The sequence below is a fragment of the Antedon mediterranea genome, chromosome 3 (assembly GCF_964355755.1).
Source record: "Antedon mediterranea chromosome 3, ecAntMedi1.1, whole genome shotgun sequence".
Taxonomy (NCBI): Eukaryota; Metazoa; Echinodermata; class Crinoidea; order Comatulida; family Antedonidae; genus Antedon; species Antedon mediterranea.
This window is the reverse complement of record NC_092672.1, coordinates 20,975,886-21,047,974: the sequence shown is the minus strand read 5'-3', so window position 1 is coordinate 21,047,974 and position 72,089 is coordinate 20,975,886. Positions and strand designations below refer to the sequence as shown.

The following is a 72,089-nucleotide window of genomic DNA, read 5'->3' as shown; positions in this document are numbered from 1 at the left end:
TGCACTACACATCGAGCCATATGAGCACCTGCTGAAGAAAATCCGAAGAAAGAGTCCTCGTTCATTCGGTATGTCGTGAACCCCCCTCGATGCAAGTTGATTATTACATAATGAACTTAAATCATAATTTTTACTATGATGAAATCTTCACAAATTTTAAACAGTTCCATATTATGAAAGTGCATACTTTCTAGTTTTATATATTAACATGTAAAGAAAAAAGATAAGCGTTATGTTTATTGTTTTGCTCTTTGAATATGTTTATGTTTGTTTGATGATAATTATTTCAAAAATTACATTTAATATGCAAATAATGTAGCCTTCAAACACTTTTTAACATTCAAGACTATAATAAATCACACCTATGATTCATACACTGCAAGAAAATAAAATAAAAAATGGGGGTAACCTTACATTCTGATGAACTGTTTCATTTTTAAAAGTAGACATATTTTGGAACATTTTCACAATTTGTTGACGTTTTCGTGCGCAACCTGTCATGTTTAACGTGCTCGTAGAACGCCATTTCAAGTTGAAAAGTGAATAAAATAACGTAAAATTGTTAACCGAAGATTTAAAAACACAAATCGTGTAAAATAAATGCTCAAACGTGTTCCCTGCGCCGTGCGCGCGTAAAAATGTGCGCACCAGTGGCAATTTTTTAAACGCTTAAAATGACCTGAATCGTGCTCTAATTTAATCAGAAATTGATTTGAAGCATTTTAAAATTCCAAACGCCATTGACGCGCGCACTTTCTAATGTTACAAATTGCGGTACCGTTAAAAAAGTTAACTATTGATGAGAAGCAAACGTGGCTGAAAATGAAGTTAAAAAATATTCATTTGTTTCGAAGTTATAACCAATTTAAGATTTTCAGAAAATCACGCGTAACTTACGCTACGCGGCTCTGACATCGTCAAAAAGCTTGGCTGGACAACTTCAGTAAAATGTCTATATGTTGAACAAGTTACAAAATGTTATGTTAACGCGTTACAGAGAAACAGCGTGCACAAATTAGGAGCATTTTAAAATTTCAAACGCAGTTTACGCGCAGACTTTCTAGTGTTCAAAAATTTGCTGAAGAGCGAAAAAGTTAGCCATTGATTTGAAGAAAACGTAGCTGAAAATTTCGTTAAAAAATATTTATCGGTTTCGAAGTTATGACCGATTTAAGATTTTCAGAAAATCGCGCGTAACTTACGCTACGCGTATCTGACATTGTCAAAAAGCTTGGCAGTACATCTTCAGTTAAATGTCTATATGTTGACGAAGTTACAACATGTTATGTTAGCACGTTAAAGAGAAAACGCGTGCACAAAATCCGAGAAAGAAAGAAGAATAATAAAAAAAAAAAGTAACACTACAATAACAAAGGTTATCCGCTTGAGGCGGATAACCAATAAACTAGATTTAATTCGTCACTATGACGAATTATAGGTTATATGCATTGATAATTAAAATAAAGATAATTTATTTTTAAAAGATATTTTGATTCATTGATTTTTTCAGATTCTTTAAATAATATATAATATATGATAGGACCTTGCTAACGCGAATACAATAGCCGGTATCACAATCCGATCAAAGATCCCTCTGCGTATAATGTCATAAACCACATTTGCTGTTACATAATAATAAAGACATATGTACTGATTTCTAATCAGTAGGTTAATTTGTATAGCGCCATCGTGCGGGTCTTTTTGGACAGATATGAGAACGTGATAATTAATTGTTTGTTTAGAGGACATAATAATCAACAAAGTTGTTATGTTGAATTTGAGCTACGATACCGGAACCGGTAATGCTTTGTTATAGATGTTTTTAGCTTTAGTTATGATACATTTAATATTCGTGACTCCTTCTTGCTTAGGCAGATTGGCATTATTTAGATGGCGAGGTCGTTTAGACTCGCCGCCTAGAGCATGGAGGGTTGGAGTGGCATGGCCGGAGCAGGTTGTCATGGGTGTCGCTGTTCTGTGGAGCCCACTTTATGCCCTCAGTTGTTTGTTTACATTGTTTATTTAAATTGTTATTTACTGATTATTATCATTACGTTTACTGATAGCAGAATGATTGTAGAAGTTATGATGTGAACTTTAAGATTACTTTATAGTTATTTAGTCTATTTAAGACATGCAGATTTGCATCATGTATCACACAGTTAGCTGCACGTCATGGTGTGTTGTGCACATCTGAGCGGTCGTTCCGCTTGACGAAGCATAGATTACGTCAGTATGGTTGAGATACGTCATTGTTCTCTTCCTAAGATTTAATGTTGTATTTACCTCAGTTTGAGGTTGTATTTGCTGATTGCTATTACTTGTTTGTTTTCAGTAATTTACGGCTAGAGGCTAGAGGCTAGAGGCTAGAGATTAGAGGTTAGAGATATATGAAGAAATAAAGGCTGTAATACAGCATAAATGAGCCAGTAAATTCGTCGGTAGCGTTTCATTCTTAAGTACGTGTACTTACAGTAAATTACGGAGGTATTTCAACCAATCCTGAATGTGAAGCAAGATGCCCGCTAGCAAATCTGATCAAAAGGACAAGCTGAAACACTCCAGAAGAGTAAAAAGGGGAGCATTCACTAGAGCCTTAAATGTATTAAAAGCAGCGACAGCTGAAGAAAATGAGAAGGAAGTAGTAGAGAATGCTCTTGAAAGACTGCTAAATGCGTCTAATGGAGTAGAACAAGTTCATGATGCACTCGTTGCAATACTTGACACTGAACCTGAATTAGAAGAAGCAGAAACGTATATTGAAATTGTGTTATTAGAGTTCACACAAGGTCTGCAAATAGGGAAAAAATATTTAGCAGATATCAAGGCAAGGGAGACATCAGTGGTGGATACTACTACCAGCAACAGGGAGGATGATGACCGAAACGTAAGCAGCAATGCAATTGCGAAATTCCTAATGAAGAAAGATTTGATCAGCAATGGTTTGATTAAATTTGATGACAGTCCATTAAATTACAGATCATGGATGGGTACGTTTAAGGCAATTGTCAAAGAGCTATCCTTGAGTGCACGAGAAGAGTGTGATTTGATGATTAAATGGCTAGGTCCTGAATCGAGGAAAATAGTAATGAGGTTAAGGGCGGTTCATCTAGACAACCCTGAAAATGGCCTAAAGGACATGTGGAAACGCTTAAATGAAGAGTATGGTGCCCCAGAGTTGATTGAGAGTGTTCTATTAAAGAAATTAGAAACCTTCCCGAGGATCAAAGATGACCATCAGCTGAAGGAAATGTCAGACCTGTTAAGGGAAATTGAAGTAGCGAAATCAGATAAAAGACTACCAGGATTGGCCTGCTTTGATACCGCAAGGGGTGTTAATATGGTGACAGAAAAACTATCATACCAACTACAAGACCGGTGGCGTACAACCGGGGCAAGGTATAAAGCCGATAAAGATGTGTCGTTCCCGCCATTCAATGTTTTTGTAGAGTTTGTTGCAAAAGAGGCCAAGGTACGTAACGACCCGTCATTTCAGATTACATCTGCATCAAAAAGCCGTGATAGCCATAAGGGAAATAAATCTGGTGATTCCGCAAGAGCTTATAGTACTCAGTCCAAGCAGAAAAGGTGTTTTTGTTGTGACGGAAATCACACAGTGGAAGGATGTGATAAATTTAAGGGTTTAGAATTGAAACAGCGAGAAGAGCTAATAAGAAGGAAAGGATTATGTAGAGGTTGCTTGAAAAAAGGGCACATATGGAGAGAATGTAAGTGCCGAAGGATTTGTGATATATGTAAAGGCGAGCACCCTACTATCATGCATAGATTTTCAAACAGTACTGCTGAACCACCTGTAGTATCTTCAAACAGTGCAGCTGAACCACCTGTAGTATCTTCAAACAGCGCAGATAAACCACCTGTAGTATCTTCAAACAATTTGTGCAGCAATACATGTGACAATGAACAGTGTTGCTCTTCAATAGTGCCTGTGTGGATTGAATATGAGAAACAGGAAAGCATAACATACGCCCTTCTTGATGAGCAGTCAGACTCCTGTTTTATCTCAGCAAAACTTGCACAAGAATTAAAAACCAAGGGTGTCCGCATACAACTGGAAATATCAACAGTACTTACAAAGGGATGTGTTACTTCGGAGAAGATAAATGGTTTGAAGGTGAGAGGACTTAAAGAAGGGAAAACTATAAGTTTACCAGCAGCCTATACTCGGGATTCCATACCAGTATCAAGACACCAGATTCCTACTCCAAACTCAGTGAATGGTTGGCAGCATCTACAGAAAATAAAAAATGACTTAAGTCCACTTCTTGATATTGAAGTTGGTCTAATAATAGGCCACAATTGTTCTAGTGCACTGATGCCAAGGGAAGTGGTACAAGGTAATCATGACGAAGATCCGTACGCGATTAAGACCTTATTAGGATGGGGTGTGGTAGGTGTCATTAAGGCACGGAAGGGAGAATCCACCAACAATGTGAAGCAATTCTCCTTCAAAACAACTACTAAAGAAGTAATAAAGGTGCTGGAAAGAGATTTCTTGGATGATCGTATAAATGGAAAAATGATATCAGTCGAGGACACAAAATTCTTGAACGCTATGCAAAAAGGATGTAGAACAGAAAATGGACATATCCAACTGCCATTACCATTTAAATTGGAAATTCCCAAGTTGCCTAACAACAAAGTAGCTGTTGGTAAGAGGTTAATTCAGCTGAGACACAAAATGATAAAACAGCCATCATTCGCTGCAAAATATAAAGAGTTTATGACTAGTATCATAGACAAAGGTCAGGCAGAAAAGGTACCTACAGAAGAACTTGTGTGTGAGTGTGAAAACGTATGGTATATTCCACATCATGGAATATTTCACCCTAAAAAACCAGAAAAATTGAGGGTAGTTATGGACTGTGCATCACGCTACCAAGGTATATCCCTAAACGATATGTTACTCACTGGTCCAAATTTAACTAACAATCTAGTGGGTGTGATGCTAAGGTTCAGACAAGATCGCATAGCAGTCGTTGGCGATGTTGAAGGAATGTTCCATCAGGTTTTAGTGGCGCCGGAGCATCGAAACTTTTTGAGGTTCTTGTGGTGGCAACATGGTAATTTAAATGAAGAGCCCACTGATTACCGAATGCTCGTTCACGTTTTTGGAGCGGCTTCATCTCCTGGCTGTGCCAACTATGGATTTAAAAAAGTAGCAGATTTGTATGAAAACGAGTATGGGACTGATGCTGCTGAATTCGTCCGCAGAGGATTCTACGTGGATGATGGCTTAAAGGCTGTTCCAACGATCGATGCTGCTATCAGTTTGATAAAGAGAACTGTGGATATGCTTAGCAGAGGCGGCTTTAGGTTGCACAAATTTCTCTCTAATTCTCCAGAGGTATTGAAGTCCTTACCCGCCACGTCAATTGCTTCCAAAGTAAACCAGTTGGACTTGAGTGATCTTCCTACAGAGCGGACGTTGGGTATATTGTGGAATGCAGCGGAAGATACCTTTACATTTGAAGCCAATTTGAGAAATAAGCCATCAACTAGAAGAGGTATTCTGTCTACGGTGAGTGCTATATTTGACCCTCTTGGGTTTGTTGGTCCTTACGTTCTGTTGGGTAAACGCATATTGCAGGAGATTTGTGCTGGTGGTGCTGAATGGGATCATCCGGTTGGTGAAGAAACCCTTAGATCATGGGAAGAATGGAAAAAGCAATTGGTGTACTTGAAAGACGTCAGTATTGAAAGATGTTATAAGCCAATAAGCAATAGAAATTCAGAAATTGTATCCACCGAGCTACACCATTTTAGTGATGCGAGCGAGAAAGGATACGGTCAGTGTTCATACTTACGACTTGTTGATAAAGAAGGTAAAGTGAAGACATCACTCTTAATTAGCAAATGCCGTGTAGCTCCTAAGAGAATGATAACTATACCAAGGTTGGAACTGGCAGCTGCAGTGGTATCGGTTAAGGTTGCATCCATGCTGAAAGAAGAGATAGAGTATCCGAACGTCACTGAGTATTTCTGGACTGACAGCCAAGTAGTCATTGGATATATTAATAATGAAGCGAAAAGGTTTAACACCTTTGTAGCTAATAGGGTGCAACAAATTCACGATGCGAGCACTAGTGGTCAGTGGCACTACGTAAGCAGTGAGGATAATCCCGCTGATATTGCATCACGTGGAATGGATGCTGAGAAATTGAGAGATTGCGAGAGGTGGTGGCATGGACCAGCTTTCTTAAACCGTGAAAAATATACAATCAACCAGTTACATATTGAAATAAAAGATGACGATGTGGAAGTAAGGCAAGCTAAGGTGTTTGCAACACAAGTGAAAACTGAACTGATTCCAGACATGTTAAGAAGAACTTCCAGTTGGCACAAGGTACGACAAATACTTGCAAGGTGTTTAATCTTTATTTATAAATTAAGAGGATGGAAGCGATCCGGAGAAGTTACGGTAGAAGACCTAACTAGAAGTGAAAAATTGATAATTAAAGCTGTGCAATACAATGAATGGAAGGATTTGAATGCGCTGGTGAAGTTAGACCCAGTCGTAGACAACGATGGATTGCTGCGTGTAGGAGGTCGTTTAAAGAAAACTAATCTACCAGAAGAAATTAAACATCCAGTAATCATCCCTGCAAAAAGTGATTTAACCCGATTAATAGTCAGTCATTACCATAATCAAGTGTACCACCAAGGTAGAGGGATTACTCTTAATGCGGTGCGAGCTGCTGGGTTCTGGATGATAGGTGGCGTGGCATCTGTCTCGAGATATATTCACGACTGCACGGTATGTCGTCGACTTAGACGACCTACAGAACTCCAGCGTATGGCAGATCTACCAGTCGAAAGAGCCGAGGCAGGTCCTGCCTTTAGTTACTGTGGCGTAGACTTCTTTGGGCCGATCATTGTAAAAAATGGTAGAAAGGAACTTAAGCGCTATGGTGTGCTATTTACATGTTTGGTGTCTCGAAGTGTGCACCTGGAGATAGCCAGCTCGTTATCGACAGATTCCTTTATGAATGCCTTTCGGCGATTTTTATGTAGGAGAGGACCCGTCAGACAAATGAGGTCCGACCAAGGAACCAATTTTATTGGTGCCACAAGAGAGCTGAAGGAAGCAGTAAAAGAGATGGATCAAGAGGCAATTCGCATAAATATGCTAAGGTTAAATTGTGATTGGAAATTTAACACACCCACTGCAAGCCATCACGGAGGAGCTTGGGAGCGTATGATCAGAACAACCAGAAACATTTTTGATAGCTTAATGCTTCAGCATAAGGCGTTATTGAATGATGACATGCTGAGCACATTTATGACAGAAGCAGAAGCAATAATTAACAGCAGACCTTTATGTGCTACTAACGATGCATCTTTAGAACCGTTGACACCATTTCACTTGTTAACGATGAAAAGCAGTGCGGTGTATGCTCCGCCAGGAAACTTCAAAAGGGACGGGAAGTTTAGCCGGAAGCTCTGGAGAAGAGTCCAGCACCTGGCGGATACGTTTTGGAGTAGATGGCAAAAAGAATATATTATCAATTTACAGCAAAGACAGAAGTGGACTAAGAAGAAAAGAAACATAAGCATTGGAGATATTGTACTTTTGTATGAAGAAGGTGTCCCGAGAAATCATTGGGAGCTTGCTCGAGTTACCAATACCAAGCCGAGTGATGATGGTTTAGTGAGAAGCGTCACTGTCTTCGTTGGACGAAGAAGAACAACATTGGATAGGCCAGTAACCAAGATTGTGTTGTTGGTTCCTAAAGATCAGTAATCTAACACTGCATTTGTAGAAATTATATAATTTAGTAATTGTTTGAATGTTACTTTGTTTATCATTGATAATTATACCATTGTTTAATTTGTTTGTTAGAAATTGTAGTCAATTTATGGGAGGCCTGTACTGATTTCTAATCAGTAGGTTAATTTGTATAGCGCCATCGTGCGGGTCTTTTTGGACAGATATGAGAACGTGATAATTAATTGTTTGTTTAGAGGACATAATAATCAACAAAGTTGTTATGTTGAATTTGAGCTACGATACCGGAACCGGTAATGCTTTGTTATAGATGTTTTTAGCTTTAGTTATGATACATTTAATATTCGTGACTCCTTCTTGCTTAGGCAGATTGGCATTATTTAGATGGCGAGGTCGTTTAGACTCGCCGCCTAGAGCATGGAGGGTTGGAGTGGCATGGCCGGAGCAGGTTGTCATGGGTGTCGCTGTTCTGTGGAGCCCACTTTATGCCCTCAGTTGTTTGTTTACATTGTTTATTTAAATTGTTATTTACTGATTATTATCATTACGTTTACTGATAGCAGAATGATTGTAGAAGTTATGATGTGAACTTTAAGATTACTTTATAGTTATTTAGTCTATTTAAGACATGCAGATTTGCATCATGTATCACACAGTTAGCTGCACGTCATGGTGTGTTGTGCACATCTGAGCGGTCGTTCCGCTTGACGAAGCATAGATTACGTCAGTATGGTTGAGATACGTCATTGTTCTCTTCCTAAGATTTAATGTTGTATTTACCTCAGTTTGAGGTTGTATTTGCTGATTGCTATTACTTGTTTGTTTTCAGTAATTTACGGCTAGAGGCTAGAGGCTAGAGGCTAGAGATTAGAGGTTAGAGATATATGAAGAAATAAAGGCTGTAATACAGCATAAATGAGCCAGTAAATTCGTCGGTAGCGTTTCATTCTTAAGTACGTGTACTTACAACATAAGTTATTTTTTATCTAGATTTCATTATAAATCATGTGTATAATATATACACTAAGAAATAAATTTGAACAAACAATACGGATAATAAAAAAAAAAATTTATTTCGTTTCCCAAGGTGAGACTCGATCTCGGTACCTTGAGTGCCATAGACACGAGCACACACCACCGAGCCATACACAACTGACTAAAAATTGTAGAAAAATTCCTCCGTGTATTTACTATGCAGTAACCACTTTGGTGCAGATAGATTATTACATACCGCAATGAATTATAATTTTTTACTATGATGACATCTCTAAAAATGTACAAAAATGATGCACTGTCAAACTATATACTTTTAACTTTAATATATGAACTTTTGAAGGAAGAAAGTTAATGTTAAGTTTGTTATTTTGGCCTAAGAAAATGTCATAATTTGTTTGATTGTCGAAATGAATTTTTTTTAATTTAATATGCAATTAATTATGGCTTAATCAACTTTTGTTCCCTTAGTTTAATAATAAATCATACATAAGATACATACACTTCAAGAAAATTAAATAAAAAATATGTGTTCCCGAGCATTCTGACGATCTATATTAATTTTAAAATTTAGCATATTTTCACCATTTTGTTAACTTACACGTGCGTAGCCTGTCACTTTTGACGTGCTCGTATAAGGCAATTACGCGTTGAAAAGTGAATAAAATATGATGATATTATTAAAGAAAGGTTGTACAACCGAAATCGGACAAAAAGAGTGCGCATTACCGTATAACGCGCAGTGCGCGTGCAAAAATCTGCGCACTCATGGCAATTTTTTAAACGCTTAAAATTGCCTGAAACGTACTCTAATTTCATCGAAAATAAATTTTGACAATTTTGAACATTTTAAGCGCGCGTACGCAAGCGTTATATGCGCTACGCACGTAATTGTATTGCCATATGATGAAATATGACCTGAAATTTATGAGTACCAAATTTTGTTTAATTGTGATTCATGCTTGTGAAGATATGATTACAAACGTGATTTCGTAAAATCGCGCGTAGACCGCGTAATTTTTGATTACGCATCGTGAAAATATAACCACATCGATTCCTGGCAATGAGGAATATACTCTGAAAACTTGACTTAGCTAGATTAAACTGATGCCAAGATAATGCACGGACAAAATAGTGCTAAGGAAAGAATAAATAAACTAGATTTAATTCGTCACTATGACGAATTATAGGTTATATGCATGGATTTAAATAAAGATAATTGATTTTTAAAAGATATATTGATTGATTGATTTTCTCAGAATCTTTAATTATTTATAATATATGATAGGACCTTGCTAACGCGAACACCATAGCCGGTATCACAATCCGATCAAAGATCCATATGCGTATAATGTCATAAACCACATTTGTTGTTACATAATAATAAAGACATAAGTTAATTTTTATCTAGATTTCATTATAAATCATGTGTATAATCTATACACTAAGAAATAAATTTGAACAAACAATACGGATAATAAAAAAAAATCTTATTTCGTTTCCCAAGGTGAGACTCGATCTCGGTACCTTGAATGCCATAGACACGAGCACAGACCACCGAGCCGTACACAACTGACTAAAAGTTGTAGAAAAATTCCTTCGTGTATTTACTATGCAGTAACCACTTTTATGCAAATAGATTATTACATACCGAAATGAATTATAATTTTTTACTATGATGACATCTTTAAAATGTATACAAATGATGCACTGTCAAACTACATACTTTTAACTTTAATATATGAATTTTTGAAGGAAGAAAGTTAATGTTAAGTTTGTTATTTTGGCCTAAGAAAATGTCATAATTTGTTTGATTGTCGAAATTATTTTTTTTTAATTTAATATGCAATTAATGATGACTTAATCAACTTTTGTTCTCTTTATTTGATAATAAATCATACATATGATACATACACTTCAAGAAAATGAAATAAAAAATAGGTGTTCCCCTGCATTCTGACGATATATATTAATTTTAAAATTTAGCATATTTTCACCATTTTGTTAACTTATACGTGCGTAGCCAGTCACTTTTGACGTGCTCGTATAACGCAATTTCGAGTTGAAACCTGAATCAAATATGATGATATTATTAAAGAAAGATTGTAAAACAGAAATCGGGCAAAAAGAGTGCGCATTAACGTTTAACGCGCAGTGCGCGTGCAAAAATCTGCGCACTCATGGCATTTTTTTAAACGCTTAAAATTGCCTGAAACGTACTCTAATTTCATCGAAAATAAATTTTGACAATTTTGAACATTTTAAGCGCGCGTACGCAAGCGTTATATGCGCTACGCACGTAATTTTATTGCCATATGATGAAATATGACCTGAAATTTATGAGTACCAAATTTTGTTTAATTGTGATTCATGCTTGTGAAGATATGATTACAAACGTGATTTCGTAAAATCGCGCGTAGACCGCGTAATTTTTGATTACGCATCGTGAAAATATAACCACATCGATTCCTGGCCATGAGGAATATACTCTGAAAACTTGACTTAGCTAGATTAAACTGATGCCAAGATAATGCACGGACAAAATAGTGCTAAGGAAAGAATAAATAAATAAACTAGATTTAATTCGTCACTATGACGAATTATAGGTTATATGCATTGATTTTAATAAAGATAATTGATTTTTAAAAGATATTTTGATTCATTGATTTTCTCAGATTCTTTAATTATTTATAATATATGATAGGACCTTGCTAACGCGAATACAATAGCCGGTATCACAATCCGATCAAAGATCCCTCTGCGTATAATGTCATAAACCACATTTGCTGTTACATAATAATAAAGACATAAGTTATTTTTTATCTAGATTTCATTATAAATCATGTGTATAATATATACACTAAGAAATAAATTTGAACAAACAATACGAATAATAAAAAAAAAATCTTATTTCGTTTCCAAAGGTGAGACTCGATCTCGGTACCTTGAGTGCCATAGACACGAGCACACACCACCGAGCCATACACAACTGTCTAAAAATTGTAGAAAAATTCCTCCGTGTATTTACTATGCAGTAACCACTTTGGTGCAGATAGATTATTACATACCGCAATGAATTATAATTTTTTACTATGATGACATCTCTAAAAATGTACAAAAATGATGCACTGTCAAACTATATACTTTTAACTTTAATATATGAACTTTTGGAGGAAGAAAGTTAATGTTAAGTTTGTTATTTTGGCCTAAGAAAATGTCATAATTTGTTTGATTGTCGAAATGAATTTTTTTTAATTTAATATGCAATTAATTATGGCTTAATCAACTTTTGTTCTCTTAGTTTAATAATAAATCATACATAAGATACATACACTTCAAGAAAATGAAATAAAAAATATGTGTTCCCGAGCATTCTGACGATCTATATTAATTTTAAAATTTAGCATATTTTCACCATTTTGTTAACTTACACGTGCGTAGCCTGTCACTTTTGACGTGCTCGTATAAGGCAATTACGCGTTGAAAAGTGAATAAAATATGATGATATTATTAAAGAAAGGTTGTACAACCGAAATCGGACAAAAAGAGTGCGCATTAACGTATAACGCGCAGTGCGCGTGCAAAAATCTGCGCACTCATGGCAATTTTTTAAACGCTTAAAATTGCCTGAAACGTACTCTAATTTCATCGAAAATAAATTTTGACAATTTTGAACATTTTAAGCGCGCGTACGCAAGCGTTATATGCGCTACGCACGTAATTGTATTGCCATATGATGAAATATGACCTGAAATTTATGAGTACCAAATTTTGTTTAATTGTGATTCATGCTTGTGAAGATATGATTACAAACGTGATTTCGTAAAATCGCGCGTAGACCGCGTAATTTTTGATTACGCATCGTGAAAATATAACCACATCGATTCCTGGCCATAAGGAATATACTCTGAAAAATTGACTTAAATAGATGAAACTGATATCAAGATAATTCACGGACAAAATAGTGCTAAGGAAAGAATAAATAAATAAATAAATAAAGATTTTGACAGAATCAAGAGGTTATATGCATGATAATGCATATAACCTAATAAATAAATAAATAAAGATTTTGACAGAATCAAGAGGTTATATGCATATCATGCATATAACCTAACTAGAACTTAAACTCGTCACTTGAGGACGAGTTTGGTTATCCGCCAGCAACAAAGCGTATCTTGCGTATTCAAGTACTTCCAAGTTATGACTTTTCCAAAAAAAGTAGGCTATTCAAAATTTAAACTGCCCTCTCAGTGTAATAACCAACTAAACCCTTTTAATTAATTGTTTTCCCGTGACGGGACTCGAACCCGGTACCTCTGATACCAAAGTCGGTTGCATTACACATCGAGCCATATGACCACCTGCTGACGAAAATCCGAAGAAAGAGTCCTCGTTCATTCGGTATGTCGTGAACCCCCTCGATGCAAGTTGATTATTACATATCAAACTTAAATCATAAATTTTAATATGATGAAATCTTCAAAAATTTTAAACGCTGATATTTTATGAAAGTACATACTTTCAAGTTTTATATATTAACATGTAAAGAAAAAAGATAAATGTTATGTTTATTGTTTTGCTCTTTGAATAAGTTTATGTTTGTTTGATGATAAATATTTCTAAAATTATATTTAATATGCAAATAATGTAGCCATCAAACACGTTTTAGCATTCAACACTATAATAAATCAGACCTATGATTCATACACTGCAAGAAATTAAAATAAAAAATGGGGGTAACCTTGCATTCTGATGAACTGTGTCATTTTTAAAAGTAGACATATTTTGGAACATTTTCACAATTTGTTGACGTTTTCGTGCGCAACCTGTCATGTTTAACGTGCTCGTAGAACGCCATTTCAAGTTGAAAAGTGAATAAAATAACGTAAAATTGTTAACAGAAGATTTAAAAACACAAATCGTGTAAAAGAAATGCTCATACCTGTTCCCTGCGCCGTGCGCGCGTAAAAATGTGCGCACCAGTGGCAATTTTTTAAACGCTTAAAATGACCTGAATCGTGCTCTAATTTAATCAGAAATTGATTTGAAGCATTTTAAAATTTCAAACGCCATTTACGCGCGCACTTTCTAATGTTACAAATTGCGATAGCGTTAAAAAAGTTAACTATTGATGTGAAGCAAACGTGGCTGAAAATGACGTTAAAAAATATTCATTTGTTTCGAAGTTATAACCAATTTAAGATTTTCAGAAAATCACGCGTAACTTACGCTACGCGGCTCTGACATCGTCAAAAAGCTTGGCTGGACAACTTCAGTAAAATGTCTATATGTTGAACAAGTTACAAAATGTTATGTTAACGCGTTACAGAGAAACAGCGTGCACAAATTAGGAGCATTTTAAAATTTCAAACGCAGTTTACGCGCAGACTTTCTAGTGTTCAAAAATTTGCTGAAGAGCGAAAAAGTTAGCCATTGATGTGAATAAAACGTGGCTGAAAATTTCGTTAAAAAATATTTATCGGTTTCGAAGTTATGACCGATTTAAGATTTTCAGAAAATCGCGCGTAACTTACGCTACGCGGATCTGACATTGTCAAAAAGCTTCGCAGTACATCTTCAGTTAATTGTCTATATGTTGACCAAGTTACAAAATGTTATGTTAACACGTTCAAGAGAAAACGCGTACACAAAATCTGAGAAAGAAAGAAGAATAATAAAAAAAAAAAGTAACACTACAATAACAAAGGTTATCCGCTTGAGGCGGATAACCAATAAACTAGATTTAATTCGTCACTATGACGAATTATAGGTTATATGCATTGATTTAAATAAAGATGATTGATTGATTTAAGATATTTTGATTGATTGATTTTCTCAGAATCTTTAGTTATTTATAATATATGATAGGATCTTGCTAACGCAAATACAATAGCCGGTATCATAATCCGATCAAAGATCCCTCTGCGTATAATGTCATAAACCGCATTTGTTGTTACATAATAATAAAGACATAAAGTAACTTTTTATCTAGATTTCATTATAAATCATGTGTATAATCTATACACTAAGAAATAAATTTGAACAATACGGATAATAAAAAAAAAATCTTATTTCGTTTCCCAACAAGGTGAGACTCGAACTCGGTACCTTGAATGCCATTGACACGAGCACAGACCATCGAGCCATACACAACTGACTAAAAGTTGGAGAAAAATTCCTCCGTGTATTTACTATGCAGTAACCACTTTGGTGCAGATAGATTATTACATACCGCAATGAATTATAATGTTTTACTATGATGACATCTTTAAAAATTTAAAAAAATGATGCACTGTCAAACTATATACTTTTAACTTTAATATATGAACTTCTTAAGGAAGAAAGTTAACGTTAAGTTTGTTATTTTGGCCTAAGAAAATGTTATAATTTGTTTGATTGTCGAAATTAATTTTGTTAAATTTAATATGCCATTAATGATGACTTAATCAACTTTTGTTCTTCTAATTTCATAATAAATCATACATATGATACATACACTTCAAGAAAATTAAATAAAAAATAGGTGTTCCCGAGCATTCTAACGATATATATTAATTTTAAAATTTAGCATATTTTCACCATTTTGTTAACTTACACGTGCGTAGCCCGTCACTTTTGACGTGCTCGTATAACGCTGTTTCGCGTTGAAAAGTGAATAAAATATGATGATATTATTAAAGAAAGGTTATACAACAGTAATCGGACACAAACAGTGCGCATTAACGTTTGACGCGCAGTGCGCGTGCAAAAATCTGCGCACTCATGGCAATTTTTTAAACGCTTAAAATTGCCTGAAACGTACTCTAATTTCATCGAAAATAAATTCTGACAATTTTCAACATTTTAAGCGCGCGTACGCATGCGTTATATGCGCTACGCACGTAATTGTATTGCCATATGATGAAATATGACCTGAAATTTATGATTACCAAATTTTGTTTAAAAGTGATTCATGTTGGTGAAGATATGATTACAAACGTGATTTCGTTAAATCGCGCGTAGACCGCGTAATTTTTGATTGCGCATCGTGAAAACATAACCACATCGATTCCTGGCCATAAGGAATATACTGTGAAAAATTGACTTAGATAGATGAAACTGATGCCAAGATAATTCACGGACAAATAGTGCTAAGGAAAGAATAAATAAATAAATAAATAAATAAATAAAGATTTTGACAGAATCAAGAGGTTATATGCATATCATGCATATAACCTAATAAAGATTTTGACAGAATCAAGAGGTTATATGCATGATAATGCATATAACCTAACTAGATCTGTAACTCGTCACTTGAGGACGAGTTTGGTTATCCGCCCGTAACAAAACGTATCTTGCGCATTCAAGTACCTTTCAATCATGACTTTTCCAAAAAGTAGCCTATTCGAAATTAAAACTGCCCTTTCATTGTAATAACCAAATAAATCCTTTTATTTAATTGTTTTCCCGTGACGGGATTCGATCCCGATACCTCTGATACCAAAGTCGATGGCACTACACATCGAGCCATATGAGCACCTGCTGAAGAAAATCCGACGAAAGTTTACTCGTTCATTCGGTATGTCGTGAACCACTCGATGCAAATAGATTATTACTTACCAAACTAAATCATAATTTTCACTATGATGAAATCTTCACAAATTTTAAACAGTGACATATTATGAAAGTGCACACTTGAAAGTTTTATATATTAACATGTGAAGAAAAAAGATAAACGTTATGTTTATTGTTTTGCTCTTTGAAAATGTTATTGTTTGTTTAATGATAAAAATTTCAAAAATTATATTTAATATGCAAATAATGTAGCCATCAAACACGTTTTATCATTCAACACTATAATAAGTCAGACCTATGATTCATACACTGCAAGAAAATAAAATAAAAAATAGGGGTAACCTTGCATTCTGATGACCTGTATCGTTTTTAAAAGTATACATATTTTGCAACATTTTCACAATTTTTTAACATTTCACGTGCGCAACCAGTCATGTTTAACGTGCTCGTAGAACGCCATTTGAAGTTGAAAAGTGAATAAAATAACGTAAAATTGTTAACCGAAGATTGAAAAACACAAATCGTGCAAAAGAAATGCTCATACGTGTTTCCTGCGCCGTGCGCGCGTAAAAATGTGCGCACCTGGTGGCAATTTTTCAAACGCTTAAAATGACCTGAATCGTGCTCTAATTTAATCAGAAATTGATTTAGAGCATTTTAAAATTTCAAACGCCGTTTACTCGCCCACTTTCCAATGTTACAAATTTCGGTGGCGATAAAAAAGTTAGCAATTGATGTGAAGCAAACATGGCTGAAATTTACGTTAAAAAATATTCATCTGTTTCGAAGTTATGATCAACTTAGGATTTTCTGAAAATCGCGCGTGACTTACGCTACGCGGTTCTGCCAGCGTCCAAAAGCTTGGCTGCACATCTTCAGCTAAATGTCTAAATGTTTACCAAGTTACAACATGTTATGTTAACAGGTTGCAGAGAAAAGCTGAACACAAAAATCGGCGGAAATAGAGAAGAATAACTAGAACTTAAACTCGTCACTTGAGGACGAGTTTGGTTATCCGCCCGCAACAAAACGTATCTTGCGTATTAAAGTATTTCTCAGTTGTGACTTTTCCAAAAAAAGTAGCCTATTCAAAATTAAAACTGCCCTTTCAGTGTAATAACCAAAAAAATCCTTTTAATTAATTGTTTTCCCATTATGGGATTCGAACCCGGTACCTCTGATACCAAAGTCGGTTGCACTACACATCGAGCCATATGAGCACCTGATGAAGAAAATTCGAAGAAAGAGTCCTCGTTCATTTGGTATGTCGTGAACCCCCTCGATGCAAGTTGATTATTACATAATCAACTTAAATCATAATTTTTACTATGATGAAATCTTCACAAATTTTAAACAGTGACATATTATGAAAGTGCATACTTTCAAGTTTTATATATTAACATGTAAAGAAAAAAGATAAACGTTATGTTTATTGTTTTACTCTTTGAATATGTTTATGTTTGTTTGATGATAATTATTTCAAAAATTACATTTAATATGTAAATAATGTAGCCATCAAACACTTTTTAACATTCAAGACTATAATAAATCAGAGCTATGATTCATACACTGCAAGAAATTAAAATAAAAAATGAGGGTAACCTTACATTCTGATGAACTGTTTCATTTTTAAAAGTAGACATATTTTGCAACATTTTCACAATTTGTTGACGTTTTTGTGCGCAACCTGTCATGTTTAACGTGCTCGTAGAACGCCATTTCAAGTTGAAAAGTGAATAAAATAACGTAAAATTGTTAACCGAAGATTTAAAAACACAACTCGTGTAAAAGAAATGCTCATACGTGTTCCCTGCGCCGTGCGCGCGTAAAAATGTGCGCACCAGTGGCAATTTTTTAAACGCTTAAAATTACCTGAATCGTGCTCTAATTTAATCAGAAATTGATTTGAAGCATTTTAAAATTTCAAACGCCATTTACGCGCGCACTTTCTAATGTTACAAATTGCGGTAGCGTTAAAAAAGTTAACTATTGATGTGAAGCAAACGTGGCTGAAAATGACGTTAAAAAATATTCATTTGTTTCAAAGTTATAACCGATTTAAGATTTTCAGAAAATCACGCGTAACTTACGCTACGCGGCTCTGACATCGTCAAAAAGCTTGGCTGGACAACTTCAGTAAAATGTCTAAATGCTGAACAAGTTACAACATATTATGTTTACACGTTGAAGAGAAACAGCGTGCACAAAATAAGAAGAGTAAAATATTTCAAACGCAATTTACGCGAAAACTTTCTAATCTCCAAAAATTTGTTAAACATTCTAAAAGTTAGCCATTGATGTGAAGAAAACGTGGCTGAAAATTTCGTTAAAAAATATTTATCGGTTTCGAAGTTATGACCGATTTAAGATTTTCAGAAAATCGCGCGTAACTTACGCTATGTGGATCTGACATTGTCAAAAAGCTTGGCAGAACATCTTCAGTTAAATGTCTATATGTTGACGAAGTTACAACATGTTATGTTAACACGTTAAAGAGAAAACGCGTGCACAAAATCCGAGAAAGAAAGAATAATAATAAAAAAAAAAAGTAACACTACAATAACAAAGGTTATCCGCTTGAGGCGGATAACCAATAAATAAATAAATAAATAAAGATTTTGACAGAATCAAGAGGTTATATGCATGATAATGCATATAACCTAACTAGATTTAATTCGTCACTATGACGAATTATAGGTTATATGCATTGATAATTAAAATAAAGATAATTGATTTTTAAAAGATATTTTGATTCATTGATTTTCTCAGATTCTTTAATTATTTATAATATATGATAGGACCTTGCTAACGCGAATACAATAGCCGGTATCATAATCCGATCAAAGATCCCTCTGCGTATAATGTCATAAACCGCATTTGTTGTTACATAATAATAAAGACATAAAGTAACTTTTTATCTAGATTTCATTATAAATCATGTGTATAATCTATACACTAAGAAATAAATTTGAACAATACGGATAATAAAAAAAAAATCTTATTTCGCTTCCCAAGGTGAGACTCGAACTCGGTACCTTGAATGCCATTGACACGAGCACAGACCATCGAGCCATACACAACTGACTAAAAGTTGGAGAAAAATTCCTCCGTGTATTTACTATGCAGTAACCACTTTGGTGCAGATAGATTATTACATACCGCAATGAATTATAATGTTTTACTATGATGACATCTTTAAAAATTTAAAAAAATGATGCACTGTCAAACTATATACTTTTAACTTTAATATATGAACTTCTTAAGGAAGAAAGTTAACGTTAAGTTTGTTATTTTGGCCTAAGAAAATGTTATAATTTGTTTGATTGTCGAAATTAATTTTGTTAAATTTAATATGCCATTAATGATGACTTAATCAACTTTTGTTCTTCTAATTTCATAATAAATCATACATATGATACATACACTTCAAGAAAATTAAATAAAAAATAGGTGTTCCCGAGCATTCTAACGATATATATTAATTTTAAAATTTAGCATATTTTCACCATTTTGTTAACTTACACGTGCGTAGCCCGTCACTTTTGACGTGCTCGTATAACGCTGTTTCGCGTTGAAAAGTGAATAAAATATGATGATATTATTAAAGAAAGGTTATACAACAGTAATCGGACACAAACAGTGCGCATTAACGTTTGACGCGCAGTGCGCGTGCAAAAATCTGCGCACTCATGGCAATTTTTTAAACGCTTAAAATTGCCTGAAACGTACTCTAATTTCATCGAAAATAAATTCTGACAATTTTCAACATTTTAAGCGCGCGTACGCATGCGTTATATGCGCTACGCACGTAATTGTATTGCCATATGATGAAATATGACCTGAAATTTATGAGTACCAAATTTTGTTTAAAAGTGATTCATGTTTGTGAAGATATGATTAGAAACGTGATTTCGTTAAATCGCGCGTAGACCGCGTAATTTTTGATTGCGCATCGTGAAAACATAACCACATCGATTCCTGGCCATAAGGAATATACTCTGAAAAATTGACTTAGATAGATGAAACTGATGCCAAGATAATTCACGGACAAATAGTGCTAAGGAAAGAATAAATAAATAAACTAGATTTAATTCGTCACTATGACGAATTATAGGTTATATGCATTGATTTAAATAAAGATAATTGATTTTTAAAAGATATATTGATTGATTGATTTTCTCAGAATCTTTAATTATTTATAATATATGATAGGACCTTGCTAACGCGAACACCATAGCCGGTATCACAATCCGATCAAAGATCCCTCTGCGTATAATGTCATAAACCGCATTTGTTGTTACATAATAATAAAGACATAAAGTAACTTTTTATCTAGATTTCATTATAAATCATGTGTATAATCTATACACTAAGAAATAAATTTGAACAATACGGATAATAAAAAAAAAATCTTCTTTCGTTTCCCAAGGTGAGACTCGATCTCGGTACCTTGAGTGCCATAGACACGAGCACACACCACCGAGCCATACACAACTGTCTAAAAATTGTAGAAAAATTCCTCCGTGTATTTACTATGCAGTAACCACTTTGGTGCAGATAGATTATTACATACCGCAATGAATTATAATGTTTTACTATGATGACATCTTTAAAAATTTAAAAAAATGATGCACTGTCAAACTATATACTTTTAACTTTAATATATGAACTTTTGAAGGAAGAAAGTTAATGTTAAGTTTGTTATTTTGGCCTAAGAAAATGTCATAATTTGTTTGATTGTCGAAATGAATTTTTTTTAATTTAATATGCAATTAATTATGGCTTAATCAACTTTTGTTCCCTTAGTTTAATAATAAATCATACATAAGATACATACACTTCAAGAAAATTAAATAAAAAATATGTGTTCCCGAGCATTCTGACGATCTATATTAATTTTAAAATTTAGCATATTTTCACCATTTTGTTAACTTACACGTGCGTAGCCCGTCACTTTTGACGTGCTCGTATAACACTGTTTCGCGTTGAAAAGTGAATAAAATATGATGATATTATTAAAGAAAGGTTATACAACAGTAATCGGACACAAACAGTGCGCTTTAACGTTTGATGCGCAGTGCGCGTGCAAAAATCTGCGCACTCATGGCAATTTTTTAAACGCCTAAAATTGCCTGAAACGTACTCTAATTTCATCGAAAATAAATTCTGACAATTTTCAACATTTTAAGCGCGCGTACGCATGCGTTATATGCGCTACGCACGTAATTGTATTGCCATATTATGAAATATGACCTGAAATTTATGAGTACCAAATTTTGTTTAATTGTGATTCATGCTTGTGAAGATATGATTACAAACGTGATTTCGTAAAATCGCGCGTAGACCGCGTAATTTTTGATTACGCATCGTGAAAATATAACCACATCGATTCCTGGCCATAAGGAATATACTCTGAAAACTTGACTTAGCTAGATAAAACTGATGCCAAGACTAGATTTAATTCGTCACTATGACGAATTATAGGTTATATGCATGGATTTAAATAAAGATAATTGATTTTTAAAAGATATATTGATTGATTGATTTTCTCAGAATCTTTAATTATTTATAATATATGATAGGACCTTGCTAACGCGAACACCATAGCCGGTATCACAATCCGATCAAAGATCCATATGCGTATAATGTCATAAACCACATTTGTTGTTACATAATAATAAAGACATAAGTTAATTTTTATCTAGATTTCATTATAAATCATGTGTATAATCTATACACTAAGAAATAAATTTGAACAAACAATACGGATAATAAAAAAAAATCTTATTTCGTTTCCCAAGGTGAGACTCGATCTCGGTACCTTGAATGCCATAGACACGAGCACAGACCACCGAGCCGTACACAACTGACTAAAAGTTGTAGAAAAATTCCTTCGTGTATTTACTATGCAGTAACCACTTTTATGCAAATAGATTATTACATACCGAAATGAATTATAATTTTTTACTATGATGACATCTTTAAAATGTATACAAATGATGCACTGTCAAACTACATACTTTTAACTTTAATATATGAATTTTTGAAGGAAGAAAGTTAATGTTAAGTTTGTTATTTTGGCCTAAGAAAATGTCATAATTTGTTTGATTGTCGAAATTATTTTTTTTTAATTTAATATGCAATTAATGATGACTTAATCAACTTTTGTTCTCTTTATTTGATAATAAATCATACATATGATACATACACTTCAAGAAAATGAAATAAAAAATAGGTGTTCCCCTGCATTCTGACGATATATATTAATTTTAAAATTTAGCATATTTTCACCATTTTGTTAACTTATACGTGCGTAGCCAGTCACTTTTGACGTGCTCGTATAACGCAATTTCGAGTTGAAACCTGAATCAAATATGATGATATTATTAAAGAAAGATTGTAAAACAGAAATCGGGCAAAAAGAGTGCGCATTAACGTTTAACGCGCAGTGCGCGTGCAAAAATCTGCGCACTCATGGCATTTTTTTAAACGCTTAAAATTGCCTGAAACGTACTCTAATTTCATCGAAAATAAATTTTGACAATTTTGAACATTTTAAGCGCGCGTACGCAAGCGTTATATGCGCTACGCACGTAATTTTATTGCCATATGATGAAATATGACCTGAAATTTATGAGTACCAAATTTTGTTTAATTGTGATTCATGCTTGTGAAGATATGATTACAAACGTGATTTCGTAAAATCGCGCGTAGACCGCGTAATTTTTGATTACGCATCGTGAAAATATAACCACATCGATTCCTGGCCATGAGGAATATACTCTGAAAACTTGACTTAGCTAGATTAAACTGATGCCAAGATAATGCACGGACAAAATAGTGCTAAGGAAAGAATAAATAAATAAACTAGATTTAATTCGTCACTATGACGAATTATAGGTTATATGCATTGATAATTAAAATAAAGATAATTTATTTTTAAAAGATATTTTGATTCATTGATTTTCTCAGATTCTTTAAATAATATATAATATATGATAGGACCTTGCTAACGCGAATACAATAGCCGGTATCACAATCCGATCAAAGATCCCTCTGCGTATAATGTCATAAACCACATTTGCTGTTACATAATAATAAAGACATAAGTTATTTTTTATCTAGATTTCATTATAAATCATGTGTATAATATATACACTAAGAAATAAATTTGAACAAACAATACGGATAATAAAAAAAAAATTTATTTCGTTTCCCAAGGTGAGACTCGATCTCGGTACCTTGAGTGCCATAGACACGAGCACACACCACCGAGCCATACACAACTGACTAAAAATTGTAGAAAAATTCCTCCGTGTATTTACTATGCAGTAACCACTTTGGTGCAGATAGATTATTACATACCGCAATGAATTATAATTTTTTACTATGATGACATCTCTAAAAATGTACAAAAATGATGCACTGTCAAACTATATACTTTTAACTTTAATATATGAACTTTTGAAGGAAGAAAGTTAATGTTAAGTTTGTTATTTTGGCCTAAGAAAATGTCATAATTTGTTTGATTGTCGAAATGAATTTTTTTTAATTTAATATGCAATTAATTATGGCTTAATCAACTTTTGTTCCCTTAGTTTAATAATAAATCATACATAAGGTACATACACTTCAAGAAAATTAAATAAAAAATATGTGTTCCCGAGCATTCTGACGATCTATATTAATTTTAAAATTTAGCATATTTTCACCCTTTTGTTAACTTACACGTGCGTAGCCTGTCACTTTTGACGTGCTCGTATAAGGCAATTACGCGTTGAAAAGTGAATAAAATATGATGACATTATTAAAGAAAGGTTGTACAACCGAAATCGGACAAAAAGAGTGCGCATTAACGTATAACGCGCAGTGCGCGTGCAAAAATCTGCGCACTCATGGCAATTTTTTAAACGCTTAAAATTGCCTGAAACGTACTCTAATTTCATCGAAAATAAATTTTGACAATTTTGAACATTTTAAGCGCGAGTACGCAAGCGTTATATGCGCTACGCACGTAATTGTATTGCCATATGATGAAATATGACCTGAAATTTATGAGTACCAAATTTTGTTTAATTGTGATTCATGCTTGTGAAGATATGATTACAAACGTGATTTCGTAAAATCGCGCGTAGACCGCGTAATTTTTGATTACGCATCGTGAAAATATAACCACATCGATTCCTGGCCATAAGGAATATACTCTGAAAAATTGACTTAGATAGATGAAACTGATATCAAGATAATTCACGGACAAAATAGTGCTAAGGAAAGAATAAATAAACTAGATTTAATTCGTCACTATGACGAATTATAGGTTATATGCATTGATTTAAATAAAGATAATTGATTTTTAAAAGATATATTGATTGATTGATTTTCTCAGAATCTTTAATTATTTATAATATATGATAGGACCTTGCTAACGCGAACACCATAGCCGGTATCACAATCCGATCAAAGATCCATATGCGTATAATGTCATAAACCACATTTGTTGTTACATAATAATAAAGACATAAGTAAATTTTTATCTAGATTTCATTATAAATCATGTGTATAATCTATACATTAAGAAATAAATTTGAACAAACAATACGGATAATAAAAAAAAAATCTTATTTCGTTTCCCAAGGTGAGACTCGATCTCGGTACCTTGAATGCCATAGACACGAGCACAGACCACCGAGCCGTACACAACTGACTAAAAGTTGTAGAAAAATTCCTCCGTGTATTTACTATGCAGTAACCACTTTGATGCAAATAGATTATTACATACTGAAATGAATTATAATTTTTTACTATGATGACATCTTTAAAATGTATACAAATGATGCACTGTCAAACTACATACTTTTAACTTTAATATATGAATTTTTGAAGGAAGAAAGTTAATGTTAAGTTTGTTATTTTGGCCTAAGAAAATGTCATAATTTGTTTGATTGTCGAAATTATGTTTTTTTAATTTAATATGCAATTAATGATGACTTAATCAACTTTTGTTCTCTTAATTTGATAATAAATCATACATATGATACATACACTTCAAGAAAATGAAATAAAAAATAGGTGTTCCCCTGCATTCTGACGATATATATTAATTTTAAAATTTAGCATATTTTCACCATTTTGTTAACTTATACGTGCGTAGCCAGTCACTTTTGACGTGCTCGTATAACGCAATTTTGAGTTGAAACCTGAATCAAATATGATGATATTATTAAAGAAAGATTGTAAAACAGAAATCGGGCAAAAAGAGTGCGCATTAACGTTTAACGCGCAGTGCGCGTGCAAAAATCTGCGCACTCATGGCAATTTTTTAAACGCTTAAAATTGCCTGAAACGTACTCTAATTTCATCGAAAATAAATTTTGACAATTTTGAACATTTTAAGCGCGCGTACGCAAGCGTTATATGCGCTACGCACGTAATTTAATTGCCATATGATGAAATATGACCTGAAATTTATGAGTACCAAATTTTGTTTAATTGTGATTCATGCTTGTGAAGATATGATTACAAACGTGATTTCGTAAAATCGCGCGTAGACCGCGTAATTTTTGATTACGCATCGTGAAAATATAACCACATCGATTCCTGGCCATAAGGAATATACTCTGAAAACTTGACTTAGCTAGATGAAACTGATGCCAAGATAATGCACGGACAAAATAGTGCTAAGGAAAGAATAAATAAATAAATAAATAAATAAATAAAGATTTTGACAGAATCAAGAGGTTATATGCATATCATGCATATAACCTAATAAATAAAGATTTTGACAGAATCAAGAGGTTATATGCATGATAATGCATATAACCTAATAAATAAATAAATAAAGATTTTGACAGAATCAAGAGGTTATATGCATATCATGCATATAACCTAATAAATAAATAAAGATTTTGACAGAATCAAGAGGTTATATGCATATCATGCATATAACCTAATAAATAAAGAAATAAATAAAGATTCTGACAGAATCAAGAGGTTATATGCATGAATGCATGCATATAACCTAATAAATAAAGAAATAAATAAAGATTCTGACAGAATCAAGAGGTTATATGCATGAATGCATGCATATAACCTAATTATTACTTCTAATCAAAGTAAAAGTTTAGTTGTCTGCGTCTCTTTATGTGCGTACGTTAAATTATATCAAATAATATGTCAATATATATTTTTTTTAATTTTGTCCAATATAGGCCTACAAATAATCATCAATTGGTCATTACAAAATATAAAAAAAAAATGGTTGGTAAAAATTGTATTATATAAAAATGTTTAGAAATATACTATATAAAAACAGTGTTCCGGTGTGCTCACAGCATTAGCACGACACAGCGTTAGGCTCGTTATCTAACGCCACGAACGTGGCGTAGTAAGTGCCTTCACACGCAAGGCGTAGGCTACGCAATGCGTACGCCATGGCTTACGCGTTACGCCCATACGTGTAAACAGGCTCTAACCTACGGTAATCCGTAGCGAGTCAAGGACCGACATTCCAATGTTGTATGGCCTACATTTATGACAAATGTGCTTACGGTATTATGAATGATTACTATAGCCTAAAATCTCGTTTTGTCTGTGATTATAATTAACAAAAATTAGAATTATTATATATCAAATCCAATATTTAATTCTTCTAATCAAAGAAAAAGTTTACCCATCAGTAATTGTCTGCGTCTTTGTATGTGCGTGTGTCAAATTATATACAGTACAAATAATTTAAATAATATTGTAAATCATATTTCTTTTTATATATTTTTTCCAATATACGTAACAAATACATTATTTTCATTAATACCAAATATATAGAAAAAATATAAAACCTGGTTAAACATTGTAATATTTAAAATTGTTTCAAAATATACTATAAGAAATAATGAAGTGATCCGGGAGTGCTCTCCGTGAATAATAATATAGCAACAATGAACTGTGTATAACAAACGACTTATTAAAGATGTATGTAACGTGTACGGATTATGGATGGAATAACGCTATCTTCTTTGTGAAGCATAATGATACATTTTGCAGATTGCGTTTTACCAAGAGAACACATGCATTCTGTTTAAATTCAAGTACAGACATCAATTCTCTATGAATAATAATATAGCAACAATGAACTGTGTAAATAATGAAGTGATCCGGGAGAACACATGCATCCTGACAGCCTTCAACGTCTCGGTTTGGCAGCATTCTCCAAGCAAATATTTGCTTGCCGTTTACGTGAGCAATTATCTTTTGCCGTTTCATGGTCAATTTTATAGATGAACGTTCGGCTACATACTGTCCAAACAACATCGGTTGACAGATTTCGCTGCCGTAAATCACTCCCTGGCACGATAACAGGTGTTTAGCAAAAGCGTTGACTTAATTCAAATTTCTTGGTGTATCCATCATTTCACCTGTTTGTAAAGTGCTCTTCAAAGTCGTCTGTAAAGTTACAACGTACATGGTGACGTCCTTGAAGGCAAATACCAGTCTACCATCACTCTCGGCAAACATGAAAATCCTTTAGGCTTCATGAATCGAAACTGGTACTTGGATACTCATTACACGATCTTAATCGTCGGGACGAAACTCTTGAAATCTGTTCCAACTCTTTACCATCCCACATTGCTTAGTACATTGAAAAAGACTCTGTTCTGTCGAATACTATCGACATTCATCTTCTGTCATTATGATGATTTTGAAAGCCATTAATGAAACAAAAATTATAAAAAACTATTATTAGGTATATGTTTATTATATATGTGAGGAAAGCACGCAAGCTATGTTTCAACAATGCTGAAGTACAAATTATAACAAAAAACGGAAAACGAACGCTGGCTCCTCCTCAAGTCGGTTATGTTCCTCATCCCAGCATATAAAGGGATTTTCACGTTCTATCGAATGTCAAAGTCGGCCGAATAACAAGAAAAGAATGGCTGTCTTTAGACAGAACCTTTCAGAAATGCGTATGTCGTTCAGAATGTCCGATGGGAGTGAATGTAGCATATTCTTGTATGAGCTCCGGTGTCACGTGGGGATGTAATTTCTTCATGGTAGATTTATATTCCTTTTGCATAGCCATCTGTGCATGGAGGTATACCTCCATGATCTGTGTGGCTGCTATAAAAGACCTTGGAAGACACAAGAGTCCCTGTGGCACATTAATGTTCTCTATGACATCGAACAGAGTGTTTGGTAGGAAACTGTCTTTTCTATTCATTTCACGTTTAATACCACCCAGTACGTTATGATACATGGTTAAGACGTCGATGTTTGCGTTTTCTATAAATTCGCCAAAATCAACCTTAAAGTCTACGCTCTTGATGCACTGCCAAGTGGTCCTTTTCAGTTTCAATATCGGTTTTCTCAACAAATCTTCTGGCTGTGCTATAGTTTGATGCATGAAACTCAATACTTTTCGAAATCCGTAAATCTGCTCTGGGAACAACGTGCCATTGATTTGATTATCGTATACAGATGTATACGATAAATATTCGTAAAACGATGAGTGCCTGGATCTATGCAATTCATAGCCTCTGGTCAACACAACTCTTTTGCAAATCTCTTCAAAGTATTCTATGCTTTGAGTTTTCTGCTTTTCCTTTTCGGATCTTAGCAACATTATTCCTGTTTGGGATCAATGTTCTAAAGCCGATTTTCCACTAGGCGAATTTGTTCGCGCGAATCGAACGCGCCAGCTTGTACGCATGTGTATTCATGTTTACGTCTTCCAAATCCTTCTCTACGCATGCGTATTAGCTGACGCCTTCGATTCGCGCGAACAAATTCGCCTAGTGGAAAATCGGCTTAACACTGTTTTACTACCGTTTCCATATCGCTTCCCCAGGCATAACGAGAAAGACCATCGATGTGTTAATAGTTTAGCTATTTTAATGTAATGTTTGTTTCATTATCAAGAACAGTATTGCACGCACCATTGTCAATAATATTATTACAACCGATTTCTAATACATTTGTATGCTTGCATCAATCAAGGCGCTTTCATGAATTTCAATTTAACATCATCTCCATCTTTGTAAGAAATCAAAAAAAGAAAACAAATAATTAAAAAAAATTAAAATACGATTTATAGTTTGTTATTACAGAAATATTAAAACATTGTAAACATACGATAAGAGACACACATCTGCATACGACATTTTTTTTTCTTTTTTGGCTAGAAAGTTTTATTTAGAAAACAAAATAAGAACACGATGTATCACAAACATACGATAACAGGCACACATCTGTATACGATAATCAAATCATGTCGCATACGACAAGATTTCTACCGACATAGGCTCACATACTGCCGGGTCTACATTACATCGTTGAAAGCACTCATCCGATAATACGGGAATTGTTTCTGAATAACCAAACAGAGTGGGAACGCACCTTCCTATGTTTTCACCCTCTGAGAAAAAGCAATGAGAACCAAACAGGCTGCATCCATCATTGTCAGGTACAAGAGGCCACTGATCATTGATATCAGATCTATTTAAGCTACACGTTTCTAAAGAATTTTTATTTATATTCTATTCTATAAGTTCGTATAGGCGCTCTACAATGAACAGAGCGCCTAACAACACTAGTAGGCCTATTATTAATTAAAGAAAAGTTTTTGATGTTTAAATAGAGTTGCCGAATTCGACAGGAAGCGCGTTATGTTCCAGATCCGCGGAGAGGTGATAGAAAAAGTATTGTCCCCAGCTTTCCGATTAGATCGTGCAACGAAAAGTCGGGTGGGATCAATTAGAGGAGAGAAGTCGAAATTAAATGAAAGCGGATCACGGTTAAATAAAAAAAGGTATAAAGGAAACAGAGTAAATACATTTATGAACAAAAACAATAATTTTGTACACGATTCTTTTTTTTATATGAAGCCAATCGAGATATTTCAATATAAACCATCCGAAGGCTGATACCGTCCACACGCAAACACAGCCTTGTTTCTGCAATCGCTGTAATCGTTTAAGATCAACTTCGCGGGCACGGGCGTGAGCACCAAGCAAGAGCGAGTTAGCATAGTCAAGGCGGGACAGGATTTTGGCATGCATCTTTAAGCGTGGTTCCCACTAGAACGCAACGCATGTATCGACGCAATGTGCTGTATTGCGTAATCATAAGTGGGAACCGACGACGCAATAGTGCTGCAAACATCGTATGTTTGATTTCACGCAGGCGGGGGCAAACACAGTGATTGGAAGGGCATTTTTAATATATTTACGACAAATTACGGAGTTGGTAATTCAATGACTTGCATAAAGCATTTACTTGAGAGGACATATTCAAAGAGCTATCAAACATCACACCTAGAGTTTTTAATACATTTTGAAGGACGAATAATAATATTGTTATCTAATTTTAATTCAAGATCTGGTAGCGCGACACGATTACTTCCAAAACAAAAGAACTCAGTTTTCTCCTGATTTAACTGTAACATATTAGCCTACTAATCATCCATTTATTAATTTTGGATATGCAGGAAGTCAAATGTTTAAGTGCATTTTGATAATCATTAACAATTTTGGGTCTGTATATCATCGGCATATTCATGAATTGAGTGGAGCTGTGGCTTGGTGGTTGTGATGCTTGGCTACCAATCTAAGGGTCCTGGGTTCAAGTCCTGTCATATGTCAGGGTTTTTTTCTCATGACAATTTACAACTCCACTCCCAAAGACTTAATAATAAGTCTTTGTTTATGTAGAGCATCTTGTGTATATGTTTGTCTTGTGAAATTATTAAATAGTTTATCCATCCTGTGATTGGCGGGTTACTCGCTGTTGGATGAGTATGAAATTAAAAAAAAGAAAAAGAATAAGGACGTTATGATTACGAATGATATCACAGATAGGAGATGTATATAAGATAAAACCCAAGTATTAAGTACTACGATCTGTAAAGCATGAACTGTACCACGATTTAACCGAACCACATTATACCAACAAGTTGATCTAACCTTTGCAAAAATAAATCATACCGTCCCATCGATCGCATTCATCACAACACGTCACAATATGAGTACCGTCTTTAATGATTTAATGCACGCCTATTTTTCGTTTTCTCTGATGCATGCGTCGTGATATGATAGAAAACGGCCATACACCGTCAACGTACACTGATCCAATTCCGATTCACATTTCGCAAAGGTACAGTAGTGAAAGAGTTGTTTCAACAGTTTTGTTGTTTCCATGCGTCACAATCGGTTCTAATAACCAGGAAAACCAATATCTTGTCGCATCATAAACTACACGAGACATGCAGACGTGATGAAAATGTTTTTGAAAATCCACTTTGTATAGACGCTTCTATGATATATGGCGAAGGACGGGATCTGCGTTTTCAAATTGTACGAACCTGTTCAATTTGGTTGGAGCAATAGATTGCCAAGCACTGGTTGCATGGCTGTAACCGCCAATGATGCGTCGTGCTACTCCGTCTAGTACGTCGTAAAGAAAAGGATCCTTTACTCGTCACGTGAATCGTTCATTTGCTCTATCCACAAGCTTTGTTGTTTAAATCTGTAAAAATACTGACTGTTGACCAGTTGACTGTTTTGTGTAATCGAGGTAGCTTTGTCCAATAGTTTATTGTCTGTTCTGTCAAAATATCAACGAAACGAGTCGGAGGTATTCTGTTCGGAATGTCAACGTCGGCGACCATCAGTTGATTTGAGATTATTGAGATTTTAGTAAGAACAAAGAATATATATCACAAGAATGAGTATTCCGCGATTTTTGCATGATAAATTTGTAACAGAAAGTGATGCCCGCCCTCAGATGGGATGCGAATGTATACAGACTAAATAAGACTTGATTTAATAGAATATTATAGGCCTACATGTCACATTATGATTAAATAGAATTAGGATAATATATTTTGCAATTGTAAAACATTTTATAATGCATATATAATACCAAACTAGTGTACATTCACTTCTACAGACAATTATTTACTACCATGTTAAATTAGTTCACAAAAAGCCTAACAGCAACACCAAAAATCAACGAAGCGTTACTCAGCACGGCCTATTCTTTACCATTGCCGCGTACTAACCTACGCCCGGTAAATTAAGTATTGTTTTTAAGATATAAATTAGTATAAAATACATGTTATTAATAGGATACAATGTTAAATTTCATTAACATTTATTTGTTTTACCAGAAACAAGTTAAATATAGAAATATTATTAAACTATCCTTCGTGAAAACGCGTAAACACCAATTCACGCCCGGTTGATGAAGCGAACTGTTTATTCGGCAGTTTTTAATACATACATTGCATGAAACGAACAATTAAATATCCAAACAGCATTTAACATGATGTTGGCATGTAGTTGATAACATTTTTTATCATGAAAATACTACCGGTGGTGCAGGCTTAGATTAGTGTAACCGTCACAAAAAGTTGTATCCGTCCTTACTTATGGCGGCGCCCTACCACATGGACAATATTACTGTTACAGGGAAAATTGCGGATTACTCATTCTTGTGACATATATTCTTTGGTAATAACCATTTTCGGCTCAGCTTTTGCTGTTGCCCCCAATGGACTGTCAATAATGGGCCGAATAATTACAATAACAACAACCCTTGTACCACAGACTGGTAATACATTAAATCCCCTAGTTTGCATCATTTGCTGAGCCATAAACTGCATTTCTCATAAAGCACAAAATAAATCAATATAGTAATTTTCTGATAATTTCTTTGAAACATAGCAATCTATTATAACAAACATAGCTGATGCACTACACATGATGAATAATTCATAATGTTTGCATAACCTACCTACAGAAAAAAACATTTACAAAAACTATTATATTAGATTGGTATTCTTCTTTCAATTTATTGGATTTTTAAACTTCATAAAAATTGCCTCAAAATTGCAGATAATTTCCATCTTAAAATACCAAATGTAGTTAACCTAATATTGTGGCAGCAGGTAAAAGTTGTGTAAACAATTTAATGACTATCAGCCTGTACACAGCCAGCACTCACCCTCTTTAGGTGAACATGTCCTCATTATATAAGTAAATTATATATCAATATTTATATATTTTATTTGTTTATATGAGTGACTAAATTGTTATCAGTATTGTAACTGTGCATTATTATTGCTACTATCACTATTGTTATCTGTTAACACACATCCACCTAAAAATCCCATATCATATAAACACACAATATTAAATGTGTTCATTTTTACAATTGTCTATATACAAAAATAAATCATCTTATTCACATTTTATTTCCTAACGTATATAATATAATGTACAAAGCTTTAACAATAAATCATCTTATTCACATTTTATTTCATAACGTATATAATATAATGTACAAAGCTTTAACACTTACAATATTATGAAAGTAATTAAAATTAACTCTCAATGATTGATTGTAAAAAAAAGCATACACAAATATAAATTTGAAAAAAAGACAAAGCAACTAAAAACTAAAACTAAAAAGCACTTGAAATAAACTACTTTGAAATAATTAAATAATAAAACAGTAAAAAAAAAACATACACAAACATAAATTTGAAAAAAAGACAAAGCAACAACTAAAAAGCACCTGAAATAAACTACAGTGAAACATTAAATTCAAGGTAAAATCCTAGATAAAAACAGTTTAAAAATCATTATTGGCTAATAATTACTGAGTATTTCAATACAACTAATACAGTTTATGGGGTGTTGTGTTCACAGTGTGACACTGCTTTATGTTATAACTCACAAATAATACAGTTGTTCCCATTGTGGCAGTGTGACACTGCTTTGTGTTATAACTCACAAATAATACAGTAGTTCCTATTGTGGCAGTGTTACACTGCTTTTCCTCACAATAATACATTTGTTCCTAATGTGGCAGTGTGACACTGCTTCATTTTATAACTTACAAATAATACAGTAGTTCCCATTGTGGCAGTGTGACACTGCTTTGTGTTATAACTCACAAATAATACAGTAGTTCCCATTGTGGCAGTGTGACACTGCTTTATGTTATAACTCACAAATAATACATTTGTTCCCATTGTGGCAGTGTGACACTGCTTTATGTTATAACTCACAAATAATACAGTAGTTCCCATTGTGGCAGTGTGACACTGCTTTGTGTTATAACTCACAAATAATACAGTTGTTCCCATTGTGGCAGTGTGACACTGATTTATGTTATAACTCACAAATAATACAGTTGTTCCCATTGTGGCAGTGTGACACTGCTTTATGTTATAACTCACAAATAATACAGTTGTTCCCATTGTGGCAGTGTGACACTGCTTTATGTTATAACTCACAAATAATACAGTAGTTCCTATTGTGGCAGTGTTACACTGCTTTTTCTCACAATAATACATTTGTTCCTAATGTGGCAGTGTGACACTGCTTCATTTTATAAGTTACAAATAATACAGTAGTTCCCATTGTGGCAGTGTGACACTGCTTTGTGTTATAACTCACAAATAATACAGTAGTTCCCATTGTGGCAGTGTGACACTGCTTTATGTTATAACTCACAAATAATACATTTGTTCCCATTGTGGCAGTGTGACACTGCTTTATGTTATAACTCACAAATAATACAGTAGTTCCCATTGTGGCAGTGTGACACTGCTTTATGTTATAACTCACAAATAATACAGTTGTTCCCATTGTGGCAGTGTGACACTGCTTTATGTTATAACTCACAAATAATACAGTAGTTCCCATTGTGGCAGTGTGACACTGCTTTATGTTATAACTCACAAATAATACAGTTGTTCCCATTGTGGCAGTGTGACACTGCTTTATGTTATAACTCACAAATAATACATTTGTTCCCATTGTGGCAGTGTGACACTGCTTTATGTTATAACTCACAAATAATACATTTGTTCCCATTGTAGCAGTGTGACACTGCTTTATGTTATAACTCACAAATAATACAGTTGTTCCGATTGTGGCAGTGTGACACTGCTTTATGTTATAACTCACAAATAATACAGTTGTTCCCATTGTGGCAGTGTGACACTGCTTTGTGTTATAACTCACAAATAATACAGTTGTTCCCATTGTGGCAGTGTGACATTGCTTTATGTTATAACTCACATATAATACAGTTGTTCCCATTGTGGCAGTGTGACACTGCTTTGTGTTATAACTCACAAATAATACATTTGTTCCCATTGTGGCAGTGTGACACTGCTTTATGTTATAACTCACAAATAATACATTTGTTCCTATTGTGGCAGTGTGACACTGCTTTATGTTATAACTCACAAATAATACAGTTGTTCCCATTGTGGCAGTGTGACACTGCTTTATGTTATAACTCACAAATAATACATTTGTTCCCATTGTGGCAGTATGACACTGCTTTATGTTATTACTCACAAATAATACATTTGTTCCTATTGTGGCAGTGTGACACTGCTTTATGTTATAACTCACAAATAATACAGTTGTTCCCATTGTGGCAGTGTGACACTGCTTTATGTTATAACTCACAAATAATACAGTAGTTCCCATTGTGGCAGTGTGACACTGCTTTATGTTATTACTCACAAATAATACATTTGTTCCTATTGTGGCAGTGTGACACTGCTTTATGTTATAACTCACAAATAATACAGTTGTTCCCATTGTGGCAGTGTGACACTGCTTTATGTTATAACTCACAAATAATACATTTGTTCCCATTGTGGCAGTATGACACTGCTTTATGTTATTACTCACAAATAATACATTTGTTCCTATTGTGGCAGTGTGACACTGCTTTATGTTATAACTCACAAATAATACAGTTGTTCCCATTGTGGCAGTGTGACACTGCTTTATGTTATAACTCACAAATAATACAGTAGTTCCCATTGTGGCAGTGTGACACTGCTTTATGTTATTACTCACAAATAATACATTTGTTCCTATTGTGGCAGTGTGACACTGCTTTATGTTATAACTCACAAATAATACAGTTGTTCCCATTGTGGCAGTGTGACACTGCTTGATGTTATAACTCACAAATAATACATTTGTTCCCATTGTGGCAGTGTGACACTGCTTTATGTTATACCTCACAAATAATACAGTTGTTCCCATTGTGGCAGTGTTACTTTTAAATATTTCTATACGGGGAGGTGCCGCAATTACGGGTATTTTTTCGAGGGCCTGGTAGCACAAGTGTGGGAAAATATGGAGAGTTGGTAGCACAAGTGTGGGAAATGACAGAGTGAAATTAGTAGTTTAAGTCCCTGGCCCGCCCACCCGTGTTACAAATTTTCATTCTGGAATATTAAGAGAACTAGGGCCTAACATTAATATATGACATGTCAAAATTCATTGCCAACAATTGAGTGGCTTTAAAGCTCATAAGCTGTATTAGGACAGGTATGTAAAGTATTCCCTAATAGTTTCATCAAAGCTCATAAGCTGTATTAGGACAGGTATGTAAAGTATTCCCTAATAGTTTCATCAAAGCTCATAAGCTGTATTAGGACAGGTATGTAAAATATTCCCTAATAGTTTCATCAAAGCTCATAAGCTGTATTATGACAGGTATGTAAAGTATTCCCTAATAGTTTCATTATTGTTTGTATTATATTACAGTTCATTGTTATATCAATTGCACCAATGGTGAAATATAAATGCAAGCTACATTTCATCTTTAAACTTCAGCTGTCTGTATACTCCTTAAGGACAGAGAAGTTGTAAATCGGAATCACTACTGCATGAATTTTTGCAAGGTTAAATATTTGTCTTGAAACATTATTACAATAACCGATAAATAATTTAATAATACAGTCAACTCTCCAAAACAGGACAGCCTTCTTGGTATTCTGAACAATTTGGGACATTAAAAAGGTATGGTTTTGGATGAACTGATGTTTAATAAAACTTTACAGGTTCTTTACAATCAAATTCAGATTTTGATTGGTTGTTATTAAACTGTTATTAAATTGTAGTCACTTTTTAGTAATTCTGATTCTCATATATTGTCACATTTAAATTTGATCTATTCCAATAATGTAGCAAGGCTATCCATGTCATTGTCTTTAAGTAGTAGAATGTTAATTCAGTGTTATGTTGTCACATGTTATAATTATATTGTTATCTTGTATTCTATCTATTTCAATAATGTAGCAAGGCTATCCATGTCATTGTCCTTAAGTAGTAGAATGTTAATTCAGTGTTATGTTGTCACATGTTATGTATTGTTATCTTGTATTCAATCTATTCCAATAATGTAGCAAGGCTATCCATGTCATTGTCCTTAAGTAGTAGAATGTTAATTCAGTGTTATGTTGTCACATGTTATGTATTGTTATCTTGTATTCAATCTATTCCAATAATGTAGCAAGGCTATCCATGTCATTGTTCTTAAGTAGTAGAATGTTAATTCAGTGTTATGTTGTCACATTTTATGTATTGTTATCTTGTATTATATCTATTCCAATAATATAGCAAGGCTATCCATGTCATTGTCCAGTTTCAGTTTCAGTTTATTTTCCATTTCAATTTATGAACATAAGATAAACAACTTATATGGATGGATAACCGTAAGAGCGAAGCTCGTTAGCCGGTCACCCGTTAGTGCAGTGACATTACAGACAACATAAAGACAAGACAAAGGTGCAATACATAACAAGACATGTGAACACTTGTGTTTGCAACCCCTTGGATAAAATAATATATTTATATAAAGGAGAAAATTAGATAGTATATTTCTTTTTGATCATAAAATGATAATTTTTAACTTACTTCTGAAGAAGGTTAACATGAAGATTACATATAGTTATTTTTATTTTTACTAGTACATGGTAATAAAATCTGAATATCATCTTTTAGATAAAAAATGTAATAGATTTACATACACACACATATATATGTATGTTGTTTAAGTAAACTTAAATAATGTTACTCTACTAATTAAATAATATAACATAATATTACTGATACGTTGATAATAAACTGTGAATAAATTTCTTCTTAAATAAACTTAAGGTACATTGGTTCTTAATAAAATTGCTTATATCATTCCACAATATAGGTCCTTGCCGTTTAATGGTATTCATTCCCAGGTCTGTTCTGAAATTATGCGGACGCAAATCATTTAATGTTCTTGTATTATGAAAATGTGTTTCTTTTACCCTAGCCCAAAAAGTATTGAAATTACTTGGTAGATTATTATTAACAAAATTAAACATAAAATTTGCTTTTTGTAATTTATGAATATCATAGATTGTTAAAGTTTTTAATTTTAAAAATAAGGGTGCAGTATGGGCCAGCCAGGATGAGTTTGTACAGAGTCTAATTATTTTCTTTTGTTTTAAATGAATGGTTTTCAAATTGCAGTTGTTTGCATCTGCCCAAATAAGATTACAATAATATAAGTATGGGAGAACTAATGTGCGATATAAAGAAAATAAAATATTCGGTGCGAGAGCATGTTTTAGTCTAAATAAAATGCCAGTATATTTAGAAATAATGTTGGATATATATTCTGTGTGATTAAACCATGTTAGTGCTTCATCTATAATTACGCCTAAAAATTTAGTATTAGAGACCTGTGAAATAGTAGTATTGTCAATCATAATTTGAATATTGTGATATTGTCGTCTACTATGCTTATTTTTAAAAATAATGTAATTTGTTTTAAGTATATTAAGTGATAATTTATTAGATTTAAGCCAGGAGGAAACTTTATTTAGTTCTTGATTTACTGTCGTAATGAGTTGTTTAATATTTTTATCAGAAACTACTATATTGGTGTCATCTGCGTATAAATAAAATGAGAAATTATCGGAAATAGAAACAATATCGTTTAAATAAATTATAAATAATAATGGGCCCAAAATGGACCCTTGTGGAACCCCGCATCGAATTATATTAGTTGTTGATTTATGATTGTTATACACGGTGAATTGGGATCTGTTGGTTAAATAACTCTTGAACCACTCATAGGCGATCCCTCTAACACCGTAATGATAAAGTTTTTTGAGAAGGATTTGATGGTCTATGGTATCAAATGCCTTTGCGAGGTCCAAAAATATACCCATAACATGATGATTGTTATCAAGTCTTGTAACTATATCATTATACGCTTCTAGCACTGCCATGTAAGATGAATATTTACTACGAAACCCGTATTGCTGGTCATAAAGTAAAGTATTATTATTTATAAATTTATATAGGCGATTATGGATAATTCGTTCGAAAAATTTTGAAAACGCTGGCAATACAGATATTGGACGGTAATTTTGAATTTTATTATAAGAACCTGCTTTGTGAATTGGTACTACCTTTGATATTTTAAGTTTAGTTGGAAAAATACCAGAAAGGATAGACATATTGAAGATATGTGTTAGAGGAATCGCCAAGGAGTGGATAACATACTTTATGATACTCATTTTTAAATCGTCATATCCCGGACTTGAGTTTGAATTAAGTAAGTTACATGTGCTAATTATTTCATTAACATCGGTTGGTAGAAAAAACAAGGAATTAATTGGTGATGATAAGTTCTTCAGATGATTCCTAAATTCATCGTTTTGGGTTGATTGAATTTTTGAGGCAAGTTCAGGACCAACATTACAAAAATAATTATTAAAGCTGTTAGCGATTACGTTAGGGTCATTAACTTCCGTCTCATTTATTTTCATATTATCCTGTAAGTGGTAATTTTGTTTTCGACCTAGAAGTCCATTAAGAATATTCCAAGTTTTCTTTAGGTTATTTTGGGTTTTATTTAGTTCTTCTGTGTAGTATTTTTTCTTTGCGTTTCTGAGTATTGAGGTAAGTATATTACGATAGCGAGTAAATTTATTTTTATTTGTGAAGGTTGGCGATGAAATATACTTTTTATAGAGCTTATTTTTACGATTTATAGATTTTATAATGGTTTTAGTAATCCATGGATTTCGAGGAATGCGATTATATTTAGATTTTTTGTGCTTAGATTGTATAGGAAAACATGTATTGTATGTGTTTGTAATCTTGTCTGAAAATATATTATATGCTATTTCAGGCGATTGTTCTTGAAGTACATTGTTCCATTCAGTTGTTTGTATCGTGTTTATGAAGCGATATATATTTTGTTGTTTAAATGACCGTGATCGTGTGTATCCAATATTACTTTTGTGTTTAACTTTCAGGGAATTTGTGATTTGAAAAACAGGGTAATGGTCTGTAACATCCCATATAAACACACCAGATTGGATAGGATGTGTGATTACATTAGTAAAGATATTGTCAAGAAGAGTGGCTGATCTATGCGTTATTCGTGTTGGTCTATCAATAAGGGGAAACATATTGTTCATGTAGAACATATTTAAAAAGTCATTAATTGTTTTATTCATATTAACACAAAGTAAATCAAAATTAAAGTCCCCGGATACATAGCATTTCTTGTTCTCTTCTGTTACTTTTAATAAGGTATCATTAAGATCTGAAATAAATAAGTCTGTGTCTGTCCTGTGTGCGCGGTACACATTTCCAACAATTATATTTTTAGAGTCAGGATTAATGATTTCCACAAATATCGATTCAGAATGATCGTTATTAGTTAGGTTATTTTTAATTAAATTTAGATCTGCTCGGGTTTTAAAAGAAATAGAATTATGAATATATAAAGCCACTCCTCCACTTCTTCTGTCACGACGTGGGGTGTTAACCAGCGTATAATCCTCAATATGTATTAAATTACTTTGTTCAACATTAAACCACGTTTCAGAGAGGGCAATGATAGTAAAATTATGTTTAAGATTTGAAAGAAAATGCATTATACCTTCCTGATTCTGGTTAAAACTACGTGTGTTCAAGTGCAAAATAGAAAAATTGTCACTGGGATACTCTATTTTACAGGTTAAATCACATAGGTATTTACAGCTAGTGTTATAATCGGTATTTGACATATTTAAGTTGTCGTGGTGGATAGCAGAGTGGATAGCGTCTTCATACAAGAACGGGTTAAGTTTCAAGCTTAACATTTTATTGTAGTCAATTGTGTTATCAAAACAATACAAAGCAAATTTAAATTCATTGTCATCTACAAAATGGTTAAAAGGTAATATCTCTCCAGTACAATTAAAGCAAAACCAGTTTTCTTTTATATCAAGGTTCGGATAAATACATCTATTATGATAGTACATTTTACACAGTGAACAGAGAGTTTTGGGCTGCTGGCTATGAATTTGTTTAAAACATGTATTACAATTAATCATAGGCCAATGCAATGTGCAACAAACACAAAAACAAATAACACTTATTACAACTTATGTGGATTAAGTAATGAATAGGTAGGTACACAGTGTTCAGAGATAAGCATTTCAAGGATCACCATCAAAAGTATAATTGTAATTCAGTCAATTATAAGTAGTAGAATGTTAATTCAGTGTAATGTTGTCACATTTTATGTATTGTTATCTTGTATTCAATCTATTCCAATAATGTAGCAAGGCTATCCATGTCATTGTCCTTAAGTAGTAGAATGTTAATTCAGTGTTATGTTGTCACATTTTATGTATTGTTATCTTGTATTCAATCTATTCCAATAATGTAGCAAGGCTATCCATGTCATTGTCCTTAAGTAGTAGAATGTTAATTCAGTGTTATGTTGTCACATTTTATGTATTGTTATCTTGTATTATATCTATTCCAATAATATAGCAAGGCTATCCATGTCATTGTCCTTAAATAGTAGAATGTTAATTCAGTGTTATGTTGTCACATGTTATGTATTGTTGTCTTGTATTATATCTATTCCAATAATGTAGCAAGGCTATCCATGTCATTGTTCTTAAGTAGTAGAATGTTAATTCAGTGTTATGTTGTCACATTTTATGTATTGTTATCTTGTATTCAATCTATTCCAATAATGTAGCAAGGCTATCCATGTCATTGTCCTTAAGTAGTAGAATGTTAATTCAGTGTTATGTTGTCACATTTTATGTATTGTTATCTTGTATTATATCTATTCCAATAATATAGCAAGGCTATCCATGTCATTGTCCTTAAGTAGTAGAATGTTAATTCAGTGTTATGTTGTCACATGTTATGTATTGTTATCTTGTATTATATCTATTCCAATAATGTAGCAAGGCTATCCATGTCATTGTCCTTAAGTAGTAGAATGTTAATTCAGTGTTATGTTGTCACATGTTATGTATTGTTATCTTGTATTCTATCTATTCCAATAATGTAGCAAGGCTATCCATGTCATTGTCCTTAAGTAGTAGAATGTTAATTCAGTGTTATGTTGTCACATTTTATGTATTGTTATCTTGTATTCAATCTATTCCAATAATGTAGCAAGGCTATCCATGTCATTGTCCTTAAGTAGTAGAATGTTAATTCAGTGTTATGTTGTCACATTTTATGTATTGTTATCTTGTATTATATCTATTCCAATAATATAGCAAGGCTATCCATGTCATTGTCCTTAAGTAGTAGAATGTTAATTCAGTGTTATGTTGTCACATGTTATGTATTGTTATCTTGTATTATATCTATTCCAATAATGTAGCAAGGCTATCCATGTCATTGTCCTTAAGTAGTAGAATGTTAATTCAGTGTTATGTTGTCACATGTTATGTATTGTTATCTTGTATTATATCTATTCCAATAATGTAGCAAGGCTATCCATGTCATTGTCCTTAAGTAGTCGAACGAATTCTGTGCTCTTTTTAGTGAATGTATCTTTCATTACTAGCTTAAATATTAAAATCCAAACATCATCTGATTCCTTAACCTTTAGGCCACGTAACTGTCCAATTTTTACTTTATCTTCGTTACTTATCTTAAGACCGAATTTGATCACCCTTCGTACATCATTCCAGCGTTCAGAGATGATCAATTTCTCAAATCCAGCAAAGGTTGGTATCAAGTGCTTGATGCTTTCATACACACCCTTCATTCCTCCTATTGCAATGATTTCAATGAGAACATCGATATTTGATTGGCTAATGATTCCAGGACCTTCAAGTAACTTAAACAGCTCAAATGGATCATTGCTTCTTTCTATTTCGACAACAGAAATATGTTCACACTTGCAAAGTATAACTTTCAATAGATTGACTTTCTCTGATTCCTTGAACCACGATGACACTTTGCTGAGCAGTTCCCGATAGTTATCGTCAGATAGTTCACCTAAAAAACCAACAGTGTAATATACTGTATGTCACTGGGTCGTTTTTTGTGGACACAATAAATATTATACTATGATTGCCACTTAGTCACCACTCTAAAACAAATCTTAAAATGTTTCTCCGTAAAATAAGCATATTTATATTTAAGTAATATAAAATACTTTTCTTCCAATGTATTTTCTTGAAGTGCAAAACAAATGATAGATAATTATTGCATAAAAGTAAAATGCAATCATTACAGAGAAATACAAAATGTAAAAAGCAGTTGAGTGTGTTGCAATATTTCACTAAAAAATAAGCATCCATAAGGATTGTGATGCATGTCTCATTCTGATATAAAAACAAAATATCAAAATAAACTAAACATAAAATTGCATAAAAAGATGAAAAGTAATACCTATACCTACATGATTGTTTCTGTATATTTACATATAATTTACATCATGTTACAGTATATATAATTTATACAGTGCTACGCAACACATTTAATTATTATTTCTTATAACTACAACATCTACACTATCCTTAAGGGTGTTTGCTACTGGCAACAGTAGTTTCATTAAAAGCATTTTTCCTACCTTGGCTTTTACTAAATTTTATCTTCTACAATTAGCTTACCATTTCTACATTAGCTTGTATTTTCTACATTAGCAGTTGTAACACTGCTCTATCTAATTTCAATTCAACTTTAATTTTAAACTGTCCATATGATACATAATGATATAATGTTACTCAACTAACCTGTCCCTAACGAGCTTGTAACCAGAGGAGCAGCAGTCTGTGTATCTATACAAAAAAACAGATGTATATTAGTCATAATCAAGAGTACAGTATCACAATTGATTCAATACACTGTTCTGCTATGGTCTATGTCAGTTGTTTGTTGTCTTCCATATCTATATGATGCATCATATGCTATCTATTGTACATTAATGAGTCTAGTCTAGTGGGAAGAGAAAGAGGCTACAAAAACATAGAGATTTAAAATGGTCTATGTCAGTTGTTTGTTGCCTTCCATATCTACATGATGCGAAGACTCGACCCACAAAGAAGGCAAAAACCAACACACCTGCCAAGAGGAGACCTAAGAAAACTGGGGCAACGGAACTGGCAGAACTTACGGCGATTGTTAAAAACCTTTCCGCGGATGTTCAACAATTGAAGGGTAACCCATCGTCGACAGTTGATATTACTAACATCATCGAACGAAATATGTCAGAACTGATCCTCCCGCTGAATGAGACCTCACGACGAGCATCCCCCAGGAAATTGATAAAATTAGCGATAGTACCCCGCCATAATGTAAACATATCCCTATCTGGCCAAAGGAAATCTTATTTCCAATCCTTTCCACTATTCCGGTGGGGTCAAGGCTGTAGCTCTTTCCGAAACCCTAAAGAATAAAATTCAGGCCCATAGGTTTGTCGACATGTGTGATCTTCGCCCCGTGACCCACCAATGACGTTCAATATACAATACAATGGGGGTCTTGAACTTGTCCCTAAATTGAAAAGACGGGGGTTAGATGAACAGGAGTGGTTCACGGCTTTCTTTGACTTTGCAACCATATACCTGTCCGCTCACCCTCAAGATCTGCAAGAATTATTTACTTATCTGAAATTCATTCAAAGCCTCAAAAAACAATATCCGACTTCATGGCAACTGTACGACCGTCACTTTCACATTGCTAGAGAACACACAAAGTGCTCTTGGGCCACTGTCCGCGTGGACATTTTGCACAACTTAGCACACGGTGAACAATCACAACAACCACAAACCAACATAACATTTCTGTCTACATTGCAGGCAAAAATACCCATCGGGTTCTGCAGGGTATTCCACGATCCAGGATGATTCTGCTCAAACGACAGTTGTGCATTCAAACACACTTGTTTTCGTTGCGGGGGGAGCCACAAGTTTATAATTTAAATGATATAAATTCAGTAAAGCACAATTGTTGTTAAAATCATAATCATTTGAATTGACTATAATATTACTTTTCCATAGAAATAATACTGAATGGGACAGTTTACATAATTAAACAATCAAAAGAAAAGGATACACTGAGGCGTGTATAAAGACAAGGATACACGGAGGCGTGTATAATTGCAAATAAAATAAATTGTGTGCATAGTTTTTATAATAGAAATATAATGAGTAAAGTTATTTCTTGAGTAAAACAAAATGGTGTTGTTATTATGCTAACCAACAACATAAAACATTACCAGTAGTTCTTTGAACTTTTGATAAAGAAGATTGGGCATCCATCGCTGCCACTCGCATTATAAGAATTTTCTAAAGCGGTTTTTCTTTTCTTTATAGAAGAAGGTTGGTCAGTATTAGATTTTGAGATAGAAGCTAAATACAAATGATAAAACATCATTAAGCAAAGGTATTTTTTACATGTAAAATAAAAACTAGAGATAAAGGTTAAAATGCATCAACTGAAAATTTGAGGATTGGAATATCATTAGTTAAAGAACAAAAATAAGAATGTTTGCCTGTTTTGTTTTATGTCATATGTATTATGGATTATTAGGCATATACCTTGTTCATCTTTTATTTCTCCAAACAGTTTACGGTAACGTTTCACGTCCATTGCTTTGCTGCTACATGGCAACACATCTTGGTCAAATTTGCGAACAACCTGCATATGAGTACGTTCACTATTTAAACATGCACAACGGATGTACATCTTTACTTCAACACCACGTGCACCATTCTGACTTAAAACTTTCAATTCTTTTTCAAGGAAATTAAGGACCTAGAAAAAATAAAAATAATAAATATTGTTAAAGAATATGTAGTAACTATTATTGTGAATAAAATAAGTAATACTGTGCAGCCCTCATTGATTACCTGGATGGAGGATATAAAAAAATAATCTCAATAAAATGACTTTACTACATTTAAAATGATTTAAAGATAAAAATACTAATAATTATATCTTGGATTTATAAAACACCTAATGTTGTGAAACCTTAAAGCACTGTATTATTGGATCAAACACTTATGGAAACATACTCCCATAATGCAGCTTACTACTGTAGGTACCCATTTGTACACCTGGGTGTAGGGATTTGAACCAAGGATCTCACAATCAATAGTCCAACCTCCAACACACTGCGCCACACGCCCTTTCAAGAATAAACAAGCTTATATTACATATTTACACAGACATTTATAATCATTCAAAAACAACCCAGATTCACGGAGCTTATAAATTTACACTGACAAATATTATCAAGTAAGTAAATTATACTAGGCATAGATAACATTGTAAAATCAACACCCTAATGAAATTCAAAGTTTGTGCTAATTAAATGTAGCATAAAGTATTATAGTTTATTTGGTACTTATAGCTTACCTTCTTACAGATGCTAGGTTGTGGATCATCATCTTCAGATGAGCTGCTTCCTGATTCTGTTTTCATGATTGTCGTTCTGACAATTGTTGTCTGCAATATAAAAAACAAATCAATTCCAAAGTGATTACTACTGATATCATTCCAGAAATGGCAATAAACCAAGGAAATTTAAAGTTACTGACAGTGTATATTTTAATATCTGTTATATCCAGAAGTGGTGACCAACAAAAACAAAGAAATGGTTTAATAAACATATAATAAACAACATAAGAACAATCGCCCAATATAATACTTGTGATTTTACTGGCATTCAAGGCATGATTGCATTATCAAGTTTACCTGGAACAAACGGCAATTGTTGATGGTAGCTACATTTAGAATGACAAGATGATGGCCATCAATGTTCAGTTCTACATGCTCGTAAGATAATGTAGGCTCAATATCTTCCATTTGAAATTCCTCGATAAATTTAATCGCAACACGTTGAAAGAGATCATCTGGAAGGTAGCCATCAAAGTCATGAAAGAGAGAAACAGCACGCTTCTCTTCATATTCAACAGCCTCTGTATCATCACGTAGGGGCTTTAGGCGTGAAAGAACATAGAACGTTCGTCCAACATTCTATAGAAAAAAAAATAGAACATGAGTAGTAGATGGAATATATTAAAAAATAATTGAATTGAATATTTAAAATAAAATGTAAATACCTCTTTACTCCTTTTTTCACACATTAACCCAAAGGTTTGCATTAGAGACACAAAGAAGATAATCATCTCATCTGACTCATCCTTCCAAATATGCCGCAACAGTTCTTCATCTAGTTTACCCTTGTTTAAATTTCTCCAAAGCTGTTTCAGAGATGGCTAAAAAAAAGAAAAGCACAAAAGTGTAAATTGTCAATGCAACAAAGTAATTACTATTCTTCTGGTCACTAAAACCTCTCCAAAATTAGAAACATATCTATTAGATAAGTGTATTACCATGCTTCAAGCCTAAAATTCAGCTCCAATTCACTACCACTTGAAGGTAGAAAAGAAGCACGGTCACCTCAAAATACAGGTATATGTTTATTGCGTAATTGTAATGAAAAGGAAACTGTATATCATTTCGTATTTGAATGCAAACGACTTTATGCATTTAAGACAACCAATGCTCATGAACCTTAAAGATGAACTAAACAATAATAATCTATCCATGTTCTGGGAATTGTTTTCTACTACCTCTCTAGATCTTAAATACCACTTATTCTTTGATGATCTTAAAATCCATAATGAATTCAAAATTACACCAACTCAATTAACCCATGATAAATATGATTTAGCAAGTAATATTTTTGAAAAAAATTTTAAAATATTTCTGACAATGGCAAAACACACGAATGCTTTATATATAATGCAATTCCTTCTCAAACTTAATTTTTTAGGCCATAAGCAGTAGCTGAAAAAAGGCCTAGAAAATGAATTTCGTTCCGACGTTCAGGGTCTACATTTTGAAAGTTAATATTGTGAAATAAATATGTTATCCACACTATATCAAAAGTTCTCCACAAAATATCCAGTTAATTTCGAGCAATATAGCCCTGCAATTATAGCCCTTTTTAGGTCTGGACCAATTTTTATGTAGTAATAACTTTACAAATTAATACTTGACCAAGTGTTATTATATTTAAGATATGGGTAGTCAAGTGGATTGTAAATTTATTGTATTCTGTATGTGAAAAATTTAGATTATTTAGTCAATTTGAGACTTTTTGGGATTTTGAGATGCAGGATCTTCTATATATAAATTTACGTAAGGGAAAAATTCGGTAAATCTGCGTTACTAGAATGTTTATTCGATGGTATATAAAGTTGGTTTGTATTTTCGGTACTGATTTTAACCACCTAAAGTGAACCCTGTTTACTAATTAAATTGAGTTAGATAATTAGTTATTGACAATTAAAACAAATTTAGGTTCAACAATTTGCCCTAAATAGGGGTGTTTTCCGATTGTGGTATACACTGTCTAATGGATGTCCATCTTGAAAAATACCTGCACACAATAATAATAATAAGGATGCTTTGCATTTTCCTATCTCCTCTTACGATAATTGTTTTTAATAGCTGCATCATAATGTTGAAGACAGGCAGATTTTCTTTAAAAAATACAATTTTGATAGATTTAATATACGTTTCCAAATGTATTGATTTGTGATGAATGGAACATTCCAATCTGTATTTGAAGCTTCAAATTCCTCAGTAAATAGACAAATGCTTAGATTAGAAATAGTGTCGGGTGTTCCCGGTGGGTTCTATTGTATTCTAGAACCATCTGTGGGAACCCCTGGATACCAGTACGCGAGCGTACCATCCAGGGTACGAATAGATAATTTTGAAGTTTTGGCCATTTTTAGCTTCCTAAATATTTGATTGATATATGTGGCCATTTAGATTAAATGGTGGTCATATTGGATAAAATGGCAGCCATTTTGGGCATAATGGTGGCCATTTTGGCTTGTTCAGTTACAAAAATGATGTGAAATATTATTTGAACATGTATTGGTACTTTTATTAATGAATTTCTATGTATATTTCAATGTTTATTTAAATCCAAAGGCAAATAACTGAAAAAATGACAATGCTGTGGGTATCAGTGGCTGGATCTCAATGGAGATACAAAAAATAAAAGCGAAAAGCTAAATCAAAACGATAAAGTAAGCAGCCAGAAAAGTTAGCAGAGCTTTCAGGCAACACTAGCCCTTCATCAGTGCAAGTGAAGGAATTTGGATAATATCATAGTATAAGAGCTGGCAAGTGCTGCCTGGGTGACAGGAATAAAAGAAATACAACAAAAGGAGACCGGGTGGAGTCTGAATAAGAGTAGAAAACAAAGAAGGTAGCTTGGTAGAGATATAAACAATTTTGGAATGAAACTAAAAAAGAGCTTAAATGGTGGTTAATACTGAAACTTAAATTTTGGTAGTCAATATAAATGTATATTTATATATATATATATATATATACAGTTATACACAGTACAAAGATGTAAAAATAATGACAGTAAAGTACGAATCAGTAAAATCATATAAAATAATGGGAAAACAACTGTAATAAATTATCCATTAATTACATAATTTAAGTATTAATTTCCAAGAAGAAAAATAGGCTGAATTGTGTTATATTTCATATCTTCATCTACTTTTTAATAATAAAAGCTGATTGAAATCGAATTGAAAAATAGTGCGCTGCGGTAAACATATATAGGCCCTAGATACCAAGAACTCAGACCATGCCACCCAAATGTAGATATTTCATATGTTCATCTACTTTTTAATACTAAAAGCTATAGCTTTTTTTTGTTGTGAAATAATAAAAGCTGATTGAAATCGAATTGAAAAATAGTGTGGTAAACATATATAGGCCCTAGATACCAAGGACTCAGACCATGCCACCCAAATGTAGCCTGGTTTTGTTTAGCCTAACTAGGTTTTCAACATGGGCCTAGCACTATTACGAAAAGTTTTGTATGGTTTTCTTGCAAATATTAATCATCTGTTTATAATTGTCGGTTTGACTGCCGTTATTAGACATTTAGCATTATTAGCCTAGAGTAGTATGTTGCTACCCCTCAGTCCTAATCTAGCTGGGAAGTATATTGAAAGTCAGTAGCCTACTACACTCTAGCTAAGCTAGAGCCTAGATAGGACATTGGCGCTAGGCTAGCTATCTTTTGTTTGGCCTCTTATTTTCTCTAAACTGTGTTTCTAACAAACCATAATCATACACCATGTTGAGCAGGAAACAATTTTCAAACAAGCATATCTTCTTCTTTCACTAAAAATGTCCGTTTACAACGTTTGTAAGCAGCAAAATAAACCAAAATTCCTCGACTCGCGAAGGATACATTTGTGTTGATTTTTTACACACTTAAACTGCTGCACTCCGTGCGTTTTAGGGGATTCCTCAATCTGTAATCATACTATGATTGGTGAAGTACAATCAGGTGGTACAGATTTTTGGATGTTGCAGATAAATTTTGAACATGTTTCCTTTGCGGAACCAACATCACTCACGCCGATACATCGCGATGTATATCAAAATAGAGTACCAAAATCAATCGATGATTTCTCAAAATTGACACATGATTGTGAAGAAATATGTTGTTAAAAAATATTATATAAAATTAACATTCGTTTGTAAAACAGAAACCATAGTACGAAGAATTACTAATTTGTTGATATCTTCTCCCGAAATAAACAATTATACCATTTACAACTACGACTAACCTCTATTAAAGGGATCACACTTTGTTGGGTCCACATTATGTGGTGTCCTCTTTAATAGGGGTTCTACAACTAACCTCTATTAAAGGGATCCCACTTTGTTGGGTCGACATTATGTGGTGTCCTCTTTAATAGGGGTTCTACAACTAAGCTCTATTAAAGGGATCCCACTTTGTTGGGTCCACATTATGTGGTGTCCTCTTTAATAGGGGTTCTACAACTAACCTCTATTAAAGGGATCCCACTTTGTTGGGTCCACATTATGTGATGTTCTCTTTAATAGGGGTTCTGCAACTAACCTCTATTAAAGGGATCCCACTTTGTTGGGTCGACATTATGTGGTGTCCTCTTTAATAGAGGTTCTACAACTAAGCTCTATTAAAGGGATCCCACTTTGTTGGGTCCACATTATGTGGTGTCCTCTTTAATAAGGGTTCTACAACTAACCTCTATTAAAGGGATCCCACTTTGTTGGGTCGACATTATGTGGTGTCCTCTTTAATAGGGGTTCTACAACTAAGCTCTATTAAAGAGATCACACTTTGTTGGGTCCACATTATGTGGTGTCCTCTTTAATAGGGGTTCTACAACTAAGCTCTATTAAAGGGATCACACTTTGTTGGGTCCACATTATGTGATGTCCTCTTTAATAGGGGTTCTACAACTAACCTCTATTAAAGGGATCCCACTTTGTTGGGTCGACATTATGTGGTGTCCTCTTTAATAGGGGTTCTACAACTAACCTCTATTAAAGGGATTCCACTTTGTTGGGTCCACATTATGTGGTGTCCTCTTTAATAGGGGTTCTACAACTAACCTCTATTAAAGGGATCACACTTTGTTGGGTCCACATTATGTGGTGTCCTCTTTAATAGGGGTTCTACTGTAATGCACAAGCATATTTGCTTTATGTATTAGAATATACAGTAGTAAAATTAAACAAGGTGTAAATTTGAATAAATTTGATTCTATTTTAAAATTCATTAACTTCCATTATGGTGACAGTGGATATATTAGGCTCCAGGACAAAAAGTTCTCTTTGTGGTAGACATTACATTTTGAAGCTAAATTCATCACATAAAAACATAATCACAATGTTTATGTCAGATTATTCACAAAAGTATAGTGCATATATTACTAACCTGAAGCTTGGGATCAATAACTGTGATGATTGTTTTAAACTTGTCAACTACTCCCATCAAATCTATTACAATTATTTCTTTGAGGATCTTGTCATCTGGGTAGAACAATATCTCGCCGATGTCATGTAAGTACTCAAGAAGCACTTTCTTATTGATTATCTTACAACGGACAAGTAAATCATTTATCTAGAAAGCATATAAACATAACAATTAAATAAAATTAAATTCTAAAAGTTGGGAGTTTAACCAATATTGTAATTTGTGCTACTGTGTTTGTTAAACATCATATTGGAAATAATACTAAAAGCTACTAGAAGGACATCTTTTTTCATAGTCATGAAAGGGTTAGAATTGAAATTTGAAACTTATTAAATCATTTTGTATTTCTGAACAATGTTACAATGGCATTTTGGTATGTTGTCTACCATAAGTCTATCATAAGTTGGTTAGATAAATTTAAATAACTAGATGGTACGCTCGCTTCGCTCGCGTACCATCTAGGTCGTGCCCACAGATGGTTCTCGAATACATAATAATTTCAGCGTTAAAAAACTGGCGATTTCAAATGTACGTACCGCAGGACAATAATACATGTCGTTTACAGGAACGAATAAATAGACACTGTGATTTCTGTACTGAACTAAAATTAGCACCCTGGGAATTACTTCCGAAAGAGAAACTTGTCACAAAATGAGACCAATTGTTTAAGTCAAATTTAAACAAACTTAATTTGTGTTTTGTATGTAACATTAGGGTTGAGGGATGGGAAAGAGGATGGGTGCAAAGAGGAACAATTTTTAAATATATTCTTTATCCATGTAGTAACGAAATATTAATTGTTTTATGTTTTACAAATAATATACCACTAAACACAGTAAAACATTGCGATGTAATACGTTGTTGAAACTATCACCGTCCTAGTCGATTGAAATAGTACAGTACATGTAACGATACATCCTACGACTTGTATATGTTTATATAATGTAAAACAATTTGTGAAAACCACTCCTATACGGGGCAAATCATAAATTCGATTTAATCGTCAATAAATATTAAATTATCTAACTCAACTTAATGGTTTTCAATTGTTTCTTAGATCCAATTCATACTTAAGTTGGTTCCTAACCACCAAAGTTGTTCTGCGTTTAGGGTATGTGATCCTTTGTACTGTAGGCCTGTCCTCTACTGGCTTTACAACGCTACTCATGCCAGTGAGGGGGAGGGTGGTGGTGTGGGTGGTGGTTTAACTGCAATAATAAAGATGATTATTTAATAGACGGCGACTGGAAAGGCTAGCTCATTATCCGTTAAAAAAAAACCTATATCCAACCTCTGCAGCACACAGATTGGATAAAATGGATCGAATTTCTGTTATGACTGTACGGTACTTGTCTTTACGACGCCTGAGGGAATAGACACTTGTGGAACAGAGATTGGAATGTACCATTTATCGCAGATCAAAACAGTTGTATAAATGTATATTAAATCTATCAAAATAGTATTTTTTTAAAGAAAATCGGCCTGTCTTCAACATTATGATGCTGTACTCGAGCTGTTCAACCGGTTTTCAGCTATCAAAAATAAGTATCGTAGGAGGAGATAGGAAAATGCGAAGCATCCTCGTATTATTGTGTGCGGGTATTTTTCCATGGACATTCATTAGACAGTGTATACCACGATCGGAAAAAACACCCCTATTTGGGGCAAATCGTTGAACCTAAATTCGTTGTAATCGTCAATAACTAATTATCGAACTTAATTTAATTAGTAAACAGGGTTACATCAGATGGTTAAAATAAGTACCGAAAGTACGAACCAACTTTATATACCATCGAGTAAAAATTCTAGATATTGATTATCTTACAACGGACAAGTAAATCATTTATCTAGAAAGCAAATAAACATAACAATTAAATAAAATTAAATTCTAAAAGTTGGGAGTTTAACCAATATTGTAATTTGTGCTACTGTGTTTGTTAAACATCATATTGGAAATAATACTAAAAGCTACTAGAAGGACATCTTTTTTCATAGTCATGAAAGGGTTAGAATTGAAATTTGAAACTTATTAAATCATTTTGTATTTCTGAACAATGTTACAATGGCATTTTGGTATGTTGTCTACCATAAGTCTATCATAAGTCTATCATAAGTTGGTTAGATAATTTTAAATAATTTTAAATTTTAAATTATTTTATTAATGTTATTAATATGATTCTAATTGTTATATAGTTCTTATATATATATATATATATATATATATATATATATATATATATATATATATATATATATATATATATATATATATATATATATGTATATTTCATCCTGTAATTGGTGTTTACACTGTTGGATGTACAATAAATAACATTTAAAAAAAATAAAAATAAAAAAAACTAAAATTACACCGTTCTGTTACCGATGACATTCGTCATAAACAGTCAATAAACATTGACAAATAAAGCAAGTTTAACATTATACCCTCATGGGCAAAATTTCTACCAACAATAAGCCAACTTGTTTCCTATACACTTTTAAAAGATGGTTATAATGATAGTTGTTTTAAACAATCAACTATGTATTTTCCTCAACTAATATTTAGTCTAAACGAATGTAACTGGTTATTGTTTTACATGACTAAACTGTAAATATATATAATTGAGATCAAGCTGAAAGAAAGAAAAATATATTTCTAACCTCAGACGTTGGTAGATACAGTAGTTTTTCCCCTTTTCTTTCCTTTTCCTTTTTTCTTAGCTGTATTTCCTGCATTACTTGCAGCCATTTGATAGGAAAAGTAAGAATCATCATCTGGACTAATTCTTGTATTTGGAGGATGATTTTAGAAGCACCGCTCTTATCAAATGAGACACTGTTTTCTATTGTAAATACCTCTCCTTGATACACCATGTCCTCAAATGGTTTTCCTTCCAGGGCTTTCCAAAGTATATTCTCTATTTCTTTTACCTAAAATAAATAACATCATATTGGAATTATACTTATGTCAGGGGAAGATTTAGAGTGTGCTTAGCCAACCCCAACCCCTTTTGTAAAGTGCAAAAAGTGTTTCATTTAAGTTATGTTACGTATTTACTTACCCAGTATACATTGTATAATTATACCAATATAAGAAAACAAATTCAAAATGTTTGCTAAATCATAGATATTTGTATACCCTTTTATTTGTTTTATTATATCCAAATGACAAATAAAATTAAGTTAAGTTAATCATAAGCCAGCACAGTACAGTAGTATGCTCATGACATGACGTATAAAACAATCATACATGATTGCTAATGTTAGTGATGAAACTACATATTGTTTCCAATGAATTAATGACAATATACAATTTTGTACTGTTTAAAAGGAAATGTGATGATATACAGTATGTACCCTTTGTTGTCTTTCTTGTTCAGTTTTACCAAGGCTCTCATAATGTGTACCAATTAGCATTATCTTGTTATTTTGTCCTTTTCTTACATTTACAAAAACTGAACGAATCCAAAACAGAATGAAGTCAAGATTTGTCATTCGATGTTCATACATTTCTCCCTAAACAAAAAAAAATGAACAAAATTTACATTTTAAATTCTTAAAATTCTAGTTTGAAACATTGTGGAAAATTATCTATTATTATTAGCAGCACAAATTTATATAGAAAAACAACACTATCATGGAAGTGAAAATGACAACAATCATATATCAGGCATCTGCTATTTGTACAGTTTGTGTTAAGGTAAAGAATAACATAACATGTACATAAACATTTGAAATTTGTAAAATCTACTTACAGTTGTTGGATCCAGAACTTTAGCTGGGGCATTAAGACCTTCCTTCATGTTGAATACCACACATACAACAGCATAAGATACCATGAATATCTAGTAAACATAATCATAATAGTCAATATTACAAAATGTTTATACACATGTGTCAGATACTGGCACAACTGATTATTTGATACTTATTGTTTTCCTCACAAACTGCATGTTCACCTTGGAACATTTACAATCTTAATCATTGGTTTAATAAATAATGAATATTTTATTCCATTCTTCCTCTCTCTCTCTCCCTCTTTGTTATCCATCTAGGCTAATATTACATTATGGTACACATCAATGAATACTATTTTACTTAAAGTCTCTCAAAACTGGACACCCTTTGGCTGGCATAATAATGTCTGGGTTTACAGAAATTCTGATATTCCAAATGTATTTTATCTTTTTTGACCTCAAGTCTGGTTTTGGTTTCTGGTAATTAGAGACTAGAGACTGAGTTGACTGTATTCAATTAAATGAAGAATAAAATAATTTATAATATTGTAATAATAATAATAATTGTATTTTATATCTGATACTGACATATTGTACTATATTAGATCCACATTTTTGTAATACCTTGGAGGAAGATTGTAGATTCTTAACTTCAAATCAAGTGAGCAAGCTTTTTGATTTCAGTGCTGATATTGTAACAAGGCCAAAAGACAAAGTATACACTGAAACTAACAGAACCTCAGAAGAAGGCATGTATATTGAATATTGACGGCAAAACTAATCTCTATTAATACAAATTAAATACACCAATAAAATTTACCCGTTGTATCACATGGTAAATTGGTTGACCTCCAAAGTCCCAGATATTCATAACAAACTTGTTGCTATCCACTTTAGAGTCACCACCTTCTCTTGCAGAGCGAAGTTTGCTTACAAATTTCTTCAAGAACCCTTTAGGAATTTCTGGTTTTTCTTCATACACTGGTTCTGTTGTGATAAAATATATAACACATACAACAACGTGCATTAGGTCTCCTCAATTGTGATTACCAACTATAACTTTTTTATTTAAAGAAAAAGTATTTCCAATGCAATATTTAAGTATTCTAAACCTTATCCTTTCCAATCAATGGTTTAGTGATGAGTTTATTTAACCACATTGTACTGCAAGTTGAATAGATTACACAGCAGTGTCATACAATATACAAATATTAGTATTAACTGTCAAAGTAACTTGCAAGATAATATATGTTTATTAGCAGACACTGATGATTTTGATTAAATTTCCGCTCCTTTAATCATTTCAATATTTAGCACTTTAGTCTTTATTTCTGATATCATTAAAATGTATGAACAGCACAATCAAACATATTTCAAAATAAATATTTACTCTCTTTTTGTGGACTTGGCATTGGATTTGAACTTGTTGATGTTTCAGCAAATTTGGCTTCCTGTTTTGATGTTGATGCTCCTGTGGGGTTTTTCTCTTTCTCAGGTCTACTATCTGAAAAATGTGATGATATAATTAAAGATGCTATCTTGTTATAAATAATGTATTAGCATTCATCATCATGCTTTATAATCAAATTAACTTGGCAAGAACAAAGTTTAGTGTAATGAATCATTTGTTGACGATTCCAACCTGATCCAATTTGCCATCATTATAATATGTGTATCTTTTGTATTCTCTATTTGAATTCAAATGTCACAGCAGTAATCACAGCAAAATGCTGTATAAACCTCTTTTTTATCCACTTCTATATTAAATTTATTTTTAAAAATCTCTTTTGTACCAATTTTATATTGACTGGTATTTTGTGCCTTTTATATTTATACTTTTTAATTTATTTTACAGCAGATTACTGAATTGAATTTAATTAAAATCTTTTACCAGATTTTGTTTCCTGCTTCGATGGTCCTGCTCTTGGTGTGTATCCTTTTGTATGGCGTGGACTTTTCAACATTTGTTTAACTGTGACATCAGTGACAGCATCCTGATACATGTCTAAAGCTTTTAAATTAAAAAATGTTAATAAAATCCTGTATATATTATTTTATTTCTTACACAGTTACATTGGTTTTTAAAAGCATAGAAACTTTGAAACCATTTTTATGATGTTGTTGCAATAATTTAAAAACTAATTTATCTTCAAATTGAATTTAAATAACTTGTATGTTTATATGGTAGTGGTTTTCTCCATGCATTTATGAAATATCAAAGTCATTTGTGTGCAAGAACTAGTCGCAAATTGTCACCCAAATATTAAACCTAGAGGTCTATTAAATTGATTTACAATGACATGATATAAGGACAACAATTAATTGGTAAAAAAATAAAAAACAAGTTGTGATATGACAGTGCATGAGTCAGGGTGACTTTTAAATTTGGAGTGGAGTTGTGGCTTGGTGGTTATGATGCTTGGCTACCAATTCAAGGGTCCTGGGTTCAAATCCTGTCATATGTCAGCATTTTTTCTACTGACAAATTACAACTCCACTCCCAAAGACTTGTAATAAGACTTTGTTTATGTAGAGCATCTTGTGTATGTTTGTCTTGTGAACATGATTGTTACATTTAAGAAGGATAGTGAATTAATTCACTTATGGTTATCCTTGGCAATTTGCCTAAATAATAATAAAAAATAAATTAAAAAATGTAAATAAATCATCTATTTTGGTTGTAGCATGTATCTGAATAAAGTGAATACTTACAAATATCCTGCGTTGTTTCTTTCAACATTTCTTTGTTACTGGCATCTGGTGTACACACCGTTGTTTTAACCATTGCATCTGTTATTATATGCAATGGATTAAACCTGACAAAATAACATTATATAATTATAAAAGAATGTTTGCATTAATAATAAAACAGAAAATAATTTGATGGTATACTGCAATTACATTGTTTTTACGTTGCATTAAAATCTTGTTTTAAACCCTCAACATACCCAGAACACTAAAGGGCCAAATACTTTAATCAAACAACAATTTTAATAATAGTAAATTTTAATCACCTATATTCTTACTCTTTTACATTGTGATATTTAGATTATTTATGTTTAGATTACTTATAAGGATCCCAATAAAATAAGATATTTAAGCCATTGGCTAGCTATGTGTATGGGTGACTGGAATACGAGCTTTGCTTTGATGGTCACTCTCATTAATAATTGCTATGTATTTTGATATTATTTTATGGTGAAATAAATTAAACTATTCAGAAAAAATGTATGGGTTATTCTTGTAATTGATCCACTTAACAACTGTATGTAACAGTTTAAGTGGTTAAATGTAATAGTTGATATAAAGTATGCTTACTCTTTTCTTAAAAGAGAATTGATAGTAGATGTTTTTCCCACATTCTCAAGTCCTACAAAAATAGTTCTTCCTTGATTAAACTCTGTTTGTCCTTCTTCAAGTGCATTTTGAAATGCTTTCACCGCATCAGGTCCTCGTGCCAATATCTCCTCTGGAACATGCACATCTTAAAAACACAATAAAAGGTAAAATAACTATTTGTATAACTTCCTGTTTGTTTGTATACTACAGGATAGCAACTATACTCTTTATAAATTGAACAGTTTAATATGCACTAAGACTGTCTTATGACTCAATCATTACTTAAATAAATTAAGGTGATAATAGCAGAGTACAAAGATGAAGATATAATGTATATAGAATAAAATACTTCAGCAATCCCTCACGAAAAACAGATGATAGATTTTCATCAAATGCAAAGATTTTATAACAATTGGTTTGATAAATATGTGGTACTAAAGATATATGCCAACACTTAAGCTTATAAGCCGATGCTCACAAATGCGACCAGAAATTAGACTTGGACATTTCTGCATATTCAAAAGTGTTTTCATTTATTATTATAAACACACCGAATATTGTTACAAAGCCTTTAAGAACCTTATAAATGAGAGAGTTCAGTCATTCTGAAGGCTATCTTATGGTTTTATTTACTTACTTTCAATTTTATCAGCCACATCATTTTCCTCAGCTTTCCTGAGAGCTGCAACAAGTTCTAAACGCATGGACTTCTTAGTAACCTTAGCCTGCCATGCATTCAACATGTCATAAGTCCTTTTATCGTTGTTTTTATCTGGTAGTTTAAATGAATTTATATCTTCTTGTGTCATTCCAAGATTAGCTGCTATTAGTTCCCATTTACTGTAGGTGTTATGGGCAATGTATATTAATTCTTTGTTTGTAATATCTAAATAAAATAAGATAATATATTATACTGTTTATAAAATGTTCTAATCTAATTTCTAGATCTAAATTACCCAAATGTAATTTTGTGAAATGTTGACTTTGTCTATAGTTGTTTTATAATTTGTAAATAAAATAATAGTTCAATCACGCTAAACTCCTTTTTATTTCTTAAATGTATATTAACATTTAAATCATTTTTACAAGCAGTTTATTTTATAGATATTGTGAATACCAAACTTCTCCATAACAAATAGAACATAACAGATACCTAATGTTATAGACCAATATTAATGTTTTAATTCCTTTTTTTTATTGGAAACAATAGCACTATTGTGGGGCATTGAAATTGGAGAATATTCATACCTGACGATGTCATTTCGATGTAAGGTAAAGGTCCACCTAAACAAATAAAATGAATGTGTATATCAAGCTTTTTAGTGCAGAATTACAGATTGGAAATAATGTAGGATATAAAGGACAAACATATTTTTAAATTACCTTTGGGACCAACATGTAGATATTTATAACAGAATTAGTAGCACACAAAATGAAAGACAGGATAAAATGCACAACTGAAATCATATTACACATTTCCATGCCATGAAGTACCGTACGCCTTGTGTTAGAAAACAAACCTAACGCTGTGAGTCTGAACATACCCTGTACCAACAGTAGTTGAGATGAGCCGCTATTTGAATAAATCTACTTTTTTTTTATAAATCATATTTTTTAATTTGTTTGATTATATGACTGGCTACAAATACTACAGGATAAAAAGTGATCATTAATTCTATTTTTAGAAGTTCATGCTTTTATTTGAGGCACAATGTGTTTTTTAACTTACCATTCAAAATTGCAAGTATTTCTGTTTTTTTCTGTTCACCATCGTATTTATCGCACACATTTTCATTATAGATATCAGATGCAGACTTTCCATTCTGACAATCAAAGTGTTTGTGATTTAAAATAACAATATTAGCAATTCTAGGTATAAGCATAAGTTATGATAAATCTCTCAGCTACTCTTTTAAAAAAAAATTTTAAATTCAGCTTAATTTCATAATTTGCAAGAACATACTAAACCAAAAGATAAGCCAAACTAAATAATACTAATAGGTAAAATAACCCTGGCCATTAAAAAAATCAAATTATGACAAATATATTTCATAATAGTTATGCAAATTCCAGATATTTCAAAGGTCAATAACTTTACTATTGGCCATATCTTGGAAAAAATATGCCACTGGACTAAATCTACTTCCACTCAGTGCAATTTTATGCATTAATATCACTAAACCCGTTTTCCACGATATTTTTCCCAGGGTGCCGGACACGTTAATCCAAAGCACGATGTGAAATCAGCTGAAATAAAATATTTATGGGGTTTTTGGGCCAAAATCATTTCAGAAGCCATATAATAACCACACATGCCATTAGATCTAAACTAATTAAATACATGCTCTGAAAATAAATCATTTTTGGTCTATATCATGTAGCTTACTAATAGTCCAAAAGTAACCTGCAACTGAAATAAATATTAATGACGAGCAACTGAGAAGATAAATAAATTTAATATCAAATGACATGTCAACAACTATAATTTAAAGAAATATAGAACAAATACTTAATGTATAGTTTCAATAATTATATTATATGTATTTAATTGTATAACATATACTTCAGTATACAGTAAAATATGAAACTAAAAGTAAAAATAATGGAAGCATGCTGTTTAAACAATTCAATTTAGATTTACAATTTAACAATACAATGTGAATACTGTAATGGAAAATAAAAAAGAAATGTTACCATAAAAAATATAAATATATACTATATTCATTTTATATTTCTGTAATTAATCATTCCTTTAAACAAATATACAGGTACATGTGAGGAGGTGGATAGGCTGCTCGAGGGTCAGACAAGAAGAAAGTAGCCACCTGTAATATTTTCAACGATAATTCTCCTGAGGACGATCAAAGCATATTGATCGAAACGTTGAGAAACTCAACAGTTCTTTTCAGAACTAATAAACATGGTGTACCACAAACTTGATATCAACAGATAATAATAATAAACCTTTTTGTTTCTATTGGTTATATTTTAAATAACTTTAAAAAAAAAAGAATAGAACTAAACTTTATTATTAAAATAATTGCATTGTTTGTAGTAGGCCTACTTAATAACAGACTAACCTTATTTTTCTTGCTAATGTCTATACGTCCTTCCTTTATGAAGAACACAAAGGCATTTTTGTGTTCTTCATAAGTAAGGTTTCCTTGTGCAATTAAATGCAGAGCATTGTCTCCATTCTTGAAAAAAAGTGAAAAAAAACAAAGTGCACAAGCTGTACTAATACTGTGAATATTATATTTTGATTGTACATACAACCCTTTAGTAAAAACTCTCCAATTTCATTTACGAAACATGGATGATTTATAAATGATATAATCAAAACCTACTGAATGTTTACCATTACTTATCTATCATTTGATTGATTATATTGATTGATTATATTTACTGAATACAAAAAGAGCATATTTATTTAGCAAGGTATCTGGAGAGAAAAAACCTTTTCATTTAAAGGACAAAGTTCTTTAGTGAAATTTCAATATACTTTGCAAATTGCAGACGATAAAAATGGTATACTTGGATATCAGTTTTAATACTTTATGATTGATTCACTTTACAATTTTATTCATTATAATGCTAATATAAAAGCTTCTTGTCAGCTTTTTAAACTATTTTACATCAAATCTTTTTGAATCAAAAGATAAAACATTTGGTTTTATCTCAATATCTCTAAGGTTTTATATACTTTTTGCTTTAAGATTCTATAAATAGGTTGGTGAATTTACAGTGGAATCAATAATACCTACAATAATATCATGGCACCAGTCAGGTACAGATATAGGAAGTTTGCATAGAGTGTGGTACACAAATAGAATGCACTAAACTGAGGATAACAAATATAGGCCTAAAGAACATTTAACATTCAGGATTGAATGGTGGTAGCTGATCAACTTGGATTATAATATGGTAAAAAAAAAATCCAGATTATTCTGTCCTAGTGATGGAGCGAAAGGGTGAGGGGGTAGGTGCAGCAAATAGTATAATCCTCACAGTATTGTGTAATATACCTGCATACACTGTGATATTTACAATACGATGCAATAATACATGCATAATTATATGAAATTACTAGATAGACTGTGTATACAACTTACATTGTTTTGCTGGTTCACATTACAACCAGCATCAACTAATGTCATACAGCATGCAGTGTGACCATTGGCTGCAGCTAACAAGTGTGGTGAATTTCCATCCTAACAAATTAGATTATAATATGTCATACAACTATAACAAACCTCTTTAGCAATGCACAGTAGAAGCATGACCATAAATAATTGTGGTGTAATTAAAAATATTTTTCAATATAGATATTGTTATTATTTTATTTAATCATGATCATAATAAAAAGTTTACACAGTGACCATTATTGAATATTCACCATATAATTATATTAATATTTTAATGTTTATTGTGCAATTATATGCACTATTATATTGTAACTATCTATATATGTTGGTATTAATATGTTATAGGTAATATAAAACACAACTGATATGACCATTGTAAAACTTTTGATGAAGTTTTATAAATATAAGAACAGCACTTAAAATTGATAAAATGTAATATAAATACAATTAAAAGATTTTAATGTAAATGATTTTAATTAAGATAATTTACATTGGCAAATCTCACTCTGAATACATTTAACCATTTCACATTAAACATTAGTGTGGCAAAGACCTACTTGACAAACAATAAATTATATGGACACATTCAATATTAAAAACTCATTATAATCCAGCATTTGAAATATTATTGAGAAAGGTTTTCATTTAATTTTCTCCCTGTTACCTTATTCAAGCTGTGACAATTGTATTTATCATGGCTCTGCACAACCATGAACAAACATCAGAATGGTTGTCAATATTATAATTATTAATAAAGGACAATTATATAAAAACAATCTGATCCCATCATAATGCACTTTTATATGATGATCTAGCAAACTCAAGTAGAATATTATAGGTGGTGTCTGAGCAGCATTGTGTTGGAATGCATTGGATAAGAAGACACAAAGGTGTACAACTGGTGTCTTTAGCTGTGATTGACACGCTGCACTATCATAGACGGGTAGATGTTATTGTGTATTCAATAGTTAAAGAGATGATAGCATTCGGTTTATTCTATTAAAAAAAGTGGTAGGTTATATAGGTTATACGATAATGTTACTATTGTAGTTTTAATGGAATGAAACTATATTATGGAATGAATCTACAAAGGCATAGTATTATGCGCTGTTTAAACACTCCATTCATGTTGAATAAGGTATTCAGATTAAGGTGTATGTATATTCAGATGGGTAGTGTAAATCCCATATTATTTTTTTTTAGCAATTTAATAATTATAGAAACTACTAATTCATTTTTTCAGTTTTGTTCATAAATATATGTTTGATGTTCTTCTGAATTCAGTTTTGTGAGCATAAAATAATATCATGACTTGTTTTTGTATGCAATGTGTGACAATGTTCTATTATCACACGTACCCAATTAATGAAAAGGGCGTTGCAAACTACAGAAAACCACTAATCTCTTCTCTGTATTGACATCATGCTCTTATACTCTTTCATGATTTTATACTTTATGTAACTTTGTCATTCTCTTAAACACAATGTTAAATGCACCAGGGTTCTAGCACTGTCTTTTGTTTCTCTCTTTTGTGGCTTGAACCAGCACTTTTGTTCATTCATTCAATGACATGATTAATACAAGTTAATCAGTAATATGTAATACAGTAGTTGTCATAAATATACAATCTTCATAATCTATTTGATCATTGTTATCCAATATAATCTTCCTTTTTTCGTAATTGTTGTATATCTTTATCAATATAATATTCAAAATAAAGACCAAAAATCATTCATTCACAACAAGACACAATTCAATCCGCAATATTTGTTGTTGTTCTAAACATTGCATCTTTATAATCTGTTTAAATTGTTATTATCCAACGTAATTCTCCCTTTTCCTTTTTTTTTTCGTGTATTATTTAACCTTTTTATCCATGTATAATTATGTGTATATAAAACATTAAAAAGAGTTATAATTATAAAAAAAAAGCATTATATAAACATTAAAAAGGTCTTAGCATTATAGGAAAGCTAAATTGTTTAAGTCATTGATAATCAACTTAAATAGTATCCAGAAGTTTTTGCACACTGGCTGAATATTAATTCAGATAGTATCGTAATATCAGGTATAGTATAGAGTCTGGGCCTGTCATCACAATCACCATGGATACGTGACTTAGTAACACATATTATTTTCCTTTTAGTATATATATTATTTTAACTTTGAAAGAATCAAATGGAGCTCAGGAGGCCATGCTTTATTTATAATACAAAAAAAAGGATTTTATCTCTGTCCACAGCTTTACAGACTGTCACGTCTCAAACTTTTGGGATTCATTTAAAAATAAAAGATAGAACCTTGATAATATAAGTTATAATATAATAATAGTAATAAAATCATTTTTATAATAGAGCTTGTTCACAAACATAATGTGTGCATATTAAAAACAATACAAAATATAATCTAAAAATGACCACAAAAGATTATAACAGGAAAAATTTATTAATAGATTAATACAATTTAAAAAAGTTAATAAAAACAGTTAACACATAGATAATTTGTTCATACTCCATAAATAATTTTGCAATATCGTTGATATGAATAAACTATTTGATTTGATTTCTTTCCTAATAGTTAATAGTAATTTATAAATTCATTTCATTTCAAGTAACATTTATTACTTCTTCTTTCAAATAAAACGTTAACATTTGACAAAAATAAATAATTAAAATAAATAATAAATATAATCCTGCTTCAAAAAATAAACAAATTTTTTAAAAATGCTAAAAAGAAGAAGCTAGAAGTTATACATCAATTGGATTACTCTAAGTCTAATTGACACTTGTGGTAGGCAAGCCAGGTACAATAAATGTAACATATTGTGTGTACTGAAAAAAAACAAGGCCAACAGCCATAAGTCGCGTTCTAAAATAGTGATACCGGACCGACAGACAGACCGACAGACCGACATGGTGAACTATAGAGTCGCGTCCACGCGACTAAAAAGAACAACAAAAAGACAGAACAAAACACACACAAAAAAAAACAAACAGGAAGCATAAAGACAATAATTGATATAAATGGTAATTATTGTAATTTAGTAGCCATGGGGCAGAGGAGACGAAAAGCGGTCGACAAAAATCATTAGATCGGACATTGTGTTGAATTAAAGAAAGTTTAGTTAAAGGAAGATGAAGGGCGTGTGAGGCCCTAGTGTTGTATGAATGGATTTCTGAGTTTGTTAAGAAAATTTTAGAAATTTGGTTAAAAAATGAGAAGGAAGTTTGTTAGTGACATAACAAAAATACACTGTTGGAGTTTATGAATATCACAGTTACAAGTTTAGGGTTAAAATAAAAACATGAATAGAATATTAAAAACTGTAAAAGCCTAAAGACCCAGCTCAAAAATATTAAAGAAACATTTGAGTATACAGATTGTGATTGTTTACCAGATGGTGCAACAACATAAGTACTGTCAGATATTAGGAAACCATACAAATCATGGTTAATATTAGGAGAGTCTTTGCTGTATGCCTATTGAAACCTGAGTTATGATATTGTCATGTCCTGAAACAGCAATATTTCCATGTTGCATGACATCATTTCCTGACAATTCTTTTACTACAGTGACATACTTGAAGTATAAATGAAAAAATGAATAAGTAACAGAAAAAAAAATGAAATTATTTACAGGACACCTGAATGTAGTCACAACTATAAATGTATTTATTAATCCAATTGTCCAATTAAAAAAAGACAAAAAGTATTTTATTTATTTATTCTATTCAAAAATATTGTGTGCTATGTATTTTATGCCTAGAGGCCTCGGCTAACTCTATTGGTTTTTAGAAAATCATAACATTTAAAGAATACACGTATACTCACTATTAAACAATATTTCACTTTCATTTATATTTGTCAGTTAATTAAAATGGTCATTTTAATTTCAAAAACATGCCACTAGCTTAGCTTACTCTTGTAATGCACATTAATTGTATTATTAGTCCTACTAGATATAAACCAAAATTTAAACCAGTAGCCCAATGGTATTCGTATACTGTACAACATGTGATTTGTTTACTAAGGCATTTAGCATACACAAAATTATTATATTATGATTTCCTTTATTTGATTTGATTTGTTTATTCAATATTCAATAAATATTGAATAATAAAAATAATAATTATATAAACACTTGTGATAACCAATAAAAAACATAGTATGTGTGGAAGGAAACCTACATAAGCTTAAAAACTTTACGCCTAGGCTCCCAGAAAAAAATAAAAAAGTTGGGAAGAAGATGATACAAAATATGATATTATATCCAAATAAAAAGAAAGGAGAAGGAGAATTGAAAACACCAGACAGTCGGAGATTCAGGCAAGCTCATTGAAAAAAAAAGGTAATTTTCAAAGAATGCAATACCAAAGATGGAGTTAAAAAAAATAAATTTTTGGGGTGTCTACCCATCGAGTAATAGAATTATAAAATTATAAACTAACCTTCCTACTGTATTTTGAATGCTACAAATTGAAATGATTATCTATTTGTGATAATACTCTATGAATATTAAATACTTTAATTTATATTGAACAATTTGTATTAATTAAATACATTTTTATATTTCTGTTGATTATGATTAATTATTAAATTCCTTTTACATATCACTACATACTGTCATGTGAATAACCTTAGTGTAGAGAACCCAAATTCTTCTTTACAGTAAAATTGAAGTGCTATGGACATCTCTGAGTGAAGACATAGTTGCTCTGCATAATATTTAATTCCCAACAGTTGATCATTCGGCAAATTTAAAGCCATGGGTACAGTAGCTTAGCAGCTGACATAAATACTAGGATTGACAAGGAAAGATCATCACTAAAGCAAGGCTAACAATCATTGCTAAACAGAAATGTTATGGAACTTCAAAATAAAACTAAGGATAAATTTAAAGCTACAACGGATAGTTTGACATGAATGTGTGAACATTAAATCTAAACAGGATACTCTACATGAAAGCTGAATTGCTACCAGTTGAAAGAAATTCTAAGATTTGGTGACATCAAGAAAAAGATCAAATGCAACTTGTAAAGAACATATTTAAAACTGATCTTGGCTTAAATAATATTTCGATTGAAAATGCATACTAAACTGGAAAAATTAAGGTGAAGATCTATGCCCAAGACACATTATCATTTGTAGAGATCCATTGTGATTCGAAAAGCTAAGGCAATGATTTGAAGACAACAAACTTTTATGTGATAGATGATCTACCGGCTACCATCTTTGTAATATGCATAATGTATTTAATAAAATATGTTATGAACATTTTATTTCAGTTTTTATTTATTACAAAATATGACCAGATTTATTATTGACAAAAGAACTATCTGATTAGCTTTTTATAAATCAATAAAACAAAAAAGAATTTTATAATTGGCTTTATTTAAGTCAACTGAAATATAATAACATAGAACATTTTGCTGTTATTATAAATTAATTGTTTTCAAAATTTAAATCATGAAAATTTAGGAATATTGTGAGAAAATACAACATTGTTTTAATCAAATTAATAAGCATAATCTAATTAATAATTATTTTGTATCATCTTATCAATTTATCAACATTTTTACAGACATCTCTGATCATTTACCTATTTAAAAAATAATTGATTATGATTAACTTTAAAATAGGTTGACGTTCCTGAACATTCATACTGAATTAGAGATATAGGTGCATTTTGCAACTGATTGGTCTAAACTGTACAGTTAATTCTAATGTTGGATACATTTTTTTTTATAAACTTTTTGCAGTTCAAGGAAAAAAACAACACTAAAACAACTATGGATGACACCCCTCTACCCACTCCACCTAAATAAATTTAGTAAACGTAAGCATAAACTTTAAATAAATTCATAAATGTTCCGATATCTCAAGATATAAAAAGTATAGCAACATTACTGCTGCACTTCAAATGAAAAAAATGCTACAAAACTAAATTCAATCAGATTAAATGTAACATTTAAAAAAAATGAGAAGTAAAAATTTCTGTAATTAATCCCGGTAGAGAAAGTAAAAATACATGAATGATGAATATTATACAAATTTAACTAGCCAGAATTCAGTGATTATTTTTCAAAAATGTGTAGAACTACCTGTAATTCTATATTCCTAAAAATACCAAAGACCTAATCTCTTAATTACCACCTCCCATATAGCCTCTCATTTATATCTGAAACAGAAGTGCTTAATATAATTAATAATTTATATTCTAGTAAAGGTTGAGGGCATGATTCTTAAAAAGGTTGCGCCATTAATTATAAGCCATCATTCATGATGGGTTCTGTTCCTAATCATATTAAAAGTTAATCCTGTATTTAAAAACGGATACTTTTATACCAATCTTAATTTTACCCATTTTTTTTCAAAAAATAATGAAAAATGTATGCATACAATACCACTTGTCATGCTTTTCTTGAACTCACTAATTCCCTTAATACTGCATTTGAAAACAATTAATTTTATGAAGTACTTCTAGATTTTCTAAAATGTTGATGTTGTTAACCATAATATTTTCAAGTTGTTTCGTTATGGTATTTTGGGGCCTTTCTTAGATTAGTGTAAAAGCTATTTTACAGATGAAAATCATTATTTCAAATTAATAATTAGTAAATCTTCCAGACAACCCTTTTTTTGCAGATGATACAACTTTATTATATTTTAATAACAATATTGATGTCTTGTTGAAATTTTTTAATTTAGATTTAAATAAGCTAGTGAATGGTTTACTACAAACCAATTATTAATTAATACAGCTAAAACTAATTGTATTAGATATAAACTTACAAACAACAATTGTTATGTTTTTTAATAGAAAATTAATTTAAAGAAAAAGTGAAGTATCAATCCTTGGTCTTTTAGATTATTGGCTGCCAACAATTTTTATCAAATCAAATATCTAAATATATTGGTATTCTAAAGAAATTAAAATAAAATGTTTTACTTATACAGTACTGTAAAATTGTTTGGGCTGGTGATTACGCCCTCTCTAATCCGAGAGTGAAGGTTTAGCAATTATAAACCAACAAATGATGCTTAACTACAAAATTAAGTATTTAACAAAAATATATTAAATTTTTTAATTGACAAACCAAGTGATACCCCAAATATAAGTGGAATAGTCTTGATTTAATCATTGTTTCTAATTGTAAAAACTTTTAAATGATATTTGAAAAATCATTATCTGTCCAACTACTTTTCTGATGAAATAATACGCTATTGTCTATATTTCTTTTGAATTTATTTATTAGTTTTAAGTTCTGGTTCCTGTAATGGTCATTACCTTTATTCATGTATTTTATTACCTCCGCCAAGGAGGTTATGTTTTCACCCCTGTATGTTTGTGTGTTTGTGTGTGTGTTTGTGTGTTTGTGTGTGTGTCTGTGAACAGCCTGGAGGCCACAGTTTTTATCCGATTCTAACCAAATTTGGACACAATGATCTATGCCCAAAAAGCTCGGACGAGTTCGAATTTGAGGGGGAAAGGTCATAGGTCAAGGTCACAACTAACAAAAAACTATTTTACTGCCTAGAGACCACAGTTTTGATCCGATTCTCACCAAACTTAGCCACAATGATCAATGACACATCATATAATTGTGGTTAAATTTTGAAGGGTCAGGGTCAAAGATCAAGATCCACAAAAAAAAAATAAAAAAAAAATAAAAAAAAAATAAAAAAAACCCTCAGTGGGACTTGAACCAGCGATCTCAACTGTGAGAGGCTGGATACATAACCATTACACCACACTGTCATCCACAACTTTGTAGTGTGAAGTTAACATATTTACACTTAGAACTAATAAAAAAAAATGTAAAAAAAAAAATATTCAGGGGGCATTTTATGTAGGGGAATTTTACAGTAGGCGGAGGTTTGTACTCTCGGAGTACCCTCTAGTTTTATATATTTTCATGCTACTTTTTAAACAAATGTAACCTAAATATATTTTCTGTTTTGTATTCATTTGACCATTACAGAAAAAAGTGTATTGAACTTTAACTTGATAATATTGTTATTTGATTTTCAACTCATCACAAGTCCTCAAAATGAGTTCTTATGTTTTTCATATGTACATTTGGATAAATTAAAAGAAAAAGCCAGTATACAATCTAAATTAATAGTTGTGCATTAAATCAAGGCAATTATTAAATACATTCCTAAGTCATTGTACATTTTATTTTGATTCCAAATCTGAGGGAATAATGAATTTATATGTGAAATTATAGGACAATTCTCAATAAAAAAAAATTATAACAATACTGCTTGAACATTAGATGAAGGAGAAACCTGAATCATTGAATGTCAGTAACAGAATAAATACATTCTTATATAATTGACAGAAGGTGAAAAGGTGTAGTTTATAAAACTAATCAAAGTTTTAACATCTACAAGAAATAATTCAAAAACAGAAGGTCTTGGTTTCATAGTTTTGTACCACAATACTGTAAATTAAATTCTGTATTTATCTAAAATAATACAAGGTTTGGGTAAAAGGAAAATTAACATCAAGTGCATATTTTATAAATTTTTTACAAAGATACTAGATAGTGTAAATTTATTTTGGTTTATTTAAAATATTAAATAATTCAGTGTCTGAACTATCAAAACTATTGGTGGTTGGACATTATTGTTGGACACA

The 72,089-nt window shown here is 32.2% G+C and overlaps 2 protein-coding genes across 2 annotated transcripts; one reads left to right on the top strand and one right to left on the bottom strand.

The window, feature by feature from the left end:
- The first annotated feature begins 1,712 nt into the window (after positions 1-1,712).
- LOC140044133 (uncharacterized) lies at positions 1,713-7,765 on the top strand. Its single transcript, XM_072088613.1, has 2 exons — positions 1,713-1,799; positions 2,336-7,765. The coding sequence occupies exon 2, from the start codon at positions 2,519-2,521 to the stop codon at positions 7,763-7,765; it is 5,247 nt and encodes a 1,748-aa protein (XP_071944714.1). The 5' UTR covers positions 1,713-1,799; positions 2,336-2,518.
- Positions 7,766-29,559: 21,794 nt separating this feature from the next.
- On the bottom strand, positions 29,560-60,431 carry LOC140044132 (uncharacterized). Its single transcript, XM_072088612.1, has 20 exons — positions 60,419-60,431; positions 59,939-60,187; positions 59,281-59,446; positions 58,675-58,778; positions 57,854-57,973; positions 57,353-57,466; positions 56,783-56,949; positions 55,981-56,070; positions 55,583-55,741; positions 54,887-55,156; positions 52,187-52,372; positions 47,490-47,645; positions 47,122-47,403; positions 46,791-46,872; positions 46,440-46,552; positions 45,963-46,179; positions 44,157-44,201; positions 43,001-43,416; positions 39,326-39,422; positions 29,560-29,807 (listed from the first exon to the last, which is right to left on the bottom strand). The coding sequence occupies exons 1-20, from the start codon at positions 60,429-60,431 to the stop codon at positions 29,560-29,562; spliced, it is 3,294 nt and encodes a 1,097-aa protein (XP_071944713.1).
- Positions 60,432-72,089: the final 11,658 nt, after the last annotated feature.

Excerpts from the sequence above, each read along its gene's own strand:
- LOC140044133 (XM_072088613.1), top strand. The coding sequence starts at position 2,519 with ATGCCCGCTAGCAAATCTGATCAAAAGGACAAGCTGAAACACTCCAGA.
- LOC140044132 (XM_072088612.1), bottom strand. Across the intron at positions 59,447-59,938 it reads TGTGGCTGATAAAATTGAAA|ATGTGCATGTTCCAGAGGAG; the intron begins GTAAGTAAATAA and ends TGTGTTTTTAAG. Across the intron at positions 58,779-59,280 it reads AATTCTCTTTTAAGAAAAGA|GTTTAATCCATTGCATATAA; the intron begins GTAAGCATACTT and ends TTATTTTGTCAG.